Here is a 72,089-nt window from a genome sequence, read left to right as displayed (position 1 = left end):
CAACAAGACGCGCCTGAAGGAAGTTGCAGATTAAATCGGCCAAAACTTTGTGCGAATATAGCTTAAGTGGATAAAAATTGTCCAAATAATGAAAATAATACAAAGTACAAATGAACTTTTCTTTTCTGCATGTTAGAGATGAAAATAAATATTTCATATTATTTGGATCGACAGAAAGATTCCCGAGTTGGACCAGGGACATCTTAAAAATGGAAACGCCACGAAAATAGCACCTGCGATTAGAACGATATATAAAGCATACGGAGGGTCGTCCTACCTAAGATTCCCAAATAATTTAGACTCCAAATAACGTATATTATAAATGATCACAGCTAAAAAATTCCCGAACAAAAAAGATCTATTATTTCAAAACTTCGAAGGAAATTTAAAAGACGCTAATATGATTAAAGGCTGGAGTCACACTTTCCCTGAGGGAATATCTAATCGATACCTAAACATTCGATTTAATGAAATCGACAAGAGGCAGTTATATTCGGGTAAGAAACAAACATCGAAATCAAATTTGCTAATTTTGAAAACAAAAAAGTAATTGACAACACAACTATTCAAGTCCCACACAGTCGGGCGATTCTATTTATAAACGATGCTGCTAGGAACTGACTTGGTTAAAAAATTAAAGTTATAAATACAAACAGTCCTAAATTGAATTATTTCTCAGGTTCATTCTTTATTGTTTTGTTTTAAAAGTTTTCTCTAAATCTATTTTCGTTTTCATTTCAATAGATTTTGTCATTTTAAAATATTTATTTGTCGATCGTCGAGTAATTATAATTTTCTTTTTGCAACATCACAAACAACACACACACACACACACACACACACACACACACACACACACACACACACACACACACACACACACACACATATATATATAGAGAGAGAGACAGGCAGACAGACAGACAGACAGACGGACAGAAATATATATATATATATATGTATATATATATATATATAGAGAGAGAGAGAGAGAGAGAGAGACATAGAGAGTGGCATGATGAACGCACTTAAAATTAAATTTAATTAAAGCTTTTTCGATTATTATTTGCATTTTCTAATTTAAAAGAGCGTTAAATATGGCGCACCTAAAACACACACACACATATATAATTATTTACTATAATAATTATTAAATACCTGCATAAACTACTGTTTCATCCTTTCGCGAATCATCAGTGCAGTGTGATATATATATATATATATATATATATATATATATATATATGTGTGTGTATGAAATTTTAGTCATTCAATAAATTTTAAAATGTATGACGTGAAATGGTTAAATTTCAACTCAAAATATTTTTATTATTCTATGTAAGACAAAGAATACATTTGAAAAGTATAACTCCTTAAGCTATAGGATTTCAATGTCTACCATCTCTTCAGAGGAGAAAATATTAGCAAATAATTATAATTGTTTACACCTTATTTGCTAAAGTCAGAGAAACTTGGAAAATCACAATTAAAAATTTATTAAGCATTTAAATATCATAGAGTAAGGGAAGTTAATGAAAAGGATATATACTTTACTGTAGGAAATGTATTCTTTTTGTTGTAGGCAGTTCCATTTTTCTGCCATACTTGTATTGCTGAGTTTATTTCGATTGTCGTTTCCTCTGACCAGATTACTTTGTTTCAAAATTCTTGTAGTTTCTCCCCATATGTTTTAACATAATTCTAACGTGATCTGACATGTTGACGCTTCAACAATGAAACTGTTCTTGGAGATCTTGAAACAAAACCTGTACGATTTAGACGTCTACTGATTGCATCCTTGCTTGCATCAATCCCAGGTGGGTTTGAATTTTACCACGAGTAACAAAAATGTTTTTTTGTACCTTTCTTGAATTTTTACGCTTAATTTCCACCTTGAAATTTTACGTTTAATTTCCTTGGTCGACCACATCTTGGAAGATTTGCAACAGCTTCACCAGGGTTTTTGAACTTTTTAATAACGTGTTCAACTATGCAAAGTGGTAGATTAAGTTCCCTTAATATTGTTCGATACCCCTTTCCTTCTTGGTGCTTTGTGCTTAGCAATGATTTTTAACGAATATCTATTGACAACTCTTTAGTTTTAGGCACTTTTATAAATAAACTGATTGACTTTGAAGCAGGTGAACACAAATCGCAAGAATTTTATATAATTTATTTTCATATAAAGCTTTGATTGGTCAGTAATAACTCGCTGGCATTATTGCAACACGTAAAGCAAACGTCATCTTATATTATTTCAGAAAAGAGATTCCTCAAGTGTATCCAATACTTTTGCGTTTATTAATTTATATTTCTCCTTTAAATGTAAACTTTCTAGACTTTGATTTTTTAATTACTACCACAAAAATAAGTTAGAATAGTAATAGGAATATACTGACCAAATTTTAGTAAAATCTTGGACCCTAATTAGAGTTATGAAGAAAAATGTATTGTATCCAATACTTTTGCGTAGCACTGTATATTACATGTTTTTCTATCTAAATATTCTGAGTGTGATCTATCTATCTATCTATCTATCTATCTATCTATCTATCTATCTATCTACTTCTATCTCTCTTGCTCTCTCTCTTTATATATATATATATATATTTATATATATAGATATATATATATAGATATAGATACAGATAGATATATCACTTTTAATGTTTGTCTTTTTCTTTTAATCAGCCGTTATTACGAGCAATGATTTATTATGGAGAAGCCCATACAAAAATCTGAAAATGCATCGACTAAAACTACAACATCCTCTATGTTTTCCCCATGTTCCCTTTTTTCTACTTCAGTATATCATTTTAGACACAAACTTTTAGCTAAGTTTTTCCCCATAACATTGTATTTATGGGCTTACGTTCACTGACGATTGTACCGTTTTTTATTGCAAGCATAGAAGCTTACGGATGATTTCCAGTCATTTTCTTTCGTTTATGGCTGGTCGTATTATTTCTAAAAGTATTTCGCCAGCCGTTTTCTTTTTTTACTCATGTGAATCTTTTTTTGTGCATTTTTTTGTTTTTGTTTTGTGTGTAGTTAATTTTCATTTTTGTATCTCTCTCTCTTATATATATATATATATATATATATATATATATATATGTATATATATATATATATATATATATATATATATATATATATATATATATAGGAGCGCCATGAATAACATGCATTTTAAGAATGCATCATAAACCTTTTTTATGCGAATAGGTTCTCCACGACTATTGTCTCTTTAATATTCGAAAGCAGTTATTCAAAAATAATTCATCTCTTACTATTTAGAACAATTCCAACAAGGACATTAGCAGTAAATATCTATTCTGGTGTAGGTAGTGTAATATTTGCAAAAGCAATGGAGTGCTAAAATACGAGCATTAGCTGACTCTCCTCGCTGATATTTCCATGTGTTGGAAATTTATGGACCAAATTATGATGGCAGTATTATACAATATTCAGAGTGATCGACCATCACACTCAAAGTAGATAAAAACAGATAAGAAAAATAAGAAAACATTATATTTCCTAAAAGCTGCAATGACGACAATTAAAGTTAGTGTTACTTTAGTATTACTTTTTAAAAAAATTAATTTGTAGCATGTGTTTTAAATACTCGCCTCAGAGCTGGTAACGTATATGAATACATCGAGATCAGTTGTCAATTACCTTGACACGCTTATCGTTTGTGATGCGATGAATTTGCGTAGTGATAGAAGGCTCAACTTCTGAAATTGCCTGATATTTTTCTAGTATACATGCTTTTTCAAAAACCTAAAACATAAACATCCTGTTGGTATAAATTTGACGAATGTGGTGAATATTCCGAAACGCAGCAGTTAACCAACAAAACAAACGATTGTGACATACTTATCTAGCATAGTAGACTAAATATTTATGGTTAAGAGTGAACATTAACGTCAAATCAACCCTATTTGATCGTGAATTAGACATAGGGAACTATTCTTAAGTTAACGAAGTATGCCTTCAACAGCCATTTTCATTTGCTTTTTATAATTCATTGCTAGTCGGTTGAAATTCTTACGAACGACAGGTGAGAAAGTATAATTTTTGGCTTTGCCAAAAATTCAGCCAGGTGCACTTAATATTATTATGATTAAATGTCGTTGTCATGACAAATTAATAATAAACTAATGTCAAGGATAACCTTGGTTGCCCCCCCCCCAGGTCTCTCCTGCCATGCCAATCGAAGAATCGCACAGCATGGGTGTATGCATCTGTTCAATTGGGATTAAACCAATGTTATAGGGCCAAAAGATGAGGTGGAGTTCACTAATTCACGAATTCACTAATTGGTCTTTGCAATGTAGGAAATCGCCTAAATCACACCACTTATCTGAGTGCGAAAGGCGCTACGCAGAAATATACATACATATATAAATATATATATATACATATATATATATAAATATATATATATATATATATATATATATATAGAGAGAGAGAGAGAGAGAGAGAGAGAGAGATAGAGAGAGAGAGAGAGAGAGAGAGAGAGCGAGAGAAGATCGGAGCGCCTTGTTGGAATCCGCTCCCTGAGAGTAACACAGCACGTCGAAGTATCCAAGCCGAGAAATTAACCCATGGCGATCTTTTGAATCAGCGAGAAAGATTTTATTTTTCTCTTTTCGGAAATCTCTAAAAAAAAAAAAAAAGAACCTTAGAAGTGAAACCGACAGCCAAAAACAAGGTTGAAATTGCGAGGACGCGAATATTACTGTCTTACTCTCCTTCTATCCTTCTTGTTAATGACCAGCAGTAACTACTAAAAATACTCCCTCCCGCCACGAACGAACAAGAAAAAGGAAGAAAAGGTATTGGATTATGCACTGCTATATACACGCGAATACTATATTATGTGCAATATTTTTTGTGATCAACAACTTGTATTCATCAATTAGTAATCCTAAAAACATAATTATTTTGTAAAATTAATTTCTTGTCGAATTTGCTATCAATGCTAATGGAACATTTGGAAGGAAAGTGTTATTTTCACCACGACAGCTTCGAATTGACCACCAAAGAAACAATCCACTCTTTATATAGCTAAGGCGGACTGTGAAACAACATAGATCCCTTTCTTTTTTACAATAAAGACGCACCGCGGAACAACGTGGGCCTCCTTTTTACAGCAGCGGCGTACCATTCGGGACTAACCGAGTGTTGAACTCTTATTAGGTTCGGCGACCCAAGAGATTGCCACTATCTTTATAATTATCTGAGCTCGACCTCTGACACGACCTACCGAGAGGGATCGCGGCTTGTATAGAATTATACGATCCATCAGCTTCCTAACTATGTTAAATATATTCCAGGGTTTCTGTTTTATTGAACGCATTGCCTTTTGTCGCTGCATTTCAAGACGACCGTCATGTAGCAGTCAGACTTTGTCAAGGACGACAATGTGACACTCCCAATTGATCATCATTGTTTCTCCAACATGATTCTCTAAAGATGGTCGACTATTGGTTGTTCTCTGATGGAGACCAACACAGTGTTATGTGACATCAGAATGACATCATTTAGAGCCTCATATAATTCAGATGCATAGGTTTGCTGTTTACATGTAATGATAGAGTGAAGTAAGCTTTATCACTGTCTGTTTGAGTACAAATGTGATTTTCTATCAAATATGAACAATAACACAAATAAATATCAATATCGTCGGGATTAAACTAGGCAACAAAAAATTTCATGCTGTCTAAGATGTTTCAACTGTTTTTACCTAATTTGAGGGCGTTGATTCCAAAAATGCTCTCACTTTACTATCAGGTCTAGTATTTCCGCTATAGTAGAAAAACGATAGCTACGATAAAAACAGGCAAATCGAAGAAACAATATTTTTTATGTAACTTTAAGACACATACTCATAAAATCACACCAAAAATAATCACAATTAAAGCTTGAAGTTGTAAAAAATTCTAAGCATAGACATCATCATTCATAAATTGACGTTTTACTGATTTTCTAGAATGGGGGCTCTGGCATGATCGCGCTAATAGACCAAGAGCAGTCTACGAGCATGGTGGCCTCCCGAAGACCTTGATAGCGAACTTTTAATGATGGTAGGGCTCTCCTTGCTCGCCACTTTCATCACTTAGATTTTCTAAAAAACAGGCAAGATGGTTGTGCCAAAAATTTAACTTGATATTCATATTTGCGCCTAATTGACGGAGTCTTATGAGTAATGTTTTAACAAACTCTTTTAGTTGGACCCCTTTAGAATTTTACTACATTCGTAAACCCCGTCCAGCGACCCAATTCTACAGAATTCACAAAATGACAAAAATTTGCGCCATACATGAAATTTCGAATCTGAAGTTGATAAAAAATTCCAGCTTTTAATTCCTCTATGGCTTGATTTTTTAAACAGCCGCCATCTTGCTCAAGAGACTTCACATGCTATTTCATAATGTCAGGCTTTATGTGAAGATAAAACACAATTTTGGAATGCTTCAAGAAAAAGCCAGAGCATTGAAAGAGCCATTTTTTATTCAGTGCTCTGTCCTTGCCCTGCTATAGCAAAGAAACTATAGCCCGAGGAGAAACCCAATCATTTTCATATCGACACTTATGATCCTTTGGCGCTGTCTGTATGAAATATTTTCCAAAATAAATTTGATTTCATCATATTTTTCTTTGAGGGTCGTTGATTTGCTTAGAGTTACTAAAGCTGCCATTGTGAAGAAAACATTTTAAACTTCTTCTGGAATTGTCTATAAAAAGGCGATAATCTGTTTGACACCAAGCTGCGGCAGCAGACCGGCAATGTCGTTGCAGTATACTATGTCGTTTTCTTAAGTGAAGTATAGCAGGAATTTTAATAGGGCTTATTTTAAAAATAAAAGTTTAGGAAAGTTCCAGACTGAAATAGATGTTTTCTTTGAGTCTTGAAGCTAAAAGTTAATTCGAAAGGTTGAGATCTCTAATCGGATCATTACGTTTTCCTTGAGAAAAAAGCTGTGATATTGAAGAAGGAGGAAAACTTACATCTGAAACATTGGCTTCACTACAGTCAGTAGACAAAACAGATACTTGGTCTTTTTTGACGGGTATGAGAAAGTAAAAACAACAACAAAAAATGGTAGAAACATGAAGGAGTTAAAGAAGTTGAAAGACTGAAAAAGTTCGTAAAGAATTGGAACATTAAATGTCCCGTTGCATGACAAAGTAAACAAACCCGTTGTCCAGTAAAAAAATGAGTAAAACATACCGGTGATGCCAGAGATGAGGGCGGATAAAAAAGAAAGGGGTGTGCTGTGTCACTAATGGTCGCAAAAAGTAAATAAAACCATCTGGAACAGGAAATTAGGAAGAAAGTAACTTTTTACTTAAGATTAACTTAAAGAGAGATAATGGATTCAAAATAGGGAGGCATAACACTAAATTTTTACGTAAATATCTCAACAACTTGAACTGACGAGAAAAAAAATAATATGATCTTCAGAATCAGCGATGCTTAATTAGTCTAAATAAGCTTAGAAACCTTTGGCACCAAAAATGTATTGGCTAGCGTTATTTATGCTCTTACTAAAGATATGATGTACGTGTGATGATCAGGATTTGGCAGAATTTGACATCAAAATCTGTTTTGATTTCATTTAGTTATCGATGTAGATAAGATGGTCTTTAAATAGAAAATCACAGATCAAATCTAATTTTAGCAAGTGATAGCAGAGTGCAGCACGCCATATGGACAATGCTAGAAGTAACATCTTAATTGGTGTAGGTCGGATGGCAGAAATCCAACAGGCTGGGGAATCCTGGCATGCTCCAAAAGAGTGAGGAATTAGACCATCAACGAACGGAAACGAGACATCTCAGACAGCAAAGGACTATAACAACGCTCTCTGCGACAAAGCCTGTCGATTCAGAATAGGCTTGCACAGTGATAGCAGATACTGCAATTCGACAACAGACTAATTTGCGGTTCAGCACTCTATTATTTCCTTGGACATACGGATGCAATCACATAAATATCATCGCTAAATGATCGCTGAATATGAACATAGATAATATGAAAATGTGAAGATCAGTGGAGTATAATTCTTACTACAAGTAAATCATAGATTTATTGTACTTCAGATCACCATAAAATAGGAATTGATTCAAACTGTAAAGATGGTATATTAAAATACAAACAATGTTACAAAGACACGATTCGCCCATGCTTGAAGTATTGTTGCCACATACATGCTAGTGCATCTACCAATAATCCCTTATTCTTAGAAGAGTCCAAAAAAGAGTCTCGAAATGAATAGGTCCCGTACTATCAGCTAAGCTCCAACATCTGACCCATCGCTGCAATGTCACATCCCTGTTTCTGTTGTAGACGCAATTTAAGGAAATGTGCCCTGATAGATTCATAGCAATTTTGCCCTATCGATGTACATACATTCGGCTTACCCGACAACATCTCACCCCGTCAATGATGAAGTCCATAGATTCCGGAAATACCTTTCTCTCATAGTTTATCTGCTTCGAATACTGGGCATTGGAATTCCCTCCCTGTTTTATGCTTCCCTTACTGTACTTCACTGCTGAATTTTAATGTTATGTGAAAATCGCTGCTTAACCCCTCCCCACTAATCACAGCTCACCCCCTCCACTCCATTGTTAGACACAACTCCAAATTACGTTTCAAGTAGCAATATGTCTTTGTTTTTGATGAAAAAGAGTATAAAACCTATATGAGAGTATTAAAAATATGAGTACAATTACTTATAATCTCATTCTTGTTAAAGACGCGATTCAGTCAGCGATGATAAGAGGATGGAATTCACTTTTCCACTTCGTTAGGGGTGATTTGTAACTCAACCTCTTAGGGAGGAGCAAATTGCGACATTAAAAAGCAGAATGGCGACATTAAAAGGGTGAAATTGGCACTGGATTGAGACTTTTCTATAAAAGTTCTCCCGGGTTTATAAAATATAGAAACGACCTCAAGTTGATAATAGCAAATAGCTTGCTGAGTGCAGGTGCAGGAACAGAGAAAAACAATACCAGTTATGTTTGGTCTACCGGTATTTTGAACCTGACCCGGACAAGGATAACGTCTTCGAGTGGGTGAGACGATATCGATGGGTAATCATTCTCAGTGGAAATTGCCTGATCTGGATGTGTGGTAGAGGTAGCTGACTAAAAGAACCAAGGTGTGTTGGATGATGTTTGGCTGCCTGGAACATCTAAGCTCGAACCTACTACCCACCTCAACCATCTATATTTAAGCCCGAGCAGAAGCAAGAAAGGGCAGTTGAGTAAGAGACAATTTGGAACTAAGTTTTCTGGAATCCAGTTGAGAGAAGAATCGCCCCACCTCTCCCTCTGTCTCTCGCCCATCGACACCTGTCAACTGAAGAGAAGTTGACTTCGAGAGACGTTTGAAACGAATTATCAAATCTTGTAAAAAGAAATTGTATGCATATATATTTCTTCTTTGGACTGAATAATTAGTATAGAAAAAAAAAACGAAGGTTTTTGGGTTGAGTTTTTTTTGTGTTGAGTTATTGATTTTTCAGCGAACGACCGGCCTGAAGAACGGACGGAATATCAACCCTTGACCCAAGTAGGACTGAGAAACAGCCGACCACAATTGAAGACTAACCGGGTGTGACCAGGGGGTGCCCAGTTTTTGGGTCCTGCTACATGAGAAGGTCACAGGTTATCAATTTCGTAAAAATAAATATTATCACGGGTGTTATTTTTTAGGACAACATTGTATCTTAAGAAGCCTAACTGCATTAAAATCATAAAGATAAAAATAAAATATGATTATTACGTAATCAGTAACACCTTGAAATTAATAAGGCATATTTGTTTCACTGATCGTGTTCTGTTGGACGGAAAAATAATTTTGTCGAGAGGTTTACAAACGAAGTCCTGAAATGAATAAAGAAATGCGTGTCGCTATAATCACGAAAACATTTTTTTTTATCATATATTTTTTTTTTCGAAGCCTGAATATCGACCCATCAAATATTGGGGCACATTTCACGCCTACTTCTGTAAACAAATACAAAGTTTTTTTTTTATTTCTTTGAAAACAATGCGATGCCCATCCTCACCAAACACTCCTATCAACTATCAAACATTGCTCATGCACTTACAAACAGAATTGCTCATGCACTTACGAACAGAATTGCTCATGCACTTACGAACAGAATTGCTCATGCACTTACAAACAGAATTGTTCATGCACTTACGAACAGAATTGCTCATGCATTTACGAACAGAAAACTTAAAAACGGATTTTGTGAGAGCTGACTTGATATCTAAATAAGTAAAATGTTTGCTTATAACAAAACTGATTATCCCTGAGCCAAATCGAAACTAAGACTTTCTAAGGTTGGCAATTTTTCATATCAGAATCATAGAATATTTCCATTATGCGATAAATGATCGATCTTTTTTCGATTTCTTCTTTTTCATCTCCTCTTTACATTATGCAGCGTATATTTAATGCTTACTCCTTTATTTTGTATCTACAGTTAATTTATATTTAGCCGTTTGTTTGTGTCTAGACGGTGCCTCTTTCTGCTACCTAGCAACATATTCGAAATCCTAATTCATAAGAACCTTATCAACATGCCATTAATCATTTTGTTTCAGTCGTGGTATTCGGATTGGGCATAGATCGAGTTTTAATCGACGCTATTTGCTTTGCTTATTTAAGAAAAGAAATGGACACTATTATGGTCTATTCATTCAAAAATAAATACACGCAGACATTGTTAAGTAAACGGACAAATACATAGATAGATAAATACGCTCTATGGTTATGCGAAGAAAGTCTTTGACGAATTATAGATATATTAGGAATAAAATAAAAATACGCAATCAAGTGCGCTTGAAAGCCAAATTACAACGCAATTTTACGAAAATAAACAAATATTTTACTTGCCTGAAATCTATGAGTTAAATATACTTTGGAGTAAAACTCCATCCTCAGTATCTTGTTTCTTTCTTTTTTTCTTATTCTTTCTTACCATTTTGTAAAGTTGGTTTGTTGGTTGTTTTTGTTTTACGGCATATCAACCTTTTTCAGCTTATTTAATGCCGAATCTAGTTATTTTGAGGAACGATTTTTAATGGAGTATTTTTTTTTAAAGTCAGATTCTATTTAACCCATAGTTGGGACCCTAACAGGTACTACCACTCCGGGTCAGAGTGGACCTGGGAGCAATGGTAATTAAAGGGTGGCTCCACACTCCCCAAGGCCTGCAAGGTGGGGTCTCACCATCGGATATAGTTTTAAGTCATATCCAGAACCTGTAAAGTTGGAAGAAAGAAAATAACTCACACTCCTGACATATAAATATAGTAGTTTCACAATATAGTAGTTTAAGTTAATTAAATTTTAAAACATCTTAACACAAATTTGCTGTGACAACCTTACATTTTCATCTGAAAACCAGATATATTTCATAATAATACCTGGAGATTAGTACTCATTTACGTAGTGATTGATAATTATATGAAATAGTAAAGATCTGAAAACAATATCTTTCTATATATACATTTACGTATGTGCATATGTTTATATTATTCTTTTTATGTATATGATTCACTTCAAAATTAATAAATCGATGATCATGAATATTCGATCAAAGCTTCTAAATTTGGAGTAGGGTGTAACAGAGCGCGTACATGCGGATGGCTCCTGTGTGCAAATGTCGAGCCGTGTGCAAAGTGACGTCACGGTAAGGAAAAAGAAAATGACTGCAAAAAGAACGTGTGCATAGACCGAAGAGCACGTAAAGGAAGAGGATCACGTTAGAGACGTAAGGGACGTAACAGACTTAGCGAGAAGTCACGTGTGGCGGGAAAATAATGGAACAAATGTAATTTCTTAAAACTTGAAACAGCGAGTTGAAACTCTTTGCTATCATTTGCCTTCTTTGCGACTGTATCTACAACGTGTTGGATGCCGAGTGTCTAAATGTTAACGCGTGTATAAGCGTGCACTACGTTACAAGGGAAGTATAGGCTTTATTTATTTTAATTTAGTATTATGCAATGGAAAAAAAATAAAGGAGCTGGAAACGTAACCTGAAAAGTTAGATATCTCTGACTTTTGTCAAATTTTAACAAAAAGTATTAAACATTTTGCCAAATATCGTTAGGATAATTGGAAGGGTTTTAGAAACTTTGTCTGCATTTTTCAGTCATGTATGTTTTATTCACTCAGTTCAAGTTTTTGAGCTATAGTGTCATGATTTGAAAATTTAAATATTTCAGATATGCATTAAATTTTATCCATGCAAATGAGCTCCCAATTAATCGGGATTTGTTAATTTTAAATTCCATCTATATTCATGTTCATTTCCTAGAATCAAAATCATATAATAAATTACTATCAAAATTGGCAGAAGTATTCTACACATAAGGTTTATTACTATTACATATGAATTTTAATATTCGTAAGGGGGTATATATATATATATATATTTGATGCAAAATTGTTTTGTTCGATAAACAAATTTTGTTTTATATTTATCCATCTATTTATAAAAATTATTTTAAAAATTTCTCTAGAAATGTATTATCTTTTGCAAATTCGATAATGGTAGTCGTTAATGTGGAAAACTTATTGTCTTCTTACATGCGATTTATTTTATTTCCCTATTTAAATTTTATTTAAAACTATAAAGAACTTGAAGAGTGAAAATTTTTAACAAAATGAATTTGATCGACATTTACTCGAAAAGAGTTGATATGGCGTGAAACAGAAAAATAGGCCAACCATAATACGCAACGATAGCAAACAGTTTAAATTCGGAAAGCTCTATGCACAACTATATGAATTGCTAATTTATTTTTTTGAAGAAAGATTCTAACCTTCCAAATTGAATCTCAGGAAGAAATCGCACGTCCTTTTGCATCGTAGATACTCAAGGGTTGATTTAAATAGTTTTAGTTCCTTTCCATTTTGAAAACCCTACTATTCAAACAGAATGTGACCTACATCCCTTCTGATATATTCGATATGTAAACAGTTAGTATTGAGAAGCTTATCCTCTCTAAAAATTTCAACACATACCAAAAAAACCTGTCGTGACTCATTCTTGAATGAGCTTCTGCCATTACTCATAGAAACTACTTGTTAAATCTTTAGCAGCGTGATAAATGCAATGAAATGAAGCCGCTTTACAAAATGGCTCGCAACTGTTAAAGGATTATAGTGAACACAAAATAATCCTATGCTGATTCTGCTGAAGCCCGACTTGTTGAGTAGTATTCAGTTCAAATGAGTTTTGGAAATAAACAAAAGTTAGTAAACATATGCAATATTTCAGTTCCAACAAACATTAACTCCTTAGATAATTTAATAAAGCAAAACATTTTTACAAAGAACCTTGCCACAAAAAACAAACAAACAAACAAACAAACAAACAAACAAACAAAAAAAGCAAGAACTAGGGGATCTAATTCCTTGATGACCTTCTCTGACCATCTTTGAGACAAACTTCGCAGAAATTGTCCGCTTCTTTAGTTCCTCGCGAATAATTGTGTTTACAGTTCCAACACTGACATAAAACTGTGCACTTATTGTCTAAAAACGCACGATTGTCCTTATCCACGAAACTCTTTATTTGGCCGATCAACTCTGGAATTCTGACTTCCTTACTCCTTCCACATCTATCATTATCCTTTACATGCTTCCTGCTTTTCTTGAATCTCTTATGCCACTCAAAAACTGATGCTTAATTCATGTAAGATGGTATAAAATCAGTTTAAAGTATTGAATACGTTTATGTGTCATGTTTTTTTACAAGTTAAAAATAGAATTTTATCCTATATCGTTCTTTTAAATTGTACTCACGTCCAGATTGTATTTTGAAATTTACCAGCCGTGATAATAAGGCTTTAGTAGGGTGTATTCCAATTTCTGCTGTTGCTGTTTATTTGAACCTAAATCATAAGAATCTGTTAGTCATCTAATAAAATTTATAGCAATAACATACTGAATTTTCAAGAGTCCACGATAATTTTAAATGCCTGCACAAAAAATGTCTTGACACTTTTTTGAATACGTTCGCTTCATAACCAAAGTTATCTGTTGTCTAGATGCCAACAAGTGAACATGATCTGATACGATTCCAGTCATTTTGCTTAAGTAGCTCTTATATATATATATATATATATATATATATATATATATATATATATATATATATATATATATATTTCAGCACAAATTATGTTTCAGTTTGAAGAAATATGGTATAATAAAATTATGGGTGTTCGTTAGCACCTGACCTTCATAGAATGGAAATATGTCACAAAGTTTAACAAGGTTTTTTTAATATAGATCCACAGAATATTGTGATAAGTGTTTCAGTGTGAACAGGTATGGTATATGGAGTTTATCTATTTTATTCTTACTTTCATCATATTTTGCTTTGGTTTTGATACCCCCAAATCCAACCCAAATTTACAACCCTTCGTTTTCATAACCTATCATACTTTCATAAATCAGAGTCCATTTTCTGTAGGCTATTTTGAACCCAGTCAATGAAGGGTACTTTTGCTAGTATATATATATATATATATATATATATATATATATATATATATATATATATATATATATAAAAGTGAACGTGTCTGTGTGTCTGTCTGTGTACATTTTCCAACGCAATAACTCTGTTAATTTTAAGTCTACAGACTCGAAATTTGATATGCAGGGTACTGAGATTTGAAAAAATCTTTGTAATCCGTCTTCGGCCAGAAATTTTGCTGTTAAGGGGTCAACGTTCAACGATTTGGCCTTTGACCGAACTCCTCCGACAATTTTGGGTCTAAACACGTGAAATTTTAGATATAAGTTCTTTGGACATGAATTTAACTTAATAACTTGATTTGAGCCCAAACAATAAATATTAAGGGGTCATAATAAGGGTCAAAGTTAAAATAAATTTGACCTCTGCGGTCTCTACCAAATTACTCATAAAATTTCTGGTCTAAACATTTGAAATTTCACATAGAGGTATTCATAGATGGAGCAAGCTTTTTCATCGGTTTGGGTCGAAAATTTTTAATTACCAATATATAAATGTATGTATGTACGTATGTATGTGTGTTTGCATATCTGCCGAAAACTTTCGACATAGGCGACAGATTTGATCAAGATCTATACCGTTTTGAAGTTCGACCTTTCAGACGACTAATGTCGAAAAATTGGCTAAAAACATTAAGATCCTCACCTTCAACTGGTGGAGTCGCTTTTTTCGCCGATATTTTTGAAAGTCTTCCCCCCCTTTCGATTGTCTAGCCTAATTTGAGCTACCAATATCTACATGTATTTATATATGTTTGCATGTCTACCTAAAACTTTCGACAGAGGCGACGGCTTTTCACAAGATCAGTATCATTTTTAAACTCCACCTTTCAGACGACAAATATCGAACAATTAGCTAAAAAACATTAATACCTTTACCTTCTACTGGGCATTTTTCTACAGGGGGGGGGGGCGTTTTTTCGCCGATATTGTCTAAAGTCATCTCCTCTTTTCGATTGTCTAGCCATACCATACTTTACACCTACGTCACTTCCGATTTGGCGGTGGTCGTAACAGCAAAGAGTCACATTTTTTTCCCGTTCTTTTTCTCCTTCGCGGTACAGGTTCGAGCCTGCCTTCCTACTAGCACTTTTTTTTTGCTCAACATACACCTCCAAACACTCGGGAACGCCGGGCTGAAATTCTAGTACATATATATAGTTTACGATTTTTTGGTGGGTACAAAATTTAAATGTTTCAATCATAAAGTGAAGACTTCATGATTAAAACCAATATACGTAATAAACGTTTAAAACGGGGGTGGGGTGGGGGAAGACAGAGGGAATATAAAGAGGAGAGTCAGCTGAACTGTTTCGCCCTCGTTTATTCAAAGCTGTATCGAAGGGAAAGAAAAATAAAATATATGTACATTATTAAAATAAAGTTACGTTGCGTTTTGTTCATAGTTGAAAGAAAAAAAAGACAGGAAAACGATTAAAATAATGCAACGTAATATTTTTGAAGATCCTACAGGTTAATCACGCTCAAACCTAAGAGACATTTCCTCTACAGACCTTAGGAAATATTCACGTTCGGTTCGGAAGGCATTCTTTTTTAAACGTGTTTTACGTATTTTACGTTTAATCCTGAATAGTATATATATATATATATATATATATATATTCATTTTTATTATCATCAGCGAAATACTTTACAAATGATACTGCATATCTTTATGTAATAAATAGACGTAGGTCACAAAAAATGTTTAGATATAGAGTGTTGTTGGATTCATGCGATATGCCAAAGACTGGCAACTTACCATAGGAACAGAAGTTAATGGAGATAACCACCGAATGAAAATAATGGCATAATATGGAAAAAGAGAGGTTTTGGGCGATTTGGCAGTTGAGTCTAGGAAAAGTTCACAAAAGAATCCGAGGTAGAATTTAAAAAAATCCTCAGCCTTTTCATCGCTTCAGACAAACGCAACATTCATTCACAGTTATTAATACTAGTGTTCGTGTGTTTCCCTTGAACCAAATAGAAAAGTAGTTTATGTTTCTGAATTTTTGAGAGAGGAACTGATACTTTATATTATTTATATTTCTCGAACTACTGTATACATTTGACGGTCACACTGAGGATTTAACCTTCAATTTCTAGAATAGTGTCACGGACAATTGAATTTAACACAATATTTTATCCGCCGTTAGACTTCTAACCGGTCATGTCTGACGAACTGAGAGTATGATGCCTTCATAAAATAAATAAAGGATTCCACTTGAAATTCCGTGCAGGAGTTAGACAGTAAAATTCGTGAGTTCGGGAGAAAAAAGTCCGAATCGATAATACGTCGAACTAAACAAAAAATGCATTTTAAATCCTATACGACACTAAATGGAATAAATAAATAAATAAGTAAATAAAAAATAATAATAAATAAAAAAAATCTAGTGTCTTTTAACAACTCTTGCTTACATTTTCTTAAGTAATAACCTGTACATTTCAGTTGACCTATTTTTTGCCCTATATTTGTTTTGTCCTATATTTTTCGCGCCTTTTAACATCATTTTGTCTGGGTCATTTTGACATTTACTGTTCTATTTTATATTAAATTCTATCACCATTTATTTTTTTCTTTTCTTCTTCATGATGTTTTCTCTTCTTCTTCCCTGATCTTTCTTAATTACATTTTGTCTCGGCAGCCGTGTCAAACGCATATGTTTTATTAATATTATTGGAATTGTTTCCCTTTTTTCCGTGTACATATTTGTGAATTATTCCATGGATTTCGGCCTTTTGGATTATTTTGGACCATCTTCCAATTACGTGATTTCCTACTTGTGCGAATGGAAATTCAACTTTGTTCGATTTATATTTTTGGATTTTACCGTCATTGGATAATTTACCTTTCACCAGACTATCCATTCACGTGTAATCACCTTTTTCTTCACCATGTTCCCTCTGCTTCACTTTTTATTATCAAGTAAGATCTTTGACTTACTTGCAGTTTCATCAAATACTTTTGTATGCAAAATCCGATCTCGCATTTTGCTAATTCCTACCCTCTGATGAGACGGAAAGTATTTCTTCGAATCTCCGCGGATTAAGATCTATCCACTTATTAAGTGTTTTCTTTTCAGATTAAATATGTTTTTAACTCTTTTTCAAAGGGGGTTTAACATGTTTTATTAACTATTTGCTCTTATTATAATCTTATTATCGAGCTTTTACATCTGGTTGACATTACTTTATAAATATTAATTCTTTAATATTTATAATATACTTTAGTTTTATCATCTTGGTAAATTTAATTGTAATTTTTATTTTATTTTATTTTATATATATATATATATATATATATATATAGTATTTTAAAATAGAATTATCCACTGACACGTGTTTCGTCAGCACCTCGTGATAAGAAGCCTAAACCTCTACCACGCGGCTAACCTCACCGGACTACTAAATGTATCACTTTTACGTAGATGTTTTTGTTAGCGATACTTTCTTGAATGAATTCAAGTATTTATACGAATGTGCATTTTTACCTAAATGCTTATTGGGAATAATTTTCCCGTTGACCAATCTGGTACCCCCTTTAATGAGGAGCGGCATATATATTATTTTTAAAATATAATTATCCACTGACACGGGTTTCGTCGTCCACGACTCATCAGAGTGGGTGAATCTAGCGAGATTCGAAATCGGCACCTCGTGATAAGAAGCCTAAACCTCTACCACGCGGCTAACCTCGCCGGACTACTAAATGTATCACTTTTACGTAGATGTTTTTATTTGTTTTTGTTAGTGGTACTTTCTTGAATGAATTCAAGTATTTATACGAAAGTGCATTTTTACCTAAATGCTTGTTGGGAATAATTTTCCCATTGACCAATCTGGTACCTCCTTTAATGGGGAGCGGCATATATATATATATATATATATATATATATATATATATATATATATATATATATATATATATATAGTTTTTCTTCATAAGTTTAGCTTTTGGTTTCGATTCAAGCTCATGCACCCGTGTCATAAAGATATATATTTTTTATTTTTTAAATAAAAAAATTATGATTTATAAGAATCGATAGAAAATTGACCTCATTGTATATACGGAATCAGCATGAATTCAAATATTATATTTAAGCGTACTTTACGACCTAGCTACACCAGGCATCCTTGCTAACTTAGATAAATACTTCTGCTGTTTTAACACAAAAGTTACAATAATATCAGGGCAGCTCCATTTACGCTGAACATCCACAGAATGCCAGCATCACTATATTTCACATGAAAGACGCTGCGGTGGAATTCTCACAGATCCTGTTAGTTATAATTAGTATCTCATTTACCCTTTTATTACTAGCTGGTCATATGAATATCTAGTTTCAAATCGTTTTTTTTCTGTTTTTACATCAATACACTTTTATGTTTAAACAAACAGAAAAATAAATATAAATATATCTATATATGCCTACCCATGTCTGCGCACACCTACATATATACGCGCATACGTCAATGCTAATATCTGCAACTTACACGTATACGCTATCCACTCTATAGTTTTGTATACATCCGCATCAGCAGAAGTAAATTTGCTTTATTTTGTTTCTCACTTTTTCACTATTATATTAATACTGCTACATAATTTATAAGAAGCTATCGTTCACTCTGTTTCATAGCAATACATATTCACAACATGGGCGCGTGCAAATGTTATATAGGAGAGGATGATATATTGTTCTCCAAACGGTACTAGATAAACGTATAAACTGATTCATGTTGTATGGCAGGGGTAATCACACGGAGATATATTATGGCTCGTCTTTACATAAAGATATATTTTATAAGAAGAAGAATGTATGAGATGCTTCATACCGTTTCTTAATCCAAGAGTTCTTTTGTTATCACTTCTGGGCTCTGTGATGAAACATGTAACCACTAACGCCATAACTGATTTAGACACTTGTTTGTTTCTTCTTTTGTGAAACCACAAAAAGAACATTTTATATTTTTAAAATATAAATTTATTGCAGCTGTCTCAGTGATCTTCACAAGGGGTCTGCATTACGTGCCTACATGCTTGTTCCTTCAATCCCCGCTTTCCTGCCTTGAAGCACGTCTGCTCACTTTCATGACACAACTCAAACTCTATCTAATCTTCTTGACCGCTTGACCTGTCAGTTCCGTTACGTCATCATCAAAAGTGCACGTCTCCTAACGCGTGACCTCTGTCACGAACACAACTGTTGAAGGTCACTTTGTTTGTTTTTAACTTAGCTGATTTATGTAAACATCTTCAGTTAGAACCCAATGTTACATTCCAGACCAATTCATTTTCTAAACAATAAATAACTACTAATAAAACTGTTTTAAAAATATCACTGGATAGATAGATAAATAGATAGATAGATAGATCGATAATAACTAATTTAACACTTAACACTGATTTATCTAACATAAACTACATGTAATTTATCGTACGTGTAAATCATCTTTATATTAATCTAAGCAATTTTTCTATATTTTTTGCTAGGCATGTAGATTCTATATCATCGGTATTAGGTATAGTACTTGCCAATTATACATTTATTTAATATGCTGTGATTTATATATGTATATGTACTCGCAAATTATATATTCTTACGTTCCTAGTTCATTAGTTATAATGTGTTGGTTCGATATCTATGTATAAGTGATTATTTAATTCTATGTCAGTTATTCACACAGAATAACTGAACAGGAAAATAGAATAATAATGCATTTGAAAAATTTACATTCAGTATATGCGAAAAACAGACTAATACATGAATTCGCATAAATTATATACACATATCAATACATAGGGATAATACGTGTTCAAAGATATCGTAATTAATGTTACTTATTATCTAACATATAGAGATGTAGATGATTATTTTCTTATATATATATATATATATATATATATATATATATATATATATATATATATATATATATATATATATATATGCAATGAAATAAGAATTACAGTTAAGTTTACCAAAATAATCCAAGATGGCAAAACTAAAGTATATTATAAATATTGAAGAGTTAATATTTATAAAGGAGGAATCCCAACCACATGTAAAAACTCGATAAAACCAAATAGGAAATAGAGCTTATAATAAGATGTTACATATTCATGCACAAACACAGAGCTCCCACGCAATCCTCCCATAACAGACACTAATATTTTGTCATCAAGTTATCCCTCTTCCAACCCTCCATCTAATATTGTTACTGATCAAATAAACCATTCAATCATCCTCCATTTACAATCGTACAACTAATAATAATAATAATAATAATAATAATAATAATAATAATGAGAATAATAATATCTCTCCTAACAGCCATCCTAACACTAACAACACTCATCCCCACCAAAACAGTCCTCCTACAACCATTGTCCCGCCCTTTGTTCATCTCAGTGAACAAAATTCAAACTATTTCCCCAGTACAAATCAGAAAATTAATATTAATTTGAAACCTCGAGTTGTTAACAAAGTATATACATATATCGGCGCTACTTCAACATTAATTGGAAAGAATATCAAACCACATTTTTTCTTTTAATAACCAAAATTCTAATAATAACTAAGAAACTTCTCTGACCACTTTGATTAAAAAACTTAATTCTTATTATACCACCTTGTTAATCAAATGGACTATCCTAAAAAGGTTAAGTCTTATACTCCAGGCTCTAAGTCATGTCACCCATGCACAACCGAAGCTATAACTATAATTACTTCCCCTCACAGTAGCATTTTGCTAAATCCTACTCTCTGCTGAGAAGGAAAGTATCGCTTCGAAACTCCGCGGATTAAAGACTATCCACTCATTTTGTGCTTTCTTTAAAATTAAATATGTTTTTAACTCTTTTTCAAAGTGTTTTTTTAACATGTTTTATTAAGTAATTGTTCTTATATATATATATATATATATATATATATATATATATATATATATATATATATATATATATATATATATATATATGGGGAGAGAGATGAAAAACAAACCAAGTTATACGTCCATGAAAGTTTCGTCTTTGTTGTGAGACTTTTCTAGATGAATAAATTAAACAAAATAAAATACAAGTACAATATTAGAAAATACCTTTGTTGTGAAAATTATGACTTTGTTCTATTCCAGAACAAAAAACGTCGCTGAAATATTTGAAATATTTGAAATATTAGTTCGTGTGAAAAGAAAAACTTTCTTTTATTTCAGAACCAAAAAAGTCGTTGGAAATTCAAAAAAGTTATAGTGTTGTAAAGATAGTAAGACTTTTTAACGTCACATAGCTTTTAATATATTTAAAAGTATGGTGTAATTTGTATTCTTTGTGAAATAAACATGATCGTTAAAATTCAAATGTTGATGTGTAACTGAAATGAATGCGTGTATTTTTGTTATGTAATTTATTGACTGGTTATATGTATTCATTATTGTAGATGGTGTTGTATATGTGGTGAGAGAACCAAGCTTTCTAAAATAAAATTATGTTTTTTAATATGATTTTACTTATTAATGGTGATAAATTATAGAAACCTTAACGTTGTATAATGGTGCTGGAATTTGCGATGAGCGCTGATTTAAGACGTCTTCGTCGCGGTTCATTTTAAATAAATTTAACTATTTTATATGAATAAATTTAACTATTTTTGCTTCTTTGAAGTCAAAAGTAAAATTATGTTGCAATGAATGAAAGCATAATGCATTCAGAGAATTGCTATTTCTTATTTCTCTTTTATGTTCATTGAGTCTTTTCTCTAAATGTAAGTTAGAGAAAAGGCTCAAAAGAATCAGCGCTTATCGCAAATTAAAGGACTGTTAAAAACGTGGATGTTTCTATAATTTATCGCCATTAATAATTAAAATCATATTAAAAAGATATAATTTAATTTTAGGTGTAAGTTAACTCTCTCACGCGATGGAAAACGCCACCTGCAATTATTACTACATATAATGAATCAATAAATTACATAACACCAATGCCTTTCATTCATAACATCAGTACTCATTAATTTCAGTTAAACTTCCACATTTGAATTATAAGGGCCATATTTATTCCACAAAGAAAATAAATTACATCATATATTTTTAAAATATAATTACGGTTATATGACATTAAAACATCTTACTCTCTTCACTACAATATAACATTTTTTGAATTTCCAACGACGTTTTTCGATCTGATGGTTATAAGCGGCTTATGGTCAGTTTGTAATTTAAATTTACGACCGTGTAAAAATCCGTGGAATTTTGTTACCCCGAATATGATCCCCAGTGCTTCCTTTTCGATTTGGGAGTAATTCTTCTCGGCAGGTAGTAAGGTTCTCGACGCATAGGCGATCGGCTTAGTAGACCCAGCCGGCATCTTATGTAGAATGCATGCCTCGACTCCATAAGAACTTGCGTCGGTTGCGACAATAATCTCTTGTTCCGGATTGAAATCTATCAGGGATAAATCCGACGTTAATACATCTATTAATTTCTTAAATGGTGACTGGCACTCAGTCGTTCAGTCCTATTTTTGTCCTTTTTTAATAGTACATTCAATGGCGCACGCAATTCATGCATGTTCGATAATAGTTCGACAGCTCTAAGAAACTCTGCAATGTACTTACATTATAAGGCTCTGTCATGTCTTTTATAGCTGTGACCCTATCCGAATCGGGGTTCCTCGCGTCCTTATGACCCAAGTATTTAATTTGTTAAAAAAACCCGCATTTTGTATCCTTCAATGTGAAGCCGTACAATTTTAGTCTGTCAAACACTTGCAATACATGATCTCTATGTTGTTAACATTTTGACTACGCCTAAGACTATCGTATAGATCGTCTATTGAGAAATCCAAACCGTATCGATTACCTGTTGGAAAATTGCAAGTGCTACTTTTATACCAAATGCTAATCTATTGAATTTTAAAAGTCCTTTGTGTGTTGCGATACACAGAAATTTCGAGCTATCTTCCTCTACTCGTATTTGTAGGAACGCCTCGCTTAAGTCTATTTTGGGAAAAAATTTCCGCTACAATTCAATCAGTCACGATTAAATTTGTAGCGTTCCTTAGAACGAATAATTTGAACTTTTTTTGTCGTTCTTTTTAGCGACACATTAACAACTACCTGACACTCAACATTTATTTTTTCACCAGTTACCGATCTTGCGACTTTATTCGTCTTTGTCATCGTGAGCTTTCCTATTCTCTTCCACGTGTGAAAATTTATAATTGATAAATCCGACCCTGAATTGAGTTGCAGTTTCTCTTCTCTATTTCAGATTCTCACCGTAACATATTTCCTTGTGTTCTTTGTTGGTAAAGGGTCTATTTTTGCAGTTTTTACGCAGCTCTTTTTTGCTACTTTGCTCTGCAACATGAGGCCTTGTACCCTGCTCGCTTGCATAGATCACACCTTATTTTCCTTTGGTACTGACATGCATTATACCCATGAGGTCCTCCACATTTGCTACAAGGGGTTCTAGGATTTTGTCTATCCTGATAATTTTGTGAAGGGTTCTTTTTGCCTCTTGCATGGTATCTGCGTGCGGGCGGGTGTCCTTTATTTTTGGAGCGTATCTTTTTTATGCGAGTGATACCTACTTCCTCTATGTTTCGGGAATCTTGCTTCACTGCCATGAACCGCTTACAATCTTCAGCCAGTTTCTGAAGCGTCAAATCAGGTTCTAATTCCAATTTATTTAGAGCACGAAGTCTTATATCGGTGTCTATTGTGGCTATCAAACCTTGTGTGAATATTAAGCATTTGAAATTGTCCGAAGTTAATGACGATAACTTGAAATCGTCACAGTTAATAAAACTATAGACACAAAAGTCATATAGTCCTAACTCTCCTTATGTGTAAGATTAATGTATTTCCATTTTTTATGGAAAAGGCTTGTCTTTGGACAGTATAACTCCATTAACAGTTTGATTACCTCGTTAAACGAAAATTCGTTGGTTTTTCTTGGTAAAATATAGTCCACGAATTTGTTAATTTCGGATGTACCCAATTTCCGTAGCAATAAACGCACCTTCTTCCGATCCGTCCATGAACCGCAATCAAGCTTAAAAAGGTCTTCAACTCTTCTGAAATATGCCTCAAACGTTAGGTCATCTTTAGGAGCATAGTGAAATGTATCAATAGCTGACCAGATCGCATTTTGGTAAAAAGCCGTGCTGATTTCATCACCGCTGTCCTTATTCATTAGAATTTGCGTCATCAAATCCATTTTTTTTATCCGACTGGTTTTGTTGCTCTAAATGTAATATTTTCAATTCCAATATGTGTTCGTTCATTTCTTTATTTTCTCTATGCTAATGCCTTTCACCCATAAGATGTATTAGTGAGACATGCTTTTTAGAACGCCAAAATTTTTTTCAACATTCCTTGTATTTATAGAGGTGAAAAAATTTGTTTGTACTTACTGAAAACTTTGTCACATTGATTCAGTTGTAGTAATTCTCAACGCAATTATTTTATGAGTTCTGTTTTAACTCGTAGCTAAGCTTGATGTAGCTTTTTTTAACAGTAAGATAAGGCTTTTGACGACGTCTTTATAAAATCCTTTTTCGCTAAAAATTGTTGTCCTTCTTTTTCAAAGTCTTTTTATTCCGTGTTTGTGGATTTTCACGATCGAATGTTGTTTTTTCCCAATGTTGACATAGTGTTTTTTCCCGTTCTTCACCAAACTTTTGAAAAGAAATAATTTTGAAGTTTCGCATTTCCCCCCGAGTTTAGGAAAAATTATTTCGAATTTCCGCGTGTGTTCTTGAATCCTTTTGGTCGTCAAATGTTGTTTTTCCATTAATTTTCTTTTAAAGTGAGTCCTTGCCCGAATAATTGCCATCCAGTTGTTGTGAACAATTGTTGTAGATTGATCCGAGAAGTTCTTGGATCACTCTCGTCAGCCAGATTACAAATGAAAGAAACCACAAGTAGTGTAAAGTGTATAAAATATAATATGTATTTATCAAAAAGAATACAGGAGCCACTAAAGTAGTACGAGATGAACGTGTTCGTAGCATGCGGTTAAACATGGTATGAATGTTTCCATCTAGTTTCTGAAAGCAGTGGTATTTATAGTCTATGAAACCACTGGTATTCATAGGACTGGCTGATTCCACATAGTTCTCAAATAGGGGTGATTTTTACCCCACAACACTAAAGTTTGTTCAACCTTTTCATTTTACATTTTTTCGTCAATAATTACCTTTATTATTTATTTATTTCTGATATTTTTTGGGGGAAAAAGGAATTCCAACCTATTCAAGACTGGAACCCAAGACTATGTGTGTTTTTACATATATTTTATTCACTTCTCAGGTATCTCGTCACAGAATAACTGGAGTGAATCTTGGCTTGTGTGTTCTCTTTTGAGACCGTCACCTTCCCCAGAGGGAAACCTCCTTAATCCATCTTGATTGTTCGCCGTCTCGAATCAAACTCAACAAAACTTAAGTACGCTTACTTAAACCGGAGCATCTGGCACGTCACGCCCGCCCCCTCTTTGGATACAATGATCGGTCACAAAGTTTGCCACATATCAAAACATGTCACCGTTCAAATCTATGTTGTCCACTCATCGCTAGATAGATAGATATAAACAGATAGATAAATAGATAGATAGGCAATTATATAAACAGATAGATAAATGGATAGGCAATGATATAAACAGATTGATAAATAGATAGATAGGTAGATAAAAAGATAACAGACAAATGATTATATCCGCCTTTTATCTAACAAATGATATTTACGGACACATTCACTGGTGAGCGTTTTCTGTTACGATAATTGTAATATAATTTCCGTTCATATTTCATGAACGGAATAAAAGTGTAAAATAATTCGTTCCTTATATTCAATCGTTCGATTTCAGTTCTTGTAGTATTCCACAAAATGCAGGTTCAATTGTAGCATGGATATTGTTGAAATATATCACCTAACCGGTTTATTTTTCGATCAATCGTTACATAACATATCTTTACCTTGTCGAGTGGGCAATTGCTTTTTCGTCTCCGTACTTTGTTTTTCTCACATAAAAGGGCGTTGCGAGTCTATTACTGCTCTATTTTATAATAGGTGCTTGACTGAGGTTCAATCTATGGTCTACCCGGCAAAACATTACTAACATGTCTAAATACCACAACTGTCAATAATTTCACTTAATCTCTATAAGTTCCTATAACTAAATCAAAATTCTGTTAACACAATTTATTTCATACAACTGCCTGTCTGTGGAATACCATCCCCGTGAGTTGCTTCCCATCTAATTATAACGTAGTCATTTTCAGATGTAACGTAAATATCATTTTGTTGAGTCGCCCTCTTAAATAATCAAGCTCCACCCGAGTTCCGTCATTACAGATCAGGTGTTGTTTCATGCTACTCGAAACTCATTAAACCTTAAACTCGAGTGCAACTTGGGCCTTAATATAGTTTGTAGTAAATGTGTAATGATTATAAATTTGAACGTTATGTACATTTTATTTACAATAGTATTATTAAATTATCGACTAACAGATCAACCCCCTCATTTAGATTTATTTCGAATTAGTTTAATCTTGCTGTGTGTCACTATAAAGGTTAACACCCTATTATTTTATATATAACTTTAACAATGTGACAATAACTTTGGCGTACAGCAAACTAAATGTAATTTAATAATTTGGTTGACATTAATTACAACATTGGATTAAAGTTAGAGTACTGACAGTTTGAAAAGCGAATTAAAATTTTATTTCAGGGCGACAATCAGCAATTAATACTAAAAGTCAATTTCAGTTAAACTTTGGTCGAAAAAATATATTATATTTTGTTAATTTTTACGAGCCATTACCATTAAGCAACAAGAATGTAAATAAGGAAATAAAGATAAATTTAACAACAATATTTTATTTTATTAAACTTGCATCAAATGTAAAACAAAATGATAGCATAGTTAAAAATTTAATAAAAAATGGCATGGTTTTAAAAATAAACAAAAATGAAAGAAACGTCTCCCAGGTTACACCGGATAGGTAAAGTTTGTGATAAATAATGCTTGCAATTCTTTAATTTTTTTTCAGAATTTTTTTAGGTGAGGTTTGATTATTCGTAGTTGGTTGGTTGGTTGTTTTTGTTTTACGGCATATCAACACTTTTCGGGTTATTTAATGCCAGCTCCAAAGATTTTGAAGAAAATTTTTTTAATAAAATATATTTGTTGTTTTCAAGTCCGTTTCTATTTAACCCATAGTTGGAACCCTAACAGGTACTACCACTCTGGGTCAGAGTGGACCCGGGAGCAATGGTAATTAAAGGGTGGCTCCACACTCCCCAAAGCCTATAAGCTGGGGCCTCACCACTGGATATAGTTTAAGGTCATATCCAGGACCCCCATTGAGGGACTTTTACCCTCTGAAGGGGGGCAGTCGGTGTATTATAATGCCCCACCGACAGGGCCTGATTATTCGTAGTATTTGGATACTTCGGACTACTGCTTTCATCTTGAACGTTACTTTTACAACGTTTCGGTCAATATAACTGTTGACCATTTTCAAGTGTATTTGGTAGAACTCGAAAATCTTTCTGTCTTACTCGGGAATCGTTTTGTTGAAGTCGGAAATTTGCACGGAATTTCGAACAGAACCTTTTATTGAATCTATGTGGGGAAACATGTTCTCGTTTCATCAGCTATGACCGGATATAAAACATAAGTAATTCGTAATTATATTTTGAGTGTCACTTGCACCGAGCATTGGAATTTTACCCTTCAGATATTTCCACGGAATTTTACCAAGTAAAAGTTGGAAGCAATAGAAAAAGTGATTCTGTGTGCAATGGTAGCAGTACATTTTGGAGAGAATTACGGCTGGTTGTTAAGTTTTTGCTGGGATTTTGTGAATAGCGGGCAAATATATACGCAGTGGTGTGAACAAGTGCAACCCAGAAGCACATATAAGGTAATTCAGGGTTTTCTCTGGAGATGTTCATACAGCATGGAAAGCCATCTCTAATGTAGGCACATATTCCATGCCCATGGCGATCTTTGGAGGCAAATTTTTATGTTAAGTTAGAGTATCCTTTAATTACAAACTCATCTAGGGAAATAGTTTGTCCAATGTCAGTTTCGTTTAGGAATAATAGGTCTGATTTGGTCTTCTGTAATTTTCTTTCAACCTCTGGAAGGTTGGAACGTAGACCACTGATGTTAGAGAAAGAGTCATGTTATTGGAGGTCTACGTTGGAAATTGGTGTTCTGGGCTTAATCGTGTATACTTTTCTGAGACGTTTAATGATAGAGCTTTGAGATTTGTGGACCAGGTCGACAGACTTGGGTAGAGCAGTAAGTAAGAGAGAAAAAAGATACGAAGAAGCATTTTTTGTAGCCCATGATAAGGTAAACTCGTAACAATTACCCACTAATATGGCACCGAGAAGCCCCACCAGAAGCTACTGCATGGTCTAGAATCTACTCATCTAATGGCAATACAGCATTCCCAGTGCTTTGCACCTGGTGATAGGACGAGCTCCTTAGGGGTTAATCCAAAGTTCGGGTCCCTGACTATAAGCCGAATAAAGTCAGCCAAGTAAAAAATGTTTACTTCCAGCACCCTTATTACTGACATGGCTACAAGGGTAGACATAAAAACAAAATTTTGGACATCTCAGGCAACTTCTCATTCAAACATACTGCCGTGTATCTATTGTTGCTCCCAGTTCCAGACCCGTATCAAGCCGGTGATTGAGGCTGAAGGCGGCTACATTGTATTAATGTAAGCTCCACTACGTAATTAAGTTACCTGCGTTGATTTTTTTCAGTAAATGTAAAAAAACCCTGAAGTGTTGTTTATTGACCTGGATTTTAATATAAATGGACACAAATGGAGTAACTGTGTAACAAATATGACAAAAGAATATCCAAGAGAGTTATGTTAGGGACATCGAACAGTAGTGCGTAGCCTTCGATCATGTCTGAAACTGACACAATATGTCTGACTGAATCCAAATATGAATTTATTTAATATTTCACAATACATTGTCATTTACATTGCACTGTAGAAAACCCATTGCTTACTTTATAAAATTAAGACATTGGAGCCGTTGCCCTTTTCCTACAATACAAATAATTAGTAAACGTTTACAAGCTTTTTTTTCTTCCTTTCGCCAGAAACACCACTCATTCTAAATGAGGACTGAGGGAAAAATTAGGAGAAGATACGGGAGTTGTCGATAACGTATCCATAATGCATTGTCTATTCTTCCTCACAAATAATACAAAACAATAACTATTCTACTTAGTGTAAGTTCAAGAGACCTGTTTAGGAGAAAATATGGCGATAGATTCCCATCTCACTAACTGAAATAAAGAACTCAGTTAGCAAAGAATACGCATGTAATTTTTGCGACAATTCGGCTGTTTTCCTCGAGGCATTCCCGACTTCATTTAAATAGAAATTCTCTAGTTCTTTTGCTAACATATTCGACGCTAGGCGGTGCTTTATTAGTATGACTATTTGAAAAGTCCAATAAAAAATAGCGTCGATAGTTTTTTTCAAAAAGAGAAAACAAACAAACAAACAAACAAGCAAAAAAACACGTGGACAGACATTCGTTCAAAATCGGATAATGCGTTTATTTTGAGAAAATTAACAAGCGAATCACAAACCGCAAATTGACAACAACAAATTCGAATAATAAATTTTAACAGCAGTATTATACATTTCATAAAACACAATAAAAATATAGAAATTTTAGATTGGAATCAGAATAATTAACATTAACATTTGTATCTAATAAAAAAAAAAACAACATGATTCTGATGTAAGGATTCTTTCGTCTATTTCGAAGTTACCCCATGGATTGTTCGTAAAATTTTCATTTGAAGCATATTTACTTTCATTAGAATCTAATACTATAATTCACGTTTGACCTGCATATACAGCAAACGAAATATAATATCTGCACGAAAATTCAATGAACAAATTTTGTTTCCTAGACTTGTTCGATTATGAAACACAATACCGTGCCCCTGCTTCCCATCTTAATATAACATGTTTGTTTTCAAGTCTAATGTAAAATAACTTCTTGTTCAGCTGCCCTCTTAAATAAACAAACCCTACCTAATTGTCATTACCGATCATTATGGTGTTGTTAAACAATCTACCCGAGACTCATTAACCATTGCCCTTGAGTTGCTTTTAGACCTTGATAAGTAATACCCGAGTAAAATCCTAAGTTCAGACGCTTCGATATGTTCATTCTGCTCAATATCTTTTTCTTATACTTAGTTCAACTGCAGACATTGTTATTTCTATGGTTCTATTAGTGTCGCATGGTGACATTGGAACTGCTGCTCTTTTCCTACAATACAAAATATTTTCCAACAGATTTGTTAGCTATTGAGATATTGTGTCCGGAAGCGGACAAAATTTTGCATTTACCTACATTCACTATTGCCCGCCATTTCTCACAAGAGGTTTCAAGCTCACGGAATAAATTGCTTATACTTATAGTGTCATCAACATAACGAATGATAATAAGGTGTGTTCTGATGAAAGAACTTTAAAGAGTGTAACTAAAACTGGTGCCATAACTATTTTGTCCTATAAGGTGGAACGATAAAATTGTCGCCCTAGAAAAGACAATATGATTCAATTTCCGTTTGATGAATTCCGTTTTTTTTGTTGCGGACCATCTACTAGTTGGCCAATTGTGTACAAATCCCAATAGCGATAGGAGCCTTTTATCATGTCTGAAAGTGATACAATGATTTACGAGAGAGATCGGAGATGCGCCGCTGCACAACTGATACTCTCTACCTATCCAAATTCTAACAACAGGACCATTGCCAGCACTTTTAAAATTCATCGCTGGATTGCAACAATTAATAGGGACATTACCAGAGTGACGAAAACAACGTTTCCAGCCAGGGTTATGGTCTTCGTGTGGTTTCAAGCGAGGGCCAAATCATGCCATCTAACATCTTCGAAGTCGGCTTGAAAGTCAACACCAAAATGTACCTGGATTTGCTGAAGAGTGTGGTAATACTTTGGTGCAATCAGGTAGCCGCTGGCCCCCATCCAAAGAAACCCAGGCTTGGCTTCAAAGGGAGTGCTACAACTTTGTACCCTTCTCTCACTTGCCGCCCTCCTCCGACTTGAATCTGCTAGACTAATTCGAGAACATTATCAACATAACCTCTTACAACACAAAAGCCAGCCTGATCGCCGCCATCCACCGCCGCCGGCGATTGTAGAAAAGGCATGCCCTCAGTTCCAGACCCGTATCGAGGCGGTGATTGACACTGAACGCGGCTACATTGGATAGATGTCAGCTCCATTAGTAATCAAGTTGCCTGAATTGATTTTTTTCAGTAAACATATTAAAAAAAGCTGTACTTTTAAGGACGACAATCTTATCGATCTACCTTTTAATAAGTATAATATTATCACAATCGTTTCGAAATGACAACCTAGGAATACTTCGAGTTTCTACAGCTGGCTAACAGAAATTGCCAATCGTAAACACTCCGAAACGTTTCAGTAAAATAATTGTCCTCATTCACTTGAATGAATGCCTACATAAAATCAAATCAATTGCATGCGTCCGTGAACGAGGAAGCTAAAAATGGGCACAAATGGAGTAACCGTGTAACAGATATGACAAAAGAATAATCAAGCTAGTGTTTACTAAGAGTTTTTTTTTATGTTAGGGACGTAAACTGCAGATTGACCCGCGCGAAAGTTACAGTAATGTACGTCGGACTCTATGAGGTAGCCGAATCACGTGGTGAATAAAAGTTTCTTTTTCTTGAATTTAACTCTCAATGTTTTTGCTTAACATACACTGATATCGAATAACTAAGTAGACAATCTCATTATAATTAATAATTAAGGCATTTATCAGTGAATCTATAATAATATTATATATTTTCTCGTTGGTGAATTGGACAGTCACACGGTGTACAGTTTGCTGCGACTTAACACTAATTAAATCCTCTTAAAAATTTAGCTATAATATGACTACTCTATACATATATACCCCGTGCCAGAATTATATGTGATATTTTTGTTCTAACTCCGATAGTTTTCAATGAAAAATTAGGAAATTTAGCACGTTATATGGCAACACTAACACAAGCACTGATCTAAAATTTTAAGCTAATCTGCATAGTAATAAAAAATTGGCAGCCATTTTGGTGATTTGCATTTTTTCAGCGTGCAAACCAATACTAAAATATGGTGGAGTGCAAAAAGATTATCGAAACATTGATATTCTAGGAATTTGTAAATTGAGAATAACAATAATAAAGAACAAACAACTTCAATATGATTTCATAGTAGAATCAATATCTATATAATTACCATTTTTATTGACAAGAGTAAAAAGCCTTTGGTCCATTGAAGATGTCAAACTTTTGATTTAATCTGATGAAATATCTTTGACATCAGTCAGAATTGCATTCAAGAGGTCATAGTAAATATTTTGTTTAAAGATGCTCCACAAATTTTCGATGAGATTTAAATCTGGAGAACAGGCTGGCCATTGCATTATTTTCCCATGTCTGGTAAACTCTCTCTCCAAATATTCAGTGGTTATCCTTGCAGAATGAGACAGTGCATTATAATGCATGAATACTATCTTTTTCCGGAATGCCAAATTCTTCTTCTTGTACCAGCGTTCCAAGCGTTCCTTATGAAGTAATGTAGAGTTTGGCAGTAATTTTCACTCCATCTGCGACTCTGAATGATCCTACCAACTCATTGCCAATGATTGCATTCCAGAACATCACACCACCACCTCTTTGTTGACGCCTGACCCTTGGGAACGTAGACCGTGACCATATTCATAGATGGGCTGTCAGCTGAAAAATGACGTCATCGCCATAGGTCCTAGCAAGCAAGACAAGTGGAACACAGACTGTCGATAATGAGCAGACATTTTTTACAGAAAGCTTTAGAAAACTTCAAAATTGGATTAAAAAATATAAACATGATACTTTGTACTGAAACTCATCCAATATTAATAATAAAAATATTAATAATAAAAAAAGAATTTAAAGGGAGAAAAGTTGTTAAAAAGTTTTAAAAGAAAAGGAATACCATTTGATTTGTATGTAACTGAAGTTTATTCAACAGAAATAAATAAAAATGAACAATAAATATTTTTAAATAAAAAAATAATATTTTAAAAATCAAAACTGAAAAACAAACGATAAATTAGTTTAACTGAAATACGAACAATAAATTAGTTTAACTGAAAAATGAATAATAAATTAGTTTAACTGAATAACGAACAATTAGTTTAACTGAATAACAAACGATAAGTTAAAAATTAAATTCAAACAAATGTTAGTATGAACAAAGTTAGTAAGACAGAAAAATTTCAAACATTGGATATTAAAACTTTTCAAAAATCTGTTGTAGAATTTAATTAAAAGTTTGAAGTTTTTATTTCTGATATTTTTTTACTAATATTGTCATTCTCTTTGCGACAAAAATTATTTATAATGGAATTCGATGAACTCCATATCAGCATTTTTCAATTTGCTGAATAGTGTGACCTTCATCACACGAGTCAACATTAAATAATCGATTTTGATCAGCCAAGATATTTAAAGTTATGTGCATGGCTAATTTTCTATGATGAATCGAATGTAAAAAAGAATCGCATTTTGTAAGTTTGTTTATAACTATATAATTTTATAAGACAAAATCATTAGTTATATCATTTGGGTATAGCAGAGAACCTCTGTTAATACCATGAAAGTTACTGTTTGATTCAGTTATTTCTTCAACAGCCTCTCTCCCGGATATTAAATTTTTGCAGCTATTGCATTTCAGTTTTTTTAAAACTGCATGACAGCAATAATCTGCTAAGTATAATATAACAGGAAATACTTCCTTGCATTGATTAACATCATCTTCTGTTACAGCTATGTTAAATTTATAAACATGTAACGCTTGCTCCCTTGTCATTTCATCCCAGTTAGTTTCTTTTAAATTTTTACATTCAATAGTTCGATTATTAATTGGTAAGCTCAATTTTAAAACTGACAACATTCTGAGCTTTTTCACATTAATACACTTGACGTATAGATATATTATACTGATCTCCACTAAGTTGTCGATACTGGACAAACCTTGCCTCAAGGTTATCTTTCTGAAACTTTCCTGATAATATATACACCATGTTCAGTACATTTATACAATATTTAGTCAATTCTAAAATCGCGTAAGTATTATGGTGCAACGTAGTATATGTTTCCTTTGTTAACTTACCAGTTCTTTCAGGAATGCTATTCCAAGTTTCTAACCAGTCACAGAACACATTTAGGAAACTATAATTATCACTATTTAATTTAAGTGGATTAGCATATTTATTACAAAGTCGACAAACTTTATATGGTGTTTTCACATTCAATATTGTCCACCAAATATAAAATATTTGAATGTATTCTGCGATCTCTGCATAATTTGGTAAGCATTCCTGTTTTCCTAAGGTTAAAAAAACATGTAATAGTATATTCGTTAAAAATTTGCAAGACCAAATTAACATTTTGTCTTTCAAAAGCAGTCGGAGAAAGACTTTTGAAGTCAATTTATAGCAATATTTCACAAGTGATTGAGATTCTAGGGCATAAAGTTTATGTAAATTAGAAAATGGAGCACTTTGGATGTTATCTAATTCATGATTTCCATTATCACAAAACTTTGGGAACATCATGCATTTACTTTCATCTTTTTGGCCAAGCCAATTGTTTCTAATGCATTTTAATATATGCACTGAGTTGAATAAGAAGAAAAGAGGGCTAGACGTTTTAACTGGATGGGGTTATACAATTGAAAGCTTTGATGGGCTACAAAAGAAAGACAGCTTTTTTATTTATTGCATTATTATCTGTTATAACAGATAATACCTTAAACCCTATATCTTCTAAGCCAATTATTACACGTTTAATTATGTCAAATAAGTTCTCAGCTAGAAGACATTTGGCATAACATGCACAACATCCTTATATTGTGAGAATACACTGCTAAGCATAAAAGCAAATGCACTTGTGGCAGTTCATTGCTGTTGTTAGCTAAGCCAACAATATTACCACCTTTATAATCAAGATGAGGTTTAAGATGTATTTCATCAACAAGTAAAGATACTGTGATGTCATTCTGCATTAGTAACTTGAACTTACTTTTAATATACATGAGAAAATTGTTATCGTGTTGTTCAATAACAGGATTCATAGAAGTTGATAAGGTTAATCTTCGAATGGTTGAATAGCATGGTAAAATTACATTTTTAGTGTCTCTAAGCAGTCTGTACCCTCTCGGGGATCAGTTACATAACAAGGAAGAAAATACCATAATTTCACTCAAATAATTAACCTTATTCATTGTCATTATGTTAATTTGTTCATATATGAACTTAATGGCATTAAAATATTTAAATGATTCATCTTGCACTAATAGCAAAAATGATAAGATTAATTTTAATAAAGAACTTATATTAGAAGTTTTCATTTCCAGTTCTTCGATGCCTATTTTTTTCACGTTTTCCATCAAAATCTGCAGAGTATTTTCCTCTGTTACATGTTTAGAAATTCTATACTCCCCTATAGCACTCATTTCCACATCACTACAGAATACTCTAACGACCAAGTCCGGTTCAATCACCAAAGACATGTTTATTTTTGGGCATGGCCATCTCTTTATATGGCATATAATGATGGTATTGTCTTGCCTAATAGAAGTCCAATAATTTTTATCTATAAACGTTAATTTTTTTTCTAAATCATCAATATTATGGAAAGTTTTAAGTTTCCGTAACTCTAACTCGTCAGCAACACTTTCACATAATGCACGCTTAAGAGCAGAATTTTCTAAACGCATTTACTTTGCGTTAGGAGACTCTAAAAGGAGGGACAGTTTGGTAATATTCGAGGAATAGAACCATCCTTAAGATCGTGATATTTTAATTTAACACTAATTGTCTTTCCAGTCCTTTCATCAAATGCTGATGCCTTTCACTGTATGTTTTCAGGTCGAAAATGAAGTTCACATACCTAAAAATAATTTAAAAGAAAATCGTACCATGTTTGACTTAATGCAAAAAAAAGAAGAAAATTACATGACAAAAAACGATGAAATGAAAAAATAAGGTCAATGTGCAGAATTAGTCCACCCTCGAAAAATCCTTTTAAATTACGACTGCTAGTGGCACTGTAAACGAAAATAACGTTTAAAATTGCTGCAAACTAGTAGTTTCCAAGATATAAAAAGATGTTAGTTAAAAGGGGGGGATAATTAAACCTAAAACAACCACCCACTTTTTTTATTACATTTTCACCCCAAACAAGGCACATTTCCACTTTGGTGTAGGGGCTACTATCAGGGACAGCAGCTACTGGGACACTATGTTGGGATTTGGGCAGCAAGATGTCGGTTCACGTTACACTTGAACTTCTGCATGTCAGTAAAGTTAGGGAAGCAGGGACCTGGAATGGAATTCCAGAATCTAGCGGTTCTGGGGAAGAAACTACTGGATTAGAAAGATCTTTTACATCTAGGGATCTCTACTCTGTGGAGGTGGGATTTAGCTGCCTGTCGGGTTTGTCGAGGGTGTCTACGTCGTGGAGGCCCAAGTGTCTGCAGTTCGTCAGAGCATTCATCATTAAAATACTTGTAGAACAGGCAGGGGGATGCAACATTTCGTCGATGGGACAGAGGCTGAAGCTTAGATGCCAGTTCAGGGCCTATCAGATTGGCGACTCTCTTTGAACCTTGTATAGGAGCGAGAGACTAGCAGCAGATGCACCAGCCCAAATGTGACAACAATACTCCATACATGGGCGAATGGTGGCCTTATAGAGGTACAGGATACTTTCAGGTGTCAGTAGTTTACTAGCACGGTAGAGAGAGCCTACCTTCTTCGCGGCGGCCCTGGCAATGTTTTCAATATAATTGTTCCAACTCATGTTTCCTGTGAACGTTAGGCCAAGCAGTTTGAAAGATGTACTCTCAGACAGGGAGTCACTGGCCATTGCTATTGGTGGCAGAGAAGGTTTCTTGTAATTATTGAAGGAAACCAGTTTAGTCTTGGCAGCATTGAATGTGCCCATCCATTTATGTCCCCATTCCACTACAGATTGGAGGTCATCCTCTAGTGTTTTTGACATTTCTTTAATTATGTGTGCATTTGTTTTCCTGTCATGCCTGTTATAGAGTGTGGTGTCATCAGCATATATACCCATCTCAGAGGCAGTTTTGTCGGGGAGGTCATTAATAAATATTAGGAACAATAGAGGTCCACGGATAGACCACTGAGGCACTTCCGCATTTATATCACACTGTTTTGATGTACGACCGTCGAGGACAACCTGATTTTTCTCTTATCTAAGAAGGATTTAATTATGTTAAGTATTCTACCATTGATACCATATGATTTAATTTTCCTGAGAAGACCCTCATGCCATACCCTGTCAAAAGCTTTAGATATATCAAAAGCTACCGCTCTGCCCTCCCCCGCTTTGTCCAGTGAAGGGTATATACGTCCAGAGATTACAGTGAGGATGTCTGCTGTGGAACGGGCTTGTCTAAATCCATATTGTTTGTCAGTCAGAAGTTTAGCATCTGTAAGATGCCGGACTAGTGCATGGTTAATTATGGTCTCAAATATTTTGGCGAAAAGTGGGGGAAGGCTAATGGGGCGATAATTTGATGGGTCAATTCTTTCGCCAGAATTCTTGAATACTGGTACCACAGAAGCAGTTTTACAACGGTCCGGAAAGCATGATTCATTAAATCATTTGTTGTAAAGTTTGGAGAGAACTGGAGCTACTTCGGCTGAGCACTTTTTTAATAGCACAGCTGGGATGGGATCAGGTCCACATACTTTTGAAGTGTCAAGGGTTTTTATGATAGCGTGTACCTAAGCAGGGGTGATTATTAGATCGCCTAGCGTGGCGTCTGTCCGCAAAGGAAAGTCAGGCAGGGAGTGGTTGGAAGGGTCCAGTGTGGAGTTCGAGGCAAACCGGCTGGCAAGCATATTAGCCTTGTCGGTTGCTGAGCAAACAGCCTCGTGATTGTTGGTTAGTGGGGGAATTGTTGATTGCCCATTATTTACTACACTGTTGTAGATTTTCCAGAAGTCACGATTTTCTAATTTTTGTGCTTCGATGCGTTTTTTAGTGGTTTCAGTAAATTATCTCTTAGCTATCTCTATTTCTTTCTTAACGTTACTTTTAGCTTCTGTATACTTCTGCTTGTTTGAACTGGACTTATGTCGGTTAAATCTGCGGTATGCATGCTGCCTTTGAGCAATGGTAGTTGCGCAAGTAGAAGTAAACCATTGGGGAGAGTGGGGCTTGCTATAAAATTTCCGCATGGGAACATGTGCTTCAATTGCTGTTTTGAACCATTCAGTGGTCTCATTTGCGCACTGTTCAGCAGGAAGAGAAAAAATATTTCCCCATGGGGCATCTCTGATAAGATCTCTGATGGCTTCCCAGTCAACCTTTTTATAATATCTCATTGTTTTGAGCACTGGCTCTTCAGTTTTGGGTCTAAAATTTAGGGAGATTTCTACCATTATCACTGCATGGGCAGCGTTCCCGAGTTGGCTGTCAGCATTTGTTATACAATCCTCGGGAACTGCAGTCAGAAACAGATCTAGAAGTGATGCGTGTTGTTCTTGCTGGTCAGGGAAACGGGTTGGAAACGTAACAATTTGTGATAGGGAGTGAGATATAGCGAAACTATGTGTTGTGCTGCCCACTGCATCTGTATGAGTAGAGAATCAAAGCCAGTTTTTGTGGTGAACATTAAAGTCACCAAATACATGTACTTGTGCGCTAATGTCGAGGGAGAGTGCTGTGTCTATGCTGTCAGAGACTTTGTTTATTATGGTGCAGTCCTGGGTCGAGGGAGAGCGGTAGAGAAAATAAAAGTAGCTAATATTATGTTGTATGTTTAGTCTAACGCACATAAAGGCTTGATCGTCCGTTTCTAGGTTTGTTTCTCTAGTCAGGGAGAGGGTGTTACGAATGTACACTCCAAGTCCGTGCATATGTCTGTCAGAGTCCTTACAGCAGAGTGGGAGATAGCCAGGCATGTTAAAGTAGTTAGAGGGGATGGAGGAGTGTAGGTTAGTCTCGCTTAGTGCTAAGATATCCGGGGTATTTGTTAGGAGAAATGCTTCAACATCAGATAAATTAGTTCTAAGCCCACGGATGTTAGTGAATGCAAGAGGAGGCAAGTTGGATTTGTTTGTCCCTAGGCTTGGTTTAAGCTTTTTTTTATTGTACTGTCATCATGTTTTTAAAGAGTTTCATTTAGGTGAGGGGGAGCTGAACAAGAGGTTATGCAGGGTATCAGACATGCAACACAACTAGACCATTAGCTGACCTTTCTTCAACTAGGACTGTGGCCTCAGAAAAGCCCATCGGGGATGAGTGCAGGGTCCCTTTCCATGCGCGACATGGCACTACAAACATCTCGATATTATACAACTGTTGATGGAGCAACCGCTCTAAGCGCTACAAAAGAGTTAGGACATCTGTACTACCAGTCGGAAACAGCAGTCAGGAACTGTCAATCCGGTACCCTCAGCCCATCAGAAGAAGTTCACCCCAATCTAATTGCACAGGCATGTGTGGTATTCAAGCACTCCAAAGTACCCAGTTTTGAGGGGTGGGATGAGTCGGGAGTGGGGAAACGGCATTCATTGCCCTAGACAAGAAACAAGATCTACCACTAAGTGTTTTGTTGATTCACTTATGATAGTGTCTCTGCGCCTAATAGGCAAAGAAGGAGTATGGAAGCCGGGCGATAGACAGAACCTATCTACTCCTTAAGCAATTTATGTTTGCAGACCGATAATTTGTTTAAGGCACCATCTCTAGGAAGGTTGTCATCCAAGACTGGAGAGGCCTTCCTCCCCTTTGGTTTAGTTTCAGAGTTTTCTTTCTCCTCGACGGGTGATCTGGGAAGATCTACTGGGCCCATCAGCCCTAAGAGGAGTTGATCCGCGCCTGGGTCCTAATCCAGGTATTTCTGCGACCCCGCGTGGTTAGTTAATGTTACAGGGTTAGTTTGTAGAGGTTATATATCTAATGAATAGTTACACCCCCCAAAGTAATTTAGGGGCATACAGTGGAAGCAGTTTTGTTGGGAGGCTTTTTAGAAAAGCGTTAGTGCGGATTAAGACTTTTACCTTTAGGATTTTCCATTTTTTAAAACTTTATGTTAGTTTAGGTTCAGGATTACGTTATAGTAGTAGGTATTAGGCATTGAGTTAAGAATTTTGCCCAGTCACTGTATATTTAGATTTACGAAGGTTAAGGTGTAGGTGCAGTACAGTAAGGGTATAGCTGGAGGTACATTTTAAGTCATGGCGTATTCCGTATGTATAATTAAATAAATAGATATTTGGGCAAGTTTTCAGTAGATGCAAATAGATAGAAGTTGTGTTAGTGTTTCTACTATTGAAGGGAGATAATTTCAGTTTTCATTTAAGAGTCATCGAGCGTTTTGCATGACAGGGAGTATCGGATTTAGTTTAGTATTTTCCATCTAGGAAGAATCAATTGTTATGTAATGAAGATCGCTTTGCATCCGAGTGCATACTTTGGCTGGTAAGTACCAAACTGGATAGGTGATCTGTACTACTGCATGTCAGAGGTAGAAATGTATAGATGTTTAGTGATGACTGTTAGGCGGTTAGCATGTGAAAGTTAGGAGCTTGATGCTAAGGATTCCACTACTAAGGCGTATGTATAATGTAGGTTTTAGTGGCAGGTAGAAGGGGAGCAGATTGTTAGTTTTCAAGGGTCGGGGTTATTAACTTACAGAATACAGTAAAGTTTCATTTGAATTTAGAGTTTACAGTATTGTTTTAGCTTCGGAGAAAGGAATAAAATCTTCCCTTCTTTTCCCCTAGTTTGCATGCAGGTAAGACATAGGCAGTCGTCTTGGAGGTAAAGAGAAACAATTATTTCGTCGTGATTCGGAATCCATATTTATAGGCAGTCGTTAAGATTGGGGACAAAACAATTGTATCTATTCAGAAGAAAGTCCTAGTGACGCAGCTAAGATCACATTGTAGATTACAGTTACAATTTTAGTACAGTTAATTATAAGCTATATCCAGAGGTTTGGAAGAAGAATAAACAAGGCCTCTTTATTAATACTAGCAAGCATATGGCAATTGTAGATATTAAGTATATTACTTAAGTAAAGTTCTTCTGACTTCTACGGTAGAAAAAATAAATCCATGTTTGTGTTAATTTCGGAAAATTTATCCTGCCTAATGGTATTTTATCTCTAGCCTTAGTACAGAGCGTGGAGTTATTTAAGCTGGAAGAGAACGCGGTTGAGTTTTGCTTGGGGGTGAGAATTAAAAAAACTAAGTAAAGAAAACAAAACAAATGCATATATAAATTAAAATACACATAATTACAAAATCAAATAAGAAATTTAAAAGAGAAGAAATAACAAAGTTAGTATTTTTAGGACTAGGATTATTTAGGATAATACTTAACACTTAACTTGCTCCACGCACAACAGCACTTACAGTATCACGGCTGACCATATTTGGAGGAGGGGATGATTTCTTGGACCGGATATTGTGTGTGTTTGTACTATTTTTATCTTCCGAATTCTACGCACATGCGTGTATATGTTAATTTTATTTTTTTTCTTTATGCCCATTTTTTTATACATGGGAAACGAGCAATTTTTAAAAAATTACATTTTCGCCTCAAACAAGGTACGTTGGCTCCCAACCCCCAACATAAAGGTGGCCATACTAATTTTTCTTCGCTTTTATTTGTTAAAAAGAAAGCACCCTAAAAAACGATGGCCATAAAATGGGTGCTCATTATACGTTAAATTTTCATAGAAAAGTGATCCCCTATTTTTTAAAACTAACATTTCTTCTTATCTTGGAAACTACTTGTTTGCCGTAATTTTAAACGTTATTTTCGTTTATAGTGCTACTAGCAGTATCAGAATTTTGGGGGAATTTTCGACAACCCTAACACAAAACTGCGAATAATATATACAAAATTCGTAATTTCTTCGTTTAAAGTGGGTTGTTTATTTTCTTTATGGAATATACTTCCAAAATAAACTATTAAAATTGTTTAAAAAATAATAGAAATATTATTTTTTATTGCCAGCATTTTTTAAACACTTTTTTTTAAATAAAAATAATATTTCTATTATTTTTTTAAACAATTTTAATAGTTTATTTTGGAAGAATATTTTCCAAAATTCTGACACCTACAGGGCCACAATATTTACCACAAATAATTATTAATAAGCTTTTGGGATAACAAAAACGGTCATAAACTAAAAAAAAAGTTTAATCTATTTCACGCTGATATAAATATTGCACAGTAAAATAGTTGAAGTAAAAAGATAAATGATTTTTCTTATTTAGAATTATTTAAACAAGGAATTCCGTTTTTACGATATCGCTTTTATTAAATTGTTAGGTGAAAGTACATAATATTTTCACCATACTCCTCATTTTAAATAAGTTTCTAAATAATAATTTATTATTTCAGCACATAACTTAAATTACATGTAAAATTCATTTTTTATATACACACACTTTCATTTTTATTTTAAATACGTTCTAAAAACATAAATAAAAATAAAAAAGGCGCGTTTTTTTATTTTTTAAAAATATTTAAAACATTTTAACACTTACTCTGGTATATTTAGAAAGAGTAAAATCCTTTCTTTTTATTGCATTAATCCACTGGTAAATTATTTCCTTTTTTTGTTTTGGAAATGAAAACACGGTGACTTTTGGTCCATTTTCGTAGTTACCTTGGCATTTTGGAACTATACATCTCGACGGCATGTTTAAATTTATTTAACCCTCCAAAACTTTAAACCAACTTCGTCATGAGACACGTGACCAAATTTCAACAGACCGATGTTCATGACGTCACCAAACTAAATTATAGTCGTCGCTAGGCCATCATATTACGGTAGCCACGCGTAGACCCTCATTATGGTACCATCCTCTCCTCCACCCATCGGGTCCATCAAGGCTCGCTCGATATTCATCGGTGAACAAAACAGTTTGAAAATTCACCTTTATGTGATCTCTTGCTCACTCCATCCTCTTTTTCTTGTGGATATCCTTCAATTGAAGGCGGACCTCTGGCTTTCCAAATTTTGAAATCGTCCTCAGGATACGGCAACGAGTTGATTTTGACACATCAGGAACGCCAGGTTTTTCAAATAATTGTTTGCTCGTTTCAAGTAGGTTATGACGAACTTCTCTCTTGATCTTTCTCATTGTCCGACGTGACATATATGATTTCTTACAAATTTTCCCTTTGTCAGAACGTCCGTTGCAAAGTTGAGGGTTAGTGCAATATTTTTTAATTGTACGATGACCTCGGTGTAATTCTTTGCCAATTTCTAAGGTGGAAATCTTATTATGGAGTCTTTGAAACAATTTTTAGACTTCTCAGCTTGACTCAAAGCACCTTTACGTCCCATCTTTCATATAAAGTTGGCACGCTGAAAAAAAAAACAAAACTGCAAGTCACCAGAATGGCTGTCGTCTGCTCGCTATTGCGCAGATCAGCTTAAAATTTTATATCTCCGTATGCGTTAGTGTTGCCGTATAACGAGCGAAGTTTCACGAATTTTCATTGAAAACTATCGGAGTTAGAACAAAAATATCGATTTGCATATAATTCTGGTATGGGTTATATATATATATATATATATATATATATATATATATATATATATATATATATATATGTGTGTGTGTGTGTGTGTGTATATATATATATGACTAGCAAGGAAACTTGAGGATCAACGAATGTTTCATAATTCCATATTTTATATTGTAATATCGCTTATGTTTCAATTCTTCCAGCATTTATCAAATACATTTCGATACAAATCCTATCTAAAATCAGTTACGTATAAGGTACATATATGTTAAAAAAATCAGCTCAGCCGTTTAGGAGTCCATAAAGAACGAATTCACATACACATAGATACAGACACAGACACATTCACAGAAAGTTCCTCTTATATAATAGTAAAGATACACACACACACACACACCCATACACACTATATATATATATATATATATATATATATATATATATATATATATATATATATATATAATTTAAAGGAGATTAGAACAATAGTCTAAAGAGCTGAGTGTATTTCAATGTAACAGTGAAATTACTAGTTTAATTAAAATACAGGAAAGAGAAAGTGCTCGTTGTAATTTAGATATATAATAAGCTCGATAGGTAAATATCCTAGAGCTAATTCAATATTAAGTAATGTGATTGATAATTTAAAATTTGAAAAACAAATTATAATTAAATTAAAAATCCGTTTCATAAGAAGGAACAACAAGAAAATCAATTATCTGTACGATCGTTTCGGAAAACAATGCTTTTTATTGTGGTAGACATCAAGTTCCGTACAATAATTACATATAGTTTTTTAATAAGCAAGGTCTCCTCGTCAGCAAATTTTTAAGGGTTTTTATTAAATTTAAAAGACACCATAAATAAACCTAGCATTAAAAGTAAGGCAGATGTATCTGAAAAAAATTGAAATAAAAGGTCTGGATTTAAAATTTATAAGAAAATTAATATGGGTTAGAGATAGAAAAGAAATAGATTAAAATATAGATTTGAATTTAAATTATAAGTTTGATTTAAGTACCAAATTTCAAATATATATATGAACATATATGAAAAAATAGACACACATATATACATATACATAGATATAAAGGTATATATATATATAAATATATAGAGAAATTTACCTTTTAATTTTTCGCTTTTTGAAGTCAGGAACTATGGTTAAAATACTCATTTAGATGTTTGCTATAGCTTTTTACCTTATTGAATGATGAATTTTAAAAAGAGGGGGGGGGGTGCCCGTGCAATAAATTATTTCCGTTAGCGTATTTTTGATTTAAAGACGCTACGGTTTATATTTCGAATGTTGTAAGGGGAGATAATTGTCATATTTTCTTTATTTTTATTTAAAGGGTGTAAGGGGGATAATTAGTCTAACTTAATTTATTAAAAAAAAATTGTAATCTATTTTTACTAATAAGTAATTTCTAATGATTTAAGGTGGTTTATATTTATTAAATTTAAACCAACGTCTATGACTGCATGTAATTATTGTACGTAACTTGATGTCTACCACAATAAAAAGCATTGTTTTCCGAAACGATCGTACAGATAGTTGATTTTGTTGTTGTTCCTTCTTATGAAACGGATTTTTAATTTAATTATAATTTGATTTTTAAATTTTATATTATCAATCACATTACTTAATATATATATATATATATATATATATATATATATATATATATATATATATATATACTTTCAAATTGTTTCTACATAAGCGGTAATGTGTTGCTACACAGTTATGCGCATGTTTCGGTTCTCTAGTATTTAGTAACTAGAGACTTCGCCAGGAAACAACGCTTATATTGAAAACGAAATCAGCCACTCGGTAGGTGAAGGAGAAATCTTTCTAGACAGATGCAATTTTGTTTTATCTTCCAATCCAGAATTTCCACTTTTGGAAGAGCTGTGTTTTTCCCGATTTAAAAATAAAAACGACTTTGGTGTCAAAATTTTAGCAAAAGTTGAAGACAGAAAGGCAGGGAATCCAGAAGGAGATCCTATCTTCGCATTTGTTTAGTTACCATCAGAATTGCTGAGATGAAGTTTTGCAATTAAAAGGAAGCATAAAGACTGGCGATGTATACAGGTATATAGATGCCAGACCTTCGGAAAAAAATCGACGTTCTTGGAAAAAAGTTTACTCAAAGAAAATCAATATTTTTACGAAGAAAAGAAAGTGTTTGTGGATTTTAACTTTTAAATTCAGATGAACGTATTTCGGCTATAAAAAAATTTTAACGATCGAAATAAGCACCATCAGAATCAACACAAAACAAGTTTATTTATGCAAATAAAAATTTTGCGTTTTAGTATCGATGAAGTCGCTGAAGTACTTTTTGATATCGCTTAGGTTTTTGAAGCATTTTTCACGCAGAAAGTTGTCGACATGCTTGAAAAAAAGGTAGTCGGTAGGTGACATGTCTGGAGAGTATGGACGATGAGGCAAAGTTTCGAAGCCCAATTCGTCCAACTTCTGTAGGGTCAGTTTAGCAACGTGAGCTCGGGCATTGTCGTTGAGGAGAATTGGGCATTTTCTGTTGACTAATGTTGGATGTTGTTGTCGAAGTTTCTGATGCATTTTTATAATTGACAGTACTTTGCTACCGTAATGATTTCGCCTGCATAAGAAACTAATGGATGAGACAAGTCGCAGACAATTAAACAGTCAGCATGACCTTCTTTTGGTGCAACTCTGGTTTTAATAAGTGTCGTGGAGCTTCGTCTGTGTGTAATCACTGAACTGAACGTCGCCGGTTTTCGTTAACCACTTTTTATCGCAAATCTAGTATTTGGTAACTAGAGACTTCTTCAGGCAACAACGTTTATATTGAAAGCGATAAAAACTCAGCCGAGAAACGTATCGCTCTTGTTGCGTAAAAAAAGAGAAGATAACACTTCATAACGGCGTTTCTTTTGTTTAATTCGTGAGACATCCATTTATTATTTTTTTTTGTTTCCAATCTCTTTCAAGTGGTTGTAAATCGTCGTATACGTTAGGTCTAATTCAGAAGCAGTTTCTCTAACGGTTGTGCGTAGGTTGGCTTCGGCTAATGCTCTTACTTGATTGTTGTCAACATCCGATTGTAGATCACTACCCTCATCATCTTCAAAACTCTCATCGCTGCCACGAAATTTCTGAAACCACCATTGTGATATACATTCAGTAGTGATTACTGCGCCAAACGCTTCGTTGATATTGCGAGCTGTTTCAGTAGGTTTTCGGCCTACCTTGAATTGAAATAAGAAAATTGTGCGAATTTGCTTGTTTTCCATCTTGTATTCAACGTTCTGAAAACAATTGCAACTTAAACGATTAGACAGAGGGGGAAAACGGTCTTTAAAATGATATATAAAAGAAAGATATAACAAAAACTTATTTGAAAATACATCATTTCAAATTCCAAATTCCGCAAGAACTTTTTTCTCAACCTAATACTATTACAAATACTTTGTTTGCATGCGTGTGGTTGGCATGAACAACTAGCATCTGGAACTATCTGTGAAAACAGTGTTTGTCTTAATTATCGACGCCTAACAGTATATGACTTTGCATTGCATCTAAAAGCTCGATATACGCCGGAAGGAAAATATTTATACGTGTTACTCGTGTTAATTAAAGGTGGGCTTAATGTAAGTAGATATTAGGTTGGTGCAAAAATAATGTCGTTTTTTTCACACACACACACACACACACACACACACATATATATATATATATATATATATATATATATATATATATATATATATATATATATACACATCAGAAAACGACACTATTTTTGCACCAACATAATAGAATGCCTTTTATTACTCAAAATGCGAATACTATTAAATGAAAAAGATTATTATTTGAAACGTTGTTGTTTGAGAAAAGTCCACTAAAGATGCCAATATTATTTGATCGATTACGGTGTTATATAAAGCTTCCATGATAAAAATTTATAGGCATTGAGAAACACTCGTTTTGCTGCAGACACAATCAATAATTTCCCCCACTCTTTATCTATGCCTAAACCTAAACATAGATTCCATGAGCAGGGCTTCTTTCTGAGGACTGCACACCTGTGGAACTCTCTTCCGTTTACTGGCTTTCCAACTGACTACAATATGGCTGTCTTCAAGTCCAATGTAAATAAGTTCTTGATGAGCCGTTCCTCTTAAGAAATCCAATATACTAAATTTACACTTCTAACGAGTACTATTATATTTTCCATTTTGAAATGAAAAATATTGCATGTAATTTTATAATTAGGGAAAATAGAAAAGAAATTCCTAACAATCTATATATTAATACGATAGCGTGTGTTTTATTTTCTGTGTCACGCTTACATCCGGGTCATTTAATTGTTATGAACTTATCATAAATAATTTTACCAAGAATTCTTCATAAGTTTTGGTTTCGCTTCCGATTATAATCAATGCCACTTAAGTCATTTTTTATATAAATAATTTTATCAAGAAGTTTTGATTTCGGTTTCGATTGTGGCTGCAAAAACCCTCAAGATCTATCTATCTATATATATATATATATATATATATATATATATATATATATATATATATATATATACATATACTTTTTTTCATAAGTTTTATTTCGATTTCGATTCAAGCTGATGCACCCAAGTCATATGGATATATTTTCTTAATTTTTTGAAATTGCAACTTTATAATATATCGATAGGACATTAATTCTATAATAATATATACGAAATCTGCAATAATTAAAATATCATATTTAAGCATATTTTACGACCAGGCTTTGCTGAGTGTTAGTGCTAACTTAGATAAATACTTTTCCAGTTTTAACAAAAAAGCTAAAATAATATCAGAGCGTCCCCATTTACAGTGAACATATAACGAATACTAACATCAATATATTACATATGAATGAGTCCTCTGTTGAATTTCCACTGGTCCCGCTAGTAAATATGAATAACATAACTAAAAATATAGTCTTAGCTTCTACCAACTTAGCTATTTGGACTTTCTTATAAGAAGAATTTAAGACATTATCTTGACAAAAGAATTATAACTTTGACGTGGTGCTAGATTTATGATAAATATCATATTTCAAAACACTGGTTCAAATATGAGCGTTAATACAAAATAAGTAAACATTAATACCATTGAAAATTATTTTAATATTCAAAAAGCATTTATTTTGCTTTAATATTTAATATTTAGTATATACTAAAATGTCGGAATTATAGGGCCTAAACTCCTACTAAAATATGAATATCCACGCTTGGTATGTTTAGTGTACAAGTTTCTGTTAACTAAAATGTGACGATTTATTTTCTACTTGAAAATCACCCCGTTTTAAAAGTGCATTGTCTTATAAATATATATATTCTGTTCATAACTTGCACGATGTGTGAATACCCTTTATGTAAAATTTCAAATGTTTAGACCAAAATTGTCTGAGTAATGGTAATTTTTTTAAAAATCAAATTAAAATGTTTTATTCATGTCCAAGTTACCTACATCTAAAATTTCAAGTGTTTAACCTAAAAATTGCGGAGGAGTTTGGTAGAATCTGAAAAGATAAACTCTTTCAACTTTGAACATTTTGGCAGCTAAACTTTCGCCCCAAAACTTATTAAAATGATTGCTGTATATCTGAATACCCTTTATGTAAAATTTCAAACGTTTAGACAAAAAAATTGGCTGCATAGTATGCTAGAGGACGCAAAGGTCAATTCTTTTGAACTTTGACCGCTTGGTAGCTCAAATTTTCGACCCAGACCGATTAAAAACTTACCCTATCTCTGAATACCCTTTATGTAAAATTTCAAATGTTTAAACAAGAAATTGGCTAGGTAACTTGGTAGAGACCGCAGTGGTCAAATATTTTTTTAACTTTGACCCAAATTTAGACCCCTTAACATTTATTGTTTTTGGCTCAAATAAAATTAAAAAGTTTGATCCATGTCCAAGTATCCTACATTTAAAGTTTCAAGTGTTTAGACCAAAAATTGACGGAGGAATTTGGTAGAGTTTTCAAAGATCAAATCGCTGAACTTTGATCCCTTGAAAGCCAAATTTCTGTCTGGAGACTGATTAAACACTTTCCCCAAATCTCAACACCCATTATCTCAAATTTCGAGTCTGCAGACCGAAAATTGACAAACTAATTTGGCAGGGAAATGTACACACAGAGACACACACATAGATAGCCATTTTAACTTATATATATATATATATATATATATATATATAGAGAGAGAGAGAGAGAGAGATAGATAGATACACTCTTGTTTCTATTTGGATTTTTAATATGTAGATTCACATGAATTCCGAATCTCTAACTCCTAAATTTTTACATTCGATTCTCTTCTCTGTTAGATCTAGTTTACTTTTCTTTTCGCTTTTGTTTGCTTTGAGCGATTGGCAAGTTCTGTCTTTGGCCACACAGGGGAATGACTTCGATCGAATAATTGGGGAGCGAATTAGGGGCTTGATCTAACGTGTGCTTGTCTTTTTTTTTGTCTTGCTTTTAGGCAAAATCTATTTTGTAACCTTTAATGCTAAAATACGCCTCGCATCACTGTTAAGGACTGAGGGCAGCTTTCTTGCTTTATTCTGCTCGGTATTCAACAAAAAAGATTTTTCAATGTCGATTCGATATACATTGCACCAATATTATGCGACCTGTTTCTATTGTTTGTTCAGCCTGACTACTCCATCACCGAAACATTTCTAGTCTATTATTTTTCTTTTGATGGCAGCGAAGTGTGGTTTCTTTTTACTGTAGATATCGGCTTCAAAATATATAACTTGAAGGAAAAATCGATTTCTACAATAATCCTCAGAGCGAAGCGTATATTCTGAGAGAATCCAACCTCATGAATGAACAATCAAGTATTTTAAAGATATCAATCATCATTTTTCAGCCTTTTTGGTGTTGCATTCTTGAAAAAAGAATGAAAATAAATAAAACTGTTTCTCGAATGGGAGAAACACGCGATACGAGAGTAGAATGAATAAATAAAGGGTTATTGTAATAGAATGTACAATGAATAGATAGGCGGATATTAGTAACGTATTTTTAATCTCTGATTAATACGGTGTCCATTATATAAACTTCTTTATACAATATATAATTCCAGATAGGAAAAAGGTGCCCAATATTCTATTAACAAAGGCAATATTAATAAATTTTATTTCACAAACTTTGATTTTATAAGCTAAAAATATTGACTTTCGTTCCCGTTTTATTATTATTATAATTTTTATGTGTTAATTAATTTATTTATTGTTTACTCACTAGGAGTTTGCACACAGGTCATCACCAAAGATCAATCAGCGTCTTGCCTGGAATCGGAGTGACTCAGATTTCTAGTGGTCTCCATCTCTTTTGACAACTATCCAGATGATGTCACGTTATCGCTAGAGTTGCTTACCTTTGGTTTCTCGCTGGCATTGGCCAATGGCATTCATAGGCTTTACATTGTAAAATACCTTCCCAAGGCCCAAATTCTCTCCCTACATTTCTAGCATAGGCGTGGTTCGTATTATACTTCCTTGTTTCTTCTAGACCTCTCAAGACTCTTTGGTGTTGCGTCATCCGATGTCGACGTCAATATTTATTGGGGGAGGGAGGGCGTATTAAACTTAACATTTTACGGCTTCAGTTTTCTTGATTCCTGTGGTCGTGTTCTTTTTTCTTACTTCTTTGACTTTATTCAAGTTACCGGTTAGTGCTCGCCGTTTATGTGGGTTATTTTTCGCACTTTAGGATTTTCCTGAAGAATTCAACCGTTTTCATTATTGCTATCCGTTGTATCTTCTCGACATTTACTCTTATTCCAATTATTCCCTATTCTTTTCCGATGTTTTTGGATTATTGGCTCACAAGGAGTTTTCACACAGGTCAACAAAGATATCTCTATGATAACAACCATGTGGCGTTCCCTGAAATCTGAATGACAGCAGGTCTCCTAAAGTTTCCAGTATTCTCCACCTCTTTCGATAACAGTTGCAAATGACTTTGCATTATCGCATCAGTCGCTTACCATTGATTTCTCACCAGTAGCGGTCATTGGTCGTCACTGGAATTTAAGTGACAACAAGCTTCCCAAAGGTCCCAGTTCTCTTCGCACTTGTCCAACGGGAGCCTGGTCAGAGCTCTCTCCTCGGTCTTTTCTTCCTCCTTGACTACTCGGTCTCACTCTTTTTTTTTGGTGGGGGGGGGACGATGATGTGGTAATGGGGGACGGAGTGGGGTTTAGAGAACTTATAGATCTGCCACTTCAAAGTTCTTGATCCATGTAGCGCTTCATGTTTTGCTTCTGCAGCAGTTTGTCAGGCCCGAACATGTGGCTCATGTGCGTTAGTCGCCACATTCAAGGGGTTTCCTTAATATATTATTATTATTATTATTATTATTATTATTATTATTATTATTATTATTATTATTATTTACCTATTTATTTATTTATTTTTACTCAATAGGAGTTTTCACGCAAGTCGTTATCAGTGATGGCTCACTGACAACAAGTGGTACTTCCGTGGAGCATACGTGACAACAGTTTTCCCCATATCGCTAACAATCTCCACCCTTTTCTTTAACTGTTGCAATTCAGTTTGCCTCTTCACATGATTCATTACTCGTGGTTTCTCACTGATAATAACACTTGACGTTCCCAGAAATTTGAAAGAAGACATGTCCCTTTAGGTATCTGGTCTCCACCTATTTTGATAAACCGGTGCAAAGCCTGTTGCATTATCCCAACCACGTTTAACACTAAATTATCACTAACAATGACCTTATAAAGAACTTGAATGAAAAATGACCCAGTATTATGTTGGCTCTTCACATGCATGTTTTGTTGGTAAATACAATTGAAATACTGATGGTGAAAGTCTTTACAATGTTTTCATTCTCGCTGATTTTCTTCCTGACAATTTTGCGTAGTGCCTACATATGAGTATGTTGAGTTATTGGGGAAAATGTCATGGTACTACTAATAGTTTCTAGAATTAAAGCAATTATATATATATATATATATATATATATATATATATATATATATATATATATGTGTGTGTGTGTGTGTGTGTGTTCTGTTTTTATACGATAATTCGTCAACATTTACGCAGATGGCACCACTGTCTATAGCAATAATTTAATGAGAATTAATAATAATAATCTTTCCGACTAGGACACGTACTTCATTAGTGAATCTCTTGACAAAGGCTTCCTTTCTAGGGAAATTGCTCTTGACATATCAAAGGCCTTCGACAAGGTATGGCATAAGAGTCTACTTCACAAGATTTCCAGCTATGGTATAACTGGAAATGTTTTCTCAATCATTAAATCATTTCTCTCCGATAGGCTCATAAGATTAGTGGTAGATGGACAAAAATCAGAGGCCTACAGTATTAATGCTGGAGTCCCTCAGGGGTCAATCCTGGGCCCAACTCTTTTCCTGATCTACATCAATGACCTCCCTAAACACATACTTAAATCATTCGTTGATATCTATGCTGATGACACGACCATCTACGGCAACACATCAAAGGCTGTAAATGACAAAGTTCTCTCTGATTCTCTCTCCTCTGATCTCGAGCGCGTGGTTTACTGTTATCACGACCGGTTTCGTTGTTTGGATATATTATATTCCCATGTTCAAGACGATTTCATTATTTTCGTTTCTTATGCCTATCTCCATTTTTTGTGTGTGCCATTTATTTGCAAGTTCGATGTTCGCATATTATCGGTGAACTACTTGCACTGCATTCCACACACACACACACACACACACACACACACACACACACACACACACACACACACACACACACACACACACACACATATATATATACAGGGTGACCTAAAAATAAAACAAAAGCTAAATGGAGGCCATCTAGAACATATGCTGTAGAACGGAGAAAAAAGGCCAAATACCCTGTTGTTTTGATGTGATGTTTTTAATATAATAAACTAGTTATAACTAAAATTTCATTTCATTCGGACAAAACACTGAGAAGTTGGGGATCACTTTCCTATATAAACTTAACGTAAAATGAGACCCCACTTCTTGGCGACGTAGCGAGACATGTGATCGTTAGCATGTTTTACAAGTTTGGTAGCGGGGGTTTGGGTAAAAATCGGAAATGGGGTGGGGGTCATAAGTTCCAAACATTTTAAAAATACGTAGAAACACTTCAAAATGTGTGTGTGGGGGACATTTAATTTTTTTATTCGCTTTAAAAAAGTCTCACCGACTTAATCCGTTGATTATTATTTTCTTGATATTTTTAAGGCTGTTAATACACACACACACACACACACACACACACACACACACACACACACACACACACACACACACACACACACACAAACTAGGATGAACCTGTACAATGTATTTTTTCTTTAAATTTTTTCCATTTTTTTCAACGTATTAAACCCCCTCTTATATAAAGAGTGTTTCATTTAATCTAAAGGCAATGATATTAATACCAATGTATTCCGTATTGTTTTCGCTGGTCGCCATGTTTGTTTTCGTGCGCACGTGCATTCAATTTTTGCGAACGTGCGAAATTGCGTATTGTTTTCCCAGGTCGTCACGTTTGTTTTAGCACCCGCGTGCATTCAATTTTTTCGCGTTCATACATTAATTTTGTATACACACTTGCACTTTTATACATGAATTCTGCATACTCACTATTCCATAGCTAGGTATAACATATACTGACCCAACGGGTCACGGGTAGTCTAGTATATATATGAAGAGAAAGAGAGAGAGAGAAAGAGAGAGAGAGAGAGCTGATGTCAGCTTTCTAGGCATGCATTGTTATGTATACGAGAGGTGTGCAATAATTAATGCCTCTGACCCACTTCCCATAGCAGTAGAGCAACGAAACTTGGCACAGTTATTAGTCTTTCTCTACATAGGAACCACCCAGAGTTATGCATTTCTCCCGTCATTTGATGCAGCTCTGGAGACCGTTTTTTAAGAACACCCCAGGTTGGCCCTCCAACCACGACGTGACTTCAGAAATCAAGGCTGCGTCATCTGGGAAAGGCTTTCCTTTCAAAAACAACTTCATCGCGAGGTGAACGTCAGAGGGTGCAAGGTCAGGAGAGTAGGGAGGATGGAGGGGATTTCATAACCACACGCCCGTGCTTCTGATCTGGCGGCATGCGAGTTGTGGACCGGAGCGTTTTCCTGCAGGAGGAGGGCACCTTTGCTGATCTTACCTCGCCTCTTGATTTTGATAGCTTCCCTTAATTTCCTCAAAAGTGAAGCATAATAGTCTTCTGTAATTAAGGTACTCTTTGCCAGGAAATATGTCATCACTACTCCGTCCTGTTCTCAAAAGACTGTGAGAATGACCTTGCCAGCGGAGGGCTGCACCCTTGTCTTCTTTGAAGGTGGTGACTCCAAGTGCTTCTACTACATTGACTGAGCTTTGGTCTCTGGATCATAGTGATGGACCAAGGTTTCATCCTGTGTAATCAGTCTTTTGAGAAACTTTGACTCATCTTCTTGGCACATCTCCAAATTAATCTTCGAGCACTTGACGCGATCTCGCTTCTGGAATGGTGTGAGCAACCCGGGAATCCATCTGGCAGGCACCGTATGCATATGCAAATGGTCATGAATGATAGTTTCCACAGACCCTGTACAAATCTTGAGATTTTGGGCTATTTGGCGAATAGCAATGCGCTGATCTTCCAAAATGGCAGCCTCAACTTGACGAATCAATGACAGAAGGGGGCGATCAGGTCTGGGAGCTGTTTCCACAGACTTCCGGCCATGTTTGAATTCACGATGCCAGCGTTTTACAAGGTCATATGATGGGGCATTATCACCATAAGTTTCTTTTATTTCATCAAAAGTCTCCTGTGGTTTACGTCCTTTCAAATACAAAAACCGGATCACTGCTCGACATTAAACAGGCTCCATTTCACACCTGACTCATTTCAAACACCTGTAAAACAGAAACCACAATGAGTTCAGCTCTGTAATTTGCCACATAACCCGTAGAGATATAAACCTTTGCACATGCAAAATTTAAGCTAGATCAGACAACTGGAAATGGGTCAGGGGGATTACTTATTGCACACCCCTCGTATATTTATATATGCGTCTGTGTACATCAACAAAGAACTGTTTACTTGTATCACAGCTTTATTTTTACACAGTGATCACCACTTATCAAGGCCCGGAAGCCACTCAGGGATAAGGGTTATTGCAAGTACATTACGTTAGTGTGGAGATTTGATGAAGTGTTTACTTAAGGGGGCGGGTCATTAGGAATTTGTTAACATTGGACTTGAAGACATCCAAGTTGTAGTCCGGTGGGAAGCAGGCAGACGGAACAGAGTTCCATAGGCGTGCAGTTCTAAGAAAGAAGCTTTGTTCATGGAATCCGCGTTTTGATTTAGGCACAGATATAGAGTGGGGGAAGGTTTTCACAGTGGATTCAGCTAGACGGGTGTTTTTCGTGAAAGATTGGCGAGGGGGGACCAGAGATTGGAGTTCAGACGAGCACCTGCCATGGAAATAACGATAAAACTAGGATAGGCTCGCAACGTCTCTTCTGTGGGAGAGAGGTTGCAGGGTAGAGAAAAGGGCATCCCCCACTAAGCCACGAAGTCTATTTTGTACTCTGTCAAGGCAGGATAGGCTGTTTTTAGCAGCTCCTGCCCAGATATGGCAACAGTATTCCATCCTTGGACGTACTTGGCTTTTATATAGATAGCGAATTGCATCAGTAGTGAGATATGTTCTGGAGCGGTAGAAGGATCCCACCATCTTTCCAGCGACCTTGGCAACAGACTTGATGTACGTGTTCCATTTCAGATCAGGAATAAAGGTCAAACCCAGAAGCTTGTCAAAACACGGGGCCTCTCCCAGACGAGAGCCATCCATTCCAATTGATGCCAGATGGGGATCAGCGCGTTGATGATGTAAGGATAGGAGTTTGGTTTTAGATGCATTAAAGGTAACCAGCCACATCTTCCCCCACTGGACCACGCGCTCGAGATCAGAGGAGAGAGAATCAGAGAGAACTTTGTCATTTACAGCCTTTGATGTGTTGCTGTAGATGATCGTGTCCTCAGCATAGATGTCAACAAAAGATTTAAGTATATGTTTAGGGAGGTCATTGATGTAGATCAGGAAGAGAGTTGGTCCTAGGATTGACCCCTGAGGGACTCCAACATTTATATTGCAGGCCTCCGATTTTTGTCCATCTACCACTACTCTTATGACCCTATCGAAGAGAAATGATTTAATGATGACTGAAATGGAACACGTACATCAAGTCTGTTGCCAAGGTCGCTGGAAAGATGGTGGGATCCTTCTAACGCTCCAGAAGAATGATTGAGCTTCCAGTACAGCAAGGCTTGCATCTACACCAGAGTTAACCCGACAACCAACTTGCTGATATAGGTGAATCACACTAGTTAGCTATCAAGCAGCTGCTTTTGGCAAGTGGAATGTAAATACTTTATGCATACATTGGCAACTACAGCGCTATGTGGATCAGCATTTTGGGAGAATTTTTGACACCCCTAACAGAAAAACTGCGAATAAAATATAAAAAAAAGTCGTAATTTCTCTTTTTAAAGTGGTTTGTTTATTTTATGGATTGAATATACTTCCAAATTAAACTATTAAAGTTGTTTAAAAAAATAATAGAAATATTATTTAAAAAAAAAACAGTGTTTACAAAGTGCCGGTGCGCGTTCAACCAGCCATTTTTTAACGTATGAAATCAATTGAATTTCACGAGTGAAGTTTTTTCAATTTTTAAATTTTAAAATCTATCAAAGTTTTTCTTTTGGTTCAATTTTTACGATATTTTCAGGATCAATGTGAAATTTTATGCTCTTTCCAATAAACCGAATATAATATTTTAGACAAGCGGTTTTTTTAAATTCCCCCCTCCATTTTGAAATGTCTATTAAAATTTAAATACTTAATTTACGTACCAAAGTTTTTATATATCAAAAATTGAAGATAAAAGATCAATAAATAAAATATTCTAATTTAAAAAAAAAAAAAAAAGAAGTGTTTTTTGGAAATTTACCTGTAAAGTCCAAATTGTAAAGCCTTTTTGTTTAAAAGCACGTTGATTATTTTTAAAGAAAGCTCATGTTATGTTTATATCGTCAAGTAAATACCGGACGCTGACAGCATTTTTTTTCTATTTCATTCAATGTTTTATTTTATTTTTTTAGATATTAAAAAAAAACACTCGATAAAGTAGAAATAAAATATAATAATCAAAGCTCGTGTATTTCATTAAGAGAATTAAAAAAATCGGTCGACTGGATTTTTTGTTTAACGGAAAAAAGCTTATAAGTTAATGTGTGCTTTTTTTCAGATGCGGAGGCTCCAAATACTAATTTTGGTTAATAGCACGCAATAAAATGACATATTAATTCTGGCGTTTATAAATCACCGTAAGATAATCGCAAAAAAATCAGAGATTTCTCTCCCTTTATTTGAACAGTTCGCGTTTTTTTTTAATCCTTGTTTAAAAAGTCTTTTATTAAAAAGGACATGGAATATAAGTATAAACATGGATAAATTCTTAACAATGAACAATGGAAGTACACATTAAATAGAGTTTAAGTGATTTTTGGAATTTATATATATTTTTTATAATCGAAGGAAGTAAAATTTCGTTGATTTTCTTTAAATCTTTTTTTAAAGAAAACTGATTTAAAAAAAACAAATATTGCATAATTTTCTATTAAACGTGTTATTTTTTTAAAATTTGGTCTTTACTCCTTTAATTTAAAAAAAATCAGGGTTTGAATTACATTTTTCAAGTAGTTATAAGCTTCAAAATATAGTAAGTTGATTTATTCAAGTTCATATACGACATTTTTAATGGCAGATTCTGATACACCTACTACAGCGCCCCATTTAAAATAGCTTTGCAATGTTTCTAATAATTGTTTGCTATATCGCTTACCCTACTCTTATATCTGAGGGCGAGCGTTATTTTTTCAGCAACACAGCTCTTCGGCGAGGCTAGACTACTACCTACCCCAACCTAGGACATTGCTTCTAACTTTTTTAATTAATATTTGGCATTACTGACCACTTGACTACAAGGCGAGCGAATGTAAAGATTACTTACTGTTTAATTATAATTATCAAGTTCCTTTACGTATACTTAAGGATAGGCACTGTCTGCGGAATAAAAACTTAAAAGCAGTCGACTAGCGTCGATATTTGTGCTTGTTCGAACACTTTAGATTGTCAAATTTATTCGCCGGGCGTTTAATATTTCTTAATTCTTTTCATTCCCGTAGCAAATATTTGGATTCCCTGAGATAAAGACTTAGAAAATTGAGCAAAATGTGGCTTTGTGATTGCATTCGAATCTCATGACCGTGAGGAATTGTCACCTTCTACACTGATGATTACGTAAACATGAAAAACTAATATCTTTGTGTATAAAGGATAATTTCTATCTATCTATCTATCTATCTATCTATATATATATATATAAATAAATAGATAGATAGATAGAGAGATAGATAGATATATTATATTAAAAACACACACACAATATATATGTCGCTCCCCATATGTGGGTACCAAATTGGTTAAAGCGAAAATTATTCCAAACTCGCTTTTAGGTAAAAATCCACTTTCGTAAATAAATGAATTCATTGAAAACGTATCGCAAAAAGAAACTTTGAGTAGAAAAAAAATGCAGTTTAAATTCCCGGAAAAATTAACCTATCGCAGACTTAGCACCTACATAATCCGACTTCTAAAAAGTTTATAATCACAAAATAGAATGCATCTATATAACGATGACCCCACCCTAATTTTGTTAATAGATAGAGATAAGGCGACTTCTCAAAAGTACAATTATAAAAGAGAATTCAACTATATTAGGATAAAAAAGAAAGAAAATTCTTTTAAAAATAGAATATATATATGTATACATATATATATATATAAATGTATATATATATATAAATGTATATATATATAAATGTATATATATATATATATAGATAGATAGATAGTAAGTTATAAAATGTATATGGCGATTAAGCTACACTGAATATTCCGCGTTTCATCCACTCTAGGATTATTCTGGCTTATGCGCATAAATCTCTATTTTCGTATATTAATTTTATGTGAGTAAATTAAGTAGTTATATATATATATATATATATATATATATATATATATATATATATAGAGAGAGAGAGAGAGAGAGAGAGAGAGAGAGAGAGAGAGAGAATGATAGATATATACAGAGGAGTAGAGTTGGAAATATTGGAGAACACAAGTAAACATAACTAAAAGGTATAGAATGGAAAGAACTTGGTGACGTCGTCTTTTAACAAAACTTCGAGACGGAATGATCAATGAAGTGTGAAACGGATCGTGATCTGTATTCCAAGATCATACTAAATTCCTTATTAACGGGCAAATCTCTGGCGAAAAGAAAGGATAATCAGCATTATCTTGTTTTTTTTTCCAAATCACGTTCCTCGCTGATAATTCGTTCTGAATATATTGGCCAGAAAATTTCGTTTATATAAAAGTATATTTTGTATGATATGTTAATGCGGTAATTCTTAATAAAAATGATTTTATTTTAGTAAGTTGTAACACAATATTGGAAAGATCTAAATTCCTATTTCTAGAAGAAATTGTAATGGAAGAAGCATACTTAAAAAAAAAAAATTACGAACTACCTCACCCCAAAGAAGAAGCAATGCCTGAGAGGGTGTTGTGGTAGCAAACAAACATATACTAAATGACTACACAATAGAGGAGGTAATACGTTGAAAGTCTAATAATAAAAGAACAGATAAACGACAATTCCTGAAAGTATGACAAAAAGATGGGATGCTACACTGGTGATGCTACACTGTACCAATAAGAATTAATAGCACAAGCTCACTTTCAGACGGACAGACGAAATCCCCATTATTAATAGATTTTCTATTCTTTTAAAAAGTCTGTATATTTTTATTTAATTTATTGTTTTATTGCATTTTCACCCCAAACAAGGCAGAGTGCCAATTTGATGTAGGGGGCTACCATCAGGGACATAAGTTTAAGTGGTACTATGTAGGTAGTTGAGCAGCAAGATGTCTGTTCACATTACAATTTAACTTCTGCGTGTCAGTACATATGGGAAGCAGGAACCGGGAAGGGAATTCCAAAATCCAGCAGTTCTTTGGAAGAAACTATTGGAATAGAAGTCTTTCTTACATCTAAGGATTTCTACTGTGTAGAGGTGGGCTTTTGCTGATCGTCGGGTTTGTCGGGGGTATTTACGTGCATCCATTATTAAAATACATATAAAACAGGCAGAGGAATGCATCATTTCATCGATAGGATAGAGGTTGAAGCTTAGATGACAGTTCATGACCTATCAGATTGGCGACTATGTTTTGAACCCTGTCCAAGAGTGAGAGACGAGTAGCAGATGTACCAGCCTAAATGTGACAACAATACTCCATACATGGGCGAATGGTGGCCATGTAGAGCTACAAGATACTTTCAGGCGTAAGTAACTTTCTAACACGGTAGGCAGAGCCCACCTTTTTTGCAGCAGCCTTAGCAGTGTTCTCGATGTATCTGTTCCAACTCATGTTCCCTGTGAACGTTAAGCTGAAGAGTTTGAAGGAAGTACTTTCAGGTAATGTATCTTTAGCCATAGCTATTGATGGTCCAGAAGGTTTCTTGTAATTATTAAAGGAAACAAGCCTAGTCTTGGCAGCATTGAACCTTACCATCCATTTTTGTCCCCATTTAGCTACAGACTGGAGGTATCCATCTAGGATTTCTGCCATTGCCTTGGATATGTATACATTCATTTTCCTTGTCGTGCCTGTTATAGAGCGCGGTGTCGTCAGCAGGTTATTTATGAATATCAGAAATAATAAAAGTCCAAGGATCGACCCCTGAGGTATACCTGCATTTAGTTCATATTGTTTAGACTTACGACCATCAAGGACAACCTGGATTCTTCTCTTACTTAAGAAGGATTTAATTATGTTAAGTATTCGTTAAATAATACTATAAGATCTGATTTTCCTGATAATACTATCGTGTCATACACTGTCGAAAGACTTAGATATATCTAGGGATACTGTCCTTCACTCTCCTGCCTTATCAAGTGCATGGTATACACGTTCAGAGATTATAGTTATATAACGCGTTTATTAGTTATATGACGCGTTTGGTGGAAGAACGATCTAAGCGCAACTTGCTACTTTTCGCATAAAAGCATAATGATACTTCTTTGAGCCTTTAAATGAGGATTTAATAATCGTGTAATGGAAGAATTTTATAAACTGTTTAAATACAAAGGCAATCTTACAATACCATTCTAACATAAAGTACAAATTTAACCTGATATAAACCATATAAAATAATTTGAATATAAACGTTACCTTTTCCGGGTCACCTATATTTACGAAAGATTTTTTTCTTGCGAGAACATGCTTCCCCGAGCCTACGCATTCTTACAGTGCATTTTGAAGAACTACTGACATATTGTTCTCCACTATTTCGCTTGCGTTTTGCTGTTTCTCTTTCCAATTTGTCAAACTTTCTTGTTCTCTTTCTTTCAGTACTGTATGAAGGAGCTTACAAAATTAATTTTTTAGATGTTCGATATATATATATATATATATATATATATATATATATATATATTAGTATATTAAGGCAGAATTTTCTCATTTATGCATGTTTCATTGAAGAGCAGAGAAACTCTTGTTTGTTTCTCTTACAATCCATATTACTTTTTTGGCGGACTAGTTTCCCAACTTTGTGTTCAAGTGTAAAAAGAAATTTGCCATATTCGCGAACGTTTTCGACCTTCATAAGTCGTCCTCAGGCGAATGATAAAAAATAATAAAAGATAAGGTAATGAATTGAATGGAAAGACGATTAAAATCGTTTAAAATCGTTTATTTCATTACCTTATTTTTAAAAAATTATTTTTCACATTTCGCCCGAGGACGACTTATGAAAGTCGAAAACGTACGCGAATACGGCAATTTTTTTTTACACTCTATCAGAATGTTCGGAAACTAGTCCGCCCATAAAATGGTTTTTAAGACAAACAAACGAAGAGTTATCTATGCTCTTCAATGAAACGTGGACACACACACACACACACACAATCAGCGTAACAGTACTGTATGTGGATGACTATATATATATATATATATATATATATATATAGAGAGAGAGTTAACGATATAAACAGGGCAATGAACTTGAAAATGGTTAAATAGCGTGCACAAATAAACATAACCAAAAGGTCGATCAAGAAAATACCAACTTTGTGTTTTGTCGTTTTTTTATGGATTAAGCCAGACATACAAACATACATACACACAAACCACTACCCTTTAATTATAGAGATTTTTTTTCTACTACTATAAAAAAATATATATAAAAAAAACGTCTACAATGGGCTAAAAACCAGAGCCAACAAATTATTGCCGCGTGACGATATCAACAAAAGTCAAGCTATCTACATGTGATAAACTACCCCAGCAGATCATTTGCCGGATCAAAGAATTAAGCAACATAATGTTACAGTTAGATCTACTTTAGTAAAACTACACAATTCAATAAATTTTCTGATTAAATCGAAGTAAATGGAATAGAAACTGTGTATCTATAATATGTCTGCGCACTAGAAATTTTAGTGTTATGTCTATTCATTTGAAACATTATTCCTACGTTTACTGCAAGAATCTTTTCATGAATATAAATTTGATTGCATTCATTCATTAGGTTATATTTTGTTCCGATTAAAAATATGCACTTTATATCAATTTCATTAAAGGATAACGTCATGCAAATTATTTCTCGAATTTAATATCCGTGAATAAATTTTAATTTTCGTAATATAATAAACATTTAATAAGTTTAGCAATTTGAAATCTTTTTCGAAAACTGAACACGACGAGCATATACGTCGGTTTTCCTTCCTGATAATTTCAGTTTATGATATTTATTTTAATTATTCGACATATTCTTGTTTAAAGTCTTAAATATGGAACCTATATGATAGCTTTTAAAAATCAAATAAATGCTTTACAAATTACAGCTATTGAAGTTAAACAATAACAGAAATTCGTAAAGCAATTAAATATGTTAGATAATCAATGAAAAAGAAAGTCTTCCAGATTAAATTCAAATTGTTGCAATTATTCGGCCCAGTCTAGATTCATCAAGATACTTTTATTGAAATAATATTTCATTTAATAGTTGTAAACTTTGTTTCGTTTTCTCTGAGTATTGGCTACTAAACGTGGAATTAAAAAATACATTGTTGATTTCTATAACAATTTGCAACGTAACTAAACAATGAAGTATTTTATTTAAAAATACTTTGGAGAAGTAGATCATCTTCAGCATTCGTCGATATTGGTTTCCAATATTATTTCATAATCTCAGATTCAAGGAATTAACAAATAGTGTAGTTTCTTTAATATTTCATTAATATTATCACTTTTACAAAAACATCACAACTTATCAAGATACGAAGTCCACTCGATGATAAGGTCTAATGAGTGGTCACTGAGACAACAGTCTAGAGGTTGAAATTGGAGATAATTTAACTATTTAAGGGGAAGGTGCAACAAAGACTTATTTACATTAGACTTGAAAACAACCATGTTATAATAAACTGGGAAGCAGAATCATAGCACCGTGTTCCACAACGGAAATTTTAGGAAACATTGAAAGTTTATTTAACTTGTATATAACGTATTGCTGTATAATCAGATAAAACATAGATTATGTTATTATACTGATGAAAGTAATGAAACAAAATGTTCTGAAGACGACCATATTGTAGTCATCTGAAAAGTAGATCAGCGGAACAGATTTTCATAGGCAGACAGTTCTAGAAAAGAAGCTTTGTTAATGGAATTTGCGTTTAGGTTCGGACACATATAGAGAATGGGGAAAATTGTGATTGTAGCTAAATGAATCCTTTCTGATAATTTTTTGCAAGTTAGGGCCATATATTGTAGCTCAGACAAGCACTTGCCATGAAATTAACGATAAAACAGAGACACGCTCACAACATTTCTGTGGGAAAAGGGTTGAATGGAGAAGAAAAGAGCATCACCGAGTGAGTTTCGAAGCTTTGAGTGCGCTAAGGAGCTCTTTCCCAGATGTGGCAACAGTACTCCATGTTAGGACGTATAAATCCTTTATAGTGGTAAAGGACTGCATCTGGAGTGAGATACGATTTGGAGTGGTAGAATAGCATAACGATTTTCACAGCTACCTTGGCAACAACTTTGATGTAAGTCTTCCTTTTCAGCTCAAAACCGAAGGGTAGAATAAGAAGCATGTCAAAGTGAAAAGCTTCTTTGACACAAGAGATATTCATATTAATTGGGGCTAAGTGAGGATCAGAGCGTTAATAGTGAAAAGATAGTATCTTGGTTTTGGATGCGTTAAGTTAACTAGCCAACTTTTTGTTCCATTGCGCTACGTGCTCAAGGTCGGAAGAGGTAGATTCAAAGAGATTTTTTTCTTTGTTAGCCTTTGAAGTGTTGCCAAAGATGAAAGTGTCGTCTGTATATGTAGCGGCGAATGAACTTTTAATGTGATTTGAATGATACATAATGAAGGTAAGGAATGGAAGTTTGGCTCAGTATTCGCCCTTAAAGAAGGCCAGTATTTGTACTTACAGATTCGAACTTCTGTTCATCGACGACTATTTGTATAAATGAATAAAAAAAAAAGATGCAACGACTGAGAAAACATTTCCAGACATCCCATAGCTATGGATCTTGTAACTTCCAACGTAGACCCCTACTACCATGTCTCCTTCTCCAACATCAGGGGTCTACGTTCTAACCTTCCAGAGGTTGAAACCCAATTACAGGAGACTAAACCAGACCTTTTATTTTTAAGTGAAACTGGCATTGGACAGGCTATTTCCCTAGATGAGTTTGCAATTACAGGATACTCTAACTTAACTTCTAAATCTGACCCCCAAGATCGCTATGGGCATGGAATATGTGCCTATATTAAAGATAGCTTTCCATGTGGGAGGGCCATCTCCAGGGAAGATCCTAACTTACCCTATATGTGCTTCCGCGTTGCTTTAGCTCACACTACTGCATTTATATTTACTCTCTATCGCCCCCACAACAGCGGAGTTACTATCTTTCAAAGCATATCTGAGAAAATCGACCAAGTCCTTTCTACTTATCCTTCAGCTAACATTCACGTATGTGGAGACTTCAATGTTCACAACGTCGAATGGTTGACCCACTCAAACAAGACCGATGATGAGGGGAGGTTCTGTCATGATTTCTCCATTGCCTATGACCTCACTCAGATTGTTCAGGAACCTACCCGTGTGCCCGATAATGACGGCCAGTATGCGAGCCTACTAGACCTTTTTCTCACAACTTGCCCTGAACTATGTTCAGTTTCTGTTCTGTCGCCTCTTGGATCTTCCGACCACTCTGTTGTATCAATTAAGATAAAAATGAAATGTAATAAGTCCCCAGACGTACCACTTCATCGTACAGTATATCGATACACTAAGGCTGACTGGGATAGCTTCCGTACATTTATATCTGATCTACCTCTGCATTCCATGTTTAAAAAGGATGTGTCCTCTATAGTATTAGACCTAACTGAATGGTTAATTGTAGGTATTGACCATTTCATACCCTCTAAAAAGTTTCAGCAAAAACCTAACAGCCAGCCATGGTTCTCTCCAGAATGTGCTGCTGCCATTGCGCACAGAAATCACTTTTTCCACTGCTTCAAACGTAATAGATGTATGGAAACTAAAGCCGTTTTCAGGACTGCCAGCAACCATTGTAAGAAAGTTATAAGGAACGCAAGAGAGTTGTATGCTCAATCTGTTAAGTCCAAAGTAGCTGAGCAGCGGCTTGGTTCCCACCAGTTTTGGCAAATAGCAAACAGAATCCTGAACAGAAGCGTGTGCTCCATCCCAACTATTATCAATGGACCTGAGGTAATCTCGTCAGCATCAGACAAAGCCAAACTCTTTGTCAAGAGCTTTGCAGCTAATTCTACCCTTTGCGACCAAGACCGCCAACCCCCAATATTTCCTCCTGTATCAGAAAACACGCTATGTGATATACGTATATCTGTACGTGATGTTGCCAAGCTAATCAAAACTGGCCCTGATGGTATTCCAATTATAGTACTCAAAAAACTTCAACCTGAACTAGCGCCCATACTTACAAAACTGTTTAAACGTTGTCTTAAGGAGAATAGTTTCCCATCTCCCTGGAAAATCTCATCAGTATGCCCTGTATTTAAGAATTCAGGTGATCGCTCATCCCCCTCTCAGTACAGGCCAATAAGTCTCCTGTGCGTCATGAGTAAGTTGCTAGAATCTGTGTTAAATACAGAAGTAATCAAACATCTCAACAAAAATAACCTTCTTAGTGACACTCAATATGGTTTCCGTTCTGCTAGATCTACAGCAGATGTCCTTACAGTTATATCGCATAGGATTAGCAAATCTCTCGACGGTGGCAATCTTTCTAGGGCAATTGCTCTTGACATATCTAAAGCCTTTGATAGGGTATGGCATAAAGGTTTACTTCATAAGATCGCTAGCTATGGTATAGCTGGAAAAGTCTTCTCAATTATTAAATCATTTCTTTCTGATAGGTTCATAAGAGTAGTAGTTGAGGGGCAAAAATCAGAAGCTCACAGTATTAATGCAGGTGTCCCTCAGGGATCCATCCTGGGCCCAACTCTTTTCCTGATCTACATTAATGATCTTCCAAATCATATCCTTACATCATTTGTAGACATTTATGCTGACGACACTACCATTTATGGTACCACATCTAAGACAGTAAACGAGCAAGTACTCTCCAATTCTCTCTCCTCTGATCTTGAGCATGTAGTACAATGGGGAAAGGAGTGGCTGGTTACTTTTAATGCATCTAAAACCAAGCTTCTCTCTTTACATCATCAACATTCTAATCCACATTTGTCATCAATTGAAATGAATGGCTCTCGTCTTCAGGAGGCCTCAAGTTTTGACAAGCTTCTGGGCTTGACCATTACTCCTGATCTTAAATGGAACACGTATATCAAATCTGTTTCCAAGGCCGCTGGAAAAATGGTGGGATCTTTCTATCGATCCAGTAGATATCTCACTGCTGATGCTATTCTCTATCTATATAAGAGCCAGGTACGTCCAAGGATGGAATACTGTTGCCACATCTGGGCAGGAGCTGCTAGAAAGGACTTGCCCTGCCTTGATAGAGTTCAAAATAGACTTCGTAGCCTCGTAGGAGATGTCCTTTTCTCCTCCTTACAACCTCTATCTCACAGAAGAGATGTTGCGAGTTTGTCTCTGATGTATCGTTATTTTCATGGAAAGTGTTCAACTGAGCTTCAATCTATGGTCCCCCCTCGCCAAACTTTCACAAGAAAAACTCGTCTAGCTGTAAACACTATCAATAATTTCCCCCACTCTTTATCTGTGCCTAAACCTAAACATAGATTCCATGAACAAAGCTTCTTTCTTAGAACTGCACGCCTGTGGAATTGTCTTCCGTTTTCCTGCTTTCCGGCTGACTACAATATGGTTGTGTTCAAGTCTAAGGTAAATAAGTTCTTGATGAGCCGTTCCATATAAGTTATTAAATCTACCAAATTTTCATTACTAATGATTACTATATTGACCAACTTCTACTGTACACTCTTTAACCCTTATCCTTGAGTGGCCTCTGGGCCTTGATAATGTGGTGATGCCTTTGTAAAAAAAAAAAAAAAAAGAAAAAAAAGTAGACCTTTATAATAAACGTTATCAAATGATATACAAAGAGCTATTGTCCCGTCGATAGACTTACTGATTCTATATGGGATTACAGTCAGTACATGAGCTAGTAGATGCTACTCTGAAGCAAACATAACGTTGATTAAGGTTTTATTTAGTAATGTTCCTGCAACAGGGAAGGGCCTTCTTGATGTATATACATATTCCATGCTCATGGCGATCTTGGACGTGAAGTCGGAAAAGCCTTTAATGTTCAGGACCCATCAGGTTGGCGATTCTCTTTTGAACCCTGTCCACGAGTGATAGACTAGCAGCAGATGTACCTGCCCAAATGTGACAACAATACTCCATACATGGGCGAATGGTGACCTTATAGAGGTACATGATACTTTCAGGCTTTTTTTCTATTTTACACCATGTCTAAGAGGAACATATTACTAGTAGCCCAGATTTGTTAATATTCCATGCATGGGAAAATGGTGATTCTGTATATATATCCTATACTGATGAAAGGGAGTGAGAGAGAAAGTTTAGTGTTCGGAGAATGGGACGTAAGGATTATTGGATGACATAGAACAAGTAGGCAAGCTCATTGTATTTTTAAACACAATTTATTTGTGGTAGAAGGATTAAATTACAGACGATATTGAATGACCGTAATGTCCACCATGTTGCTTTCAGTCTCCAGACTTTTCAAAGATCTATAAGGGGTGATAATTCTTACTTTCTTTATTTAGAGTTATTCCCTTTTTTATCGCTATAAAACCCCCCATTTGTAAATATGATGCTTGTAGGATTTTTACTGGAGAAAATGACTAAGGAAGCAGCTGAGTTAATGCCAGTTTTGCACAATAAAAACAGGACAGGTTTAATATTTAACAGTTGGCTTTCAATCTATAAAAATATAGCGAATACCCTTGATGTTAGAGAAGTAGAGCGTGTAGTAGGAGTCTACGCTAGAAGTTATGGTTCTGGGGTTTCTTTGTGGAAGAGGTCAGAAGTGTTATTTAGACCAGAGAAGAGGGAAAGCAAGACAGCAAGAATAAAGACGAATGAATAAGTGATAAAAGATTTTCGTAGACTATTAAAAAAACCCGTAGAATTTCTTACTAATATGACATCAAAAGCCACAACTAGAAGCTACTGCATTGTCCAGACTCCATTCACCAAATAGCAATGGAGCAGCCCCAGTATTTTGCACTTGCTGATAGGAGGGCTATCTTGGAAGTTACTTCAAGGTTTTAGTCCCTGACAACACCCTTATTAGTGACATGGCAACAAGGATAGAATAGTTTATTCCGGTTAAATTCATGCTTCAGGATATATTTTTTTATTATTAAATTATTAGGAGAAAGCACAGAATAGTTACCAAACACCCTCCAGAAGTGTTACCAAACACTCTCTCCTCCACACGTTTAGAATGACTTTTAAAATAATAGTGTTATCATTTCAGCATGGTTGTAAAAGAACACAAGTTTCCATGTTTTTTTTCATGGCAGGTTTTCATTTGAGATGGTGGGGGTGATACTGCCGTGTTGCTAGGTCGAACATGGGTAAATCTCGATATCGGAATACCCTGGCCAAATCACTGCTAAAACTTGTCCGCGTCCATCAAATTCAAACATCGAAAACAAAATGAGACGAACTTTATTTTTATTATTACTTAAAAAGATACATTTCCTCTGTTATTTAGTGAGAAGGAATTACTAATTTGTTATATTTCTTACTAAAATGAGATAAAATTATTAATTCTTTTATTGTTTCGATGCGTACTTGAATAAAATTCACTGAAAATGAATGAAATGAATAACACAACGTTATTGGTCAAATAACACGACGAATAATAATAAACAAGAATTATGTAGGCTTGGCCCGAAAGTCAAGGAATGAAAAACTACCAAAACTTTCAATGTTTTAATTAAATGAGAATTTGCTAAGAATTTTAAAGCCGTGGTGTTTTATTTGACAGTTTAAAGACTTTTCCTACTTCGTTTATTTTTTTGTTAACAAAGCAATTTTAATAGTTTGTTAATTTACTTCATGACTCCTCAAAAGCCTTTAAACTGTCGGATAAAAGTCATGGCTTTAAAATTCTTAGCAAATTCTCAGAATAAAAAAAAAGTTCGTGTAATTTTTTTTCGAGTTTCCGATTCCATGTTTTAGTTTAACTGACATGGACGAATTTTTTTATCGGTGATTTGGCCATGCTAATCCGATATCGACATTCACTCGAGCATGTTTATATTTGTAAACCATGCATGTGTTTAAATATGTTTTGAGATTTTCTGACGTGCAATCATAGACTGAGAAGACTGTGAGTATATATAAATTGTTTTACTTGCGCAGGTTAGTTCGATGAAATAAGGCAGTAATTAACTGTGTGTTTATGAGTGGTTAATAGTTTTTAATTTTTTTAGCGCTCGCTAGTGTGCCCTGTGGATAGCGACAGAAGCGTAGGTAATCGATGTAGGAAAACCGACTGTTGTCATGTAAATTTTCACCTGTGAATGACTGTTGCGTTATATGAGGTTAGCAATATGTAAATGTCGGTTTCTGTGTGGTTAATATTCTTCAAGTGTTATTTTTTTAGCGTTAGTGTCTCCTGGAGACGAAGACGCCATGTTTGACAACGTTTAGAAGTGTTCGTTTATGTAGGAATTCGTTTCATTCTGGAATATGTGAATGTCCGGTTTCAGTCAATCGTAATCGCCAGAATATTTTCGGGGAGAAGTTATTAATTTTGATTCGGAAATTGGAAGGAATATGTTATGTCTATGTATGTAAGCATCCAGTTACGGAGTGTGTAACCTCACCGTAGTAGTAGTAAATTGCAGAATAGTACCGGGTGACAACTGGTAGCAGTGGTAAGACTAAATATATAGAAAGAAAAATAGGGACTCCTTCCTCTTATAATGTTGCGATTGTGATGGTGGTTCACCACGGATGAAATGTAGTATTTTAATATCACGACTGGATGTGTATGTAACGGCGTTTATAAGTTATAAGAGAGGGGTAA

The sequence above is a fragment of the Euprymna scolopes genome, chromosome 10 (assembly GCF_053919585.1).
Source record: "Euprymna scolopes isolate OS-2025 chromosome 10, ASM5391958v1, whole genome shotgun sequence".
Lineage (NCBI taxonomy): Eukaryota > Metazoa > Mollusca > Cephalopoda > Sepiida > Sepiolidae > Euprymna > Euprymna scolopes.
The sequence above is the reverse complement of the archived record's forward strand: the minus strand, read 5'-3'. Positions refer to the sequence as shown.